Source organism: Pezoporus occidentalis, unplaced genomic scaffold, assembly GCF_034315485.1.
Source record: "Pezoporus occidentalis ecotype Australia unplaced genomic scaffold, CSIRO_AGI_Poc_V1 ctg826, whole genome shotgun sequence".
Lineage (NCBI taxonomy): Eukaryota > Metazoa > Chordata > Aves > Psittaciformes > Psittacidae > Pezoporus > Pezoporus occidentalis.
In genome coordinates, this window is record NW_026916188.1 from 1 (window position 1) to 56,899 (window position 56,899).

The 56,899-nt window shown below is 57.7% G+C and overlaps 3 protein-coding genes and 2 long non-coding RNA genes across 5 annotated transcripts; 2 read left to right on the forward strand and 3 right to left on the reverse strand.

Annotated features, from left to right (window-relative positions):
• The first annotated feature begins 1,953 nt into the window (after window positions 1-1,953).
• On the forward strand, window positions 1,954-15,990 carry LOC134156165 (protein arginine N-methyltransferase 5-like). Its single transcript, XM_062604000.1, has 8 exons — window positions 1,954-2,041; window positions 4,804-4,938; window positions 7,419-7,519; window positions 9,490-9,539; window positions 11,023-11,186; window positions 12,832-12,993; window positions 15,726-15,803; window positions 15,892-15,990. The coding sequence occupies exons 2-8, from the start codon at window positions 4,936-4,938 to the stop codon at window positions 15,952-15,954; spliced, it is 621 nt and encodes a 206-aa protein (XP_062459984.1). The 5' UTR covers window positions 1,954-2,041; window positions 4,804-4,935; the 3' UTR covers window positions 15,955-15,990.
• A 712-nt stretch (window positions 15,991-16,702) lies between these two features.
• On the reverse strand, window positions 16,703-24,741 carry LOC134156169 (hydroxyproline dehydrogenase-like). Its single transcript, XM_062604003.1, has 5 exons — window positions 24,590-24,741; window positions 24,418-24,495; window positions 22,805-22,888; window positions 22,357-22,542; window positions 16,703-16,723 (listed from the first exon to the last, which is right to left on the reverse strand). Exons 1-5 carry the CDS (start codon window positions 24,632-24,634, stop codon window positions 16,703-16,705), a joined length of 414 nt encoding a protein of 137 aa, XP_062459987.1. The 5' UTR covers window positions 24,635-24,741.
• Window positions 24,742-33,158: 8,417 nt separating this feature from the next.
• Window positions 33,159-54,239, reverse strand: LOC134156167 (eukaryotic translation initiation factor 3 subunit C-like). The gene is made up of 9 exons (XM_062604002.1): window positions 53,903-54,239; window positions 52,339-52,542; window positions 49,179-49,384; window positions 47,988-48,351; window positions 43,437-43,596; window positions 41,491-41,556; window positions 38,830-38,917; window positions 35,703-35,865; window positions 33,159-33,327 (listed from the first exon to the last, which is right to left on the reverse strand). Exons 1-9 carry the CDS (start codon window positions 54,237-54,239, stop codon window positions 33,242-33,244), a joined length of 1,674 nt encoding a protein of 557 aa, XP_062459986.1. The 3' UTR covers window positions 33,159-33,241.
• Window positions 44,900-46,731, reverse strand: LOC134156166 (uncharacterized). The gene is made up of 3 exons (XR_009961843.1): window positions 46,701-46,731; window positions 45,028-45,047; window positions 44,900-44,944 (listed from the first exon to the last, which is right to left on the reverse strand). It is a non-coding gene; the product is annotated as an uncharacterized LOC134156166 (long non-coding RNA).
• A 663-nt stretch (window positions 54,240-54,902) lies between the features above and the next one.
• LOC134156168 (uncharacterized) lies at window positions 54,903-55,500 on the forward strand. The gene is made up of 4 exons (XR_009961844.1): window positions 54,903-55,021; window positions 55,083-55,121; window positions 55,243-55,321; window positions 55,443-55,500. It is a non-coding gene; the product is annotated as an uncharacterized LOC134156168 (long non-coding RNA).
• The last annotated feature ends 1,399 nt before the right edge of the window (window positions 55,501-56,899 follow it).

Sequence of the window (56,899 nt, forward strand, 5' to 3'; positions counted from 1 at the left end):
CACCCTATGGACCCCCTATAGCACCCTATGGACCCCCCATAGCACCCTATGGACTCCTATAGCACCCTATGGACTCCTATAGCACCCTATGGACCCCCTATAGCACCCTATGGACCCCCTATAGCACCCTATGGATCCCTATAGCACCCTATGGACCCCTATAGCACCCTATGGATCCCTATAGCACCCTATGGACCCCTATAGCACCCTATGGACCCCTATAGCACCCTATGGAGCCTCTATAGCAGCCTATGGAGCCCTATAGCACCCTATGGACTCCCTATAGCACCCTATGGACCCCCTATAGCACCCTATGGACCCCCTGTAGCACCCTATGGATCTCCTATAGCACCCTATGGATCCCTATAGCACTCTATGGATCCTATAGCACCCTATGGATCTCCTATAGCACCCTATGGATCCTCTATAGCACCCTATGGATTCTATAGCACCCTATGGACTCCTATAGCACCCTATGGACTCCTATAGCACCCTATGGACCCCCTATAGCACCCTATGGACCCCCTATAGCACCCTATGGATCCCTATAGCACCCTATGGAGCCCTATAGCCCCCCATATAGCCCCATAGCCCCCTATGTCCCTGCCCCATAGCCCCCTATGTAGCCCCATAGCCCCTATGTCCCTGCCCCATAGCCCCCCTATGTAGCCCCATAGCCCCCCCTATATAGCCCCATAGCCCCCCCATGTAGCCCCATAGCCCCCTAGCCCCCCTATGGCCCTGCCCCATAGCCCCCTCTGGAGCCCCATAGCCCCCCCTATATAGCCCCATAGCCCCCCCATGGCCCTGCCCCATAGCCCCCTCTGGAGCCCCATAGCCCCCTATGTAGCCCCATAGCCCCCAATGGCTGCCCCATAGCCCCCTATGCCTGCCCCATAGCCCCCTATGTAGCCCCATAGCCCCCTTATGGCCCTGCCCCATAGCCCCCTGTGGCCCTGCCCCATAGCCCCCTCTGGAGCCCCATAGCCCCCCTATATAGCCCCATAGCCCCCCCCCAGCCCTGCCCCATAGCTCCCTCTGGCCCTGCCCCATAGCCCCCTATGTAGCCCCATAGCCCCCCTTGGAGCCCCATAGCCCCCCCTATATAGCCCCATAGCCCCCCCCCATGGCCCTGCCCCATAGCCCACTATGTAGCCCCATAGCCCCCCCTCTGGAGCCCCATAGCCCCCCTATGGCCCTGCCCCATAGCCCCCTCTGGAGCCCCATAGCCCCCTATGTAGCCCCATAGCCACCTCTGGAGCCCCATAGCCCCCCCTATATAGCCCCATAGCCCCTCTTGGAGCCCCATAGCCCCCCCTATATAGCCCCATAGCCCCCCTTATGTATCCCCATAGCCCCCCCTGGCCCTGCCCCATAGCCCCCCCTATATAGCCCCATAGCCCCCCCTTATGTAGCCCCATAGCGCCCTATGTCCCTGCCCCATAGACCCCTATGTCCCTGCCCCATAGCCCCCTATGTAGCCCCATAGCCCCCCCATGGCCCTGCCCCATAGCGCCCTATGTCCCTGCCCCATAGCGCCCTATGTCCGTGCCCCATAGCCCCCCATGGCCCTGCCCCATAGCGCCCTATGTCCCTGCCCCATAGCCCCCCCCCAGCCCTGCCCCATAGCCCCCTGTGGCCCTGCCCCATAGCCCCCCTTATGTAGCCCCATAGCCCCCCCCAGCCCTGCCCCATAGCCCCCCGTGGCCCTGCCCCATAGCGCCCTATGTCCCTGCCCCATAGCCCCCCATGGCCCTGCCCCATAGCGCCCTATGTCCCTGCCCCATAGCCCCCCCCATGGCCCTGCCCCATAGCGCCCTATGTCCCTGCCCCATAGCGCCCTATGGCCCTGCCCCATAGCGCCCTATGGCCCTGCCCCATAGCCCCCCATGTCCCTGCCCCATAGCCCCCCATGGCCCTGCCCCATAGCGCCCCATGTCCCTGCCCCACTGCAGACTGGAACACGCTGATCGTGGGCAAGCTCTCGCCATGGATCCGCCCCGATTCCCCCCTGGAGCACGTGAGGAGGAACTCGGAGGGGGTGAGCGCGGTTTTGGGGTGAAAAAGGGGGATTTTGGGAAAAAACGGGGGGAAAAAGGGGGATTTTGGGAAAAAATGGGGTTTTGGGGTGAAAAAGGGGGATTTTGGGAAAAAATGGGGTTTTGGGGTGAAAAAGGGGGATTTTGGGAAAAAACGGGGGGAAAAAGGGGATTTTGGGAAAAATGGGGGGAAAAGGGGGATTTTGGGAAAAATGGGGGGTTTTGGGGTGAAAAAGGGGGATTTTGGGAAAAACGGGGGGGTTTTGGGGGGAAAAAGGGGGATTTTGGGAAAAAAAAGGGATTTTGGGGTGAAAAAGGGGGATTTTGGGAAAAAATGGGGGAAAAAGGGGGATTTTGGGAAAAAATGGGGGGAAAAAGGGGGATTTTGGGAAAAAATGGGGGGAAAAAGGGGGATTTTGGGAAAAAACGGGGGGTTTGGGGTGAAAAAGGGGGATTTTGGGAAAAAATGGGGGGAAAAAGGGGGATTTTGGGAAAAAATGGGGGAAAAAGGGGGATTTTGGGGAAAAAAAGGGGAAAAAGGGGGATTTTTGGGGTGAAAAAGCCATTTTTTGGGTGGACAAAGCCATTTTTGGGGTGAAAACGGTGGTTTTTGGGCTGAAAACGCCATTTTTGGGGTGAAAAACGCCATTTTTGGGGTGAAAACCACCGTTTTGGGGTTGAAAAACACCGTTTTTTGGGTGAAAAAATCCATTTTTGGTGTGAAAAAAGCCATTTTTGGTGAAAAAGCCATTTTTTTGGTGGACAAAGCCATTTTTGGGGTGAAAATGGCAGTTTTGGGGTGAAAACGGTGTTTTTGGGGGTGAAAACGGCGGTTTTTGGGGTGAAAAAGCCATTTTTGGGGTGGACAAAGCCATTTTTGGGGTGAAAACCACCGTTTTGGGGTTGAAAAACACCGTTTTTTGGGTGAAAAAATCCATTTTTGGTGTGAAAAAAGCCATTTTTGGTGAAAAAGCCATTTTTTTGGTGGACAAAGCCATTTTTGGGGTGAAAATGGCAGTTTTGGGGTGAAAACGGTGTTTTTGGGGGTGAAAACGGCGGTTTTTGGGGTGAAAAAGCCATTTTTGGGGTGAAAAATGCCATGTTTGGGGTGAAAACCGCCATTTTTGGTGTGAAAAAATCAGTTTTTGGGGTGAAAAAGGTGTTTTTTGGGGTGAAAACGGCGGGTTTTGGGGGTGAAAACAGCGGGTTTTTGGGGTGAAAACGGTGGTTTTTGGGGTGAAAAAAGCTGTTTTTGGGGTGAAAAACGCCGTTTTGGGGGTGAAAACGGCGGTTTTGGGGGTGAAAAAGCCATTTTTGGGGTGAAAACGGTGGTTTTGGGGGTGAAAACGGTGTTTTTTGGGGTGAAAAACGCCATTTTTGGGGTGAAAAAGCCATTTTTTGGGTGGACAGATCCATTTTTGTGGTGAAAAAAGCCATTTTTGGGGTGAAAACGGTGGTTTTGGGGGTGAAAAAAGCCATTTTTGGGGTGAAAACGGTGTTTTTGGGGGTGAAAAAAGCCGTTTTTTGGGTTAAAAACCCCGGTTTTGGGTTGAAAAAAGCTGTTTTTGGTGTGACAAAGCCATTTTTTGGGTGGACAGATCCATTTTTGGGGTGAAATTGGTGGTTTTTGGGGTGAAAACCGCTGTTTTTGGGGTGAGAACGGTGTTTTTTGGGGTGAAAAACGCCATTTTTGGGGTGAAAAAGCCATTTTTTGGGTGGACAAAGCCGTTTTTGGGGTGAAAACGGTGTTTTTTGGGGTGAAAAAGCCATTTTTGGGGTGAAAACGGTGTTTTTTGGGGTGAAAAATCCATTTTTTGGGTGGACAAATCCATTTTTGGGGTGAAAAAGCCATTTTTTGGGTGGAGAAAGCCGTTTTTGGGGTGAAAACGGTGTTTTTTGGGGTGAAAATGGTGGGTTTTGGGGTGAAAAAGCCATTTTTTGGGTGGACAAAGCCGTTTTTGGGGTGATAATAGTTGTTTTGGGGGTGAAAAACGCCATTTTTGGGGTGAAAAACGCCATTTTTGGGTGGACAAAGCCATTTTTGGGTTGAAAACTACCATTTTTGGTGTGAAAAACGCCATTTTTGGGGTGAAAAATCCATTTTTGGGGTGAAAAAAGCCATTTTTGGGTTGAAAACCACCATTTTTGGGGTGAAAACGGTGTTTTTTGGGTGGAAAACGCCATTTTTGGGGTGAAAACGGTGTTTTTTGGGGTGAAAAAGCCATTTTTTGGGTGAAAAAATCCATTTTTGGGGTGAAAACGGTGTTTTTTGGGGTGAAAAAGCCATTTTTTGGGTGGAGAAAGCCATTTTTGGGGTGAAAACGGTGTTTTTTGGGGTGAAAAAGCCATTTTTTGGGTGAAAAAAGCCATTTTTGGGGTGAAAACGGTGGTTTTTGGTGTGAAAACAGCCTTTTTGGGGTGAAAAAAGCCATTTTTGGGGTGAAAAATCCAATTTTGGGGTGAAAAACGCCATTTTTGGGGTGAAAACGGTGTTTTTTGGGGTGAAAAAGCCATTTTTTGGGTGGACAAATCCATTTTTGGGGTGAAAACGGTGTTTTTTGGGGTAAAAACGCCGTTTCTGGGTTGAAAAATGCCGTTTTGGGGGTGAAAAAAGCCGTTTTTTGGGTTAAAAACGCCGTTTTTGGGTTGAAAAATGCCGTTTTGGGGGTGAAAAAAGCCGTTTTTTGGGTTAAAAACGCCGTTTTTGGGGTGAAAACGGTGTTTTTTGGGGTGAAAAGCGGTGTTTTTGGGCGGTGTGCGCCAGGCCCTGAGCCAGGAGCTGGGTTTCGGCGCGTACCTGGGCCTGCCCGCGGTGCTGCTGCCCCTGCGCCAGCGCCACTGCCCCAACCTGGCCCGGCTGCTCTGCAGTCACCTGCACGGCGCCCAGCACAGCGCCATGGTGAGATATGGGGTGCTATGGGGCAGCTATGGGGCGGCTATGGGGCGGCTATGGGGCAATATGGGGCAATATGGGGCAATATGGGGGGCTATGGGTGCTTATGGGGCTCTATGGGGGGTTATGGGGTGGTTATGGTGAGATATGGGGTGCTATGGGGTGCTATGGGGGGGTATGGGGGGATATGGGGCAGCTATGGGGGGGATATGGGGGGCTATGGGGGGATATGGGGTGCTATGGGGGGGATATGGGGCGGCTATGGGGGGATATGGGGGGGTATGGGGGGGATATGGGGGGGTTTGGGGTGGTTATGGGGGGTTATGGGGTGCTATGGGGGGGTTATGGGGGGGTTATGGGGGGATATGGGGTGGTTATGGGGCTCTATGGGGGGATATGGGGGGGATATGGGGGGATATGGGGGGGTATGGGGGGGATATGGGGGGTTATGGGGGATATGGGGGGATATGGGGGGTTATGGGGGGGATATGGGGGGATATGGGGGGGATATGGGGGGGATATGGGGGGGATATGGGGGGGATATGGGGGGGATATGGGGGGGTATGGGGGGGTATGGGGGGGATATGGGGGGATATGGGGGGATATGGGGGGGGGGGGGATATGGGGGGGTATGGGGGGGATATGGGGGGATATGGGGTGGTTATGGGGGGATATGGGGGGATATGGGGGGATATGGGGTGGTTATGGGGAGATATGGGGGGGTTATGGGGTGGTTATGGGGTGATATGGGGGGGATATGGGGTGATATGGGGGGTGGGGGGATATGGGGGGGTTATGGGGGGGATATGGGGTGATATGGGGTGGTTATGGGGTGATATGGGGGGGATATGGGGTGGTTATGGGGTGATATGGGGTGGTTATGGGGGGGATATGGGGCGCTATAGGGCACTATGAGGGGGATATGGGGGGCTATGGGGGGGATATGGGGTGGTTATGGGGCTCTATGGGGGGGTATGGGGGGGATATGGGGGGGTTATGGGGGGATATGGGGGGGTATGGGGGGATATGGGGGGGATATGGGGGGGTTATGGGGGGATATGGGGGGGGGGTTTATGGGGGGATATGGGGGGGTTATGGGGGGATATGGGGGGGTTATGGGGGGATATGGGGGGGATATGGGGGGGTTATGGGGCTCTATGGGGGGCTATGGGGGGTTATGGGGTGCTATGGGGGGGTTATGGGGGGGTGGGGGGCTATGGGGGATATGGGGGTCTATGGGGGGATATGGGGGATATGGGGGGCTATGGGGGGGATATGGGGGCTATGGGGCGCTATGGGGGGTTTATGGGGGGGATATGGGGGGTTATGGGGTGGTTATGGGGGGGCTATGGGTGGCTGTGGGGGGTCAGTGGGGCTCAGTGGGGCTCAATGGGAGTCCAGTGGCGGTTACTGGTTCTAACTGGTCCCAACTGGTTTGAACTGGTCTGAACTAGTCCCAAACTGGTTCTAACTGGTTCTAACTGGTCTGAACTGGTTCGAACTGGTTCTAACTGGTCTGAACTGGTCTGAACTGGTTCTAAACTGGTTCTAACTGGTCCAAACTGGTTCTAACTGGTCCCAACTGGTCCCAAACTGGTCCGAACTGGTCCCAACTGGCCCCAAACTGGTTCTAACTGGTCCAAACTGGTTCCAAACTGGTTCTAACTGGTCCAAACTGGTTCCAAACTGGTTCTAACTGGTTTGAACTGGTTCTAACTGGTTCTAAACTGGTCCCAACTGGTTCCAAACTGGTTCTAACTGGTTCTAACTGGTTCTAAACTGGTTCTAACTGGTCCCAAACTGGTTCTAACTGGTCCGAACTGGTTCTAACTGGTTCTAAACTGGTTCTAACTGGTCCCAAACTGGTTCTTAACTGGTTCTAACTGGTCTGAACTGGTTCTAACTGGTTCTAACTGGTTCTAACTGGTCCCAAACTGGTTCTAACTGGTCCCAAACTGGTTCTAACTGGTTCTAACTGGTTCTAACTGGTTCCAAACTGGTTCCAACTGGTTCCAAACTGGTTCTAAACTGGTTCTAACTGGTTCCAAACTGGTTCTAACTGGTCCGAACTGGTTCCAAACTGGTTCTAACTGGTTCTAACTGGTTTGAACTGGTTCTAACTGGTTCTAAACTGGTTCTAACTGGTTCCAAACTGGTTCTAACTGGTTCTAAACTGGTCCAAACTGGTTCTAACTGGTCCGAACTGGTTCTAACTGGTTCCAAACTGGTTCTAAACTGGTTCTAAACTGGTCCAAACTGGTTCTAACTGGTCCCAAACTGGTTCTAACTGGTTCTAACTGGTTCTAAACTGGTCTGAACTGGTTCCAAACTGGTTCTAACTGGTTCTAACTGGTCCCAAACTGGTTTTAATTGGTCCGAACTGGTCCCAAACTGGTTCTAACTGGTCCGAACTGGTTCTAACTGGTCCAAACTGGTCCCAAACTGGTTCTAACTGGTCCGAACTGGTCCGAACTGGTCCGGCGCAGGTGTGGGTGCAGGTTCCCCTCGTGGCCCCCGAGGCCGAGCGCGAGGACCTGGTGGGCAACGAGGAACCGGAGCGCGGCGGGGACGAGACCACGTGGGGCTGGTCGGTTCTTACTGGTTTATACTGGTTTATACTGGTTTATACTGGTTTATACTGGTTTGGGCCCTTTAGGGCTTTTGGGGTGGTTTTGGTTCATTTTGGGGGGTTTTGGGGCCATTTTGGGGTGGTTGGTTCATACTGGTTTATACTGGTTTATACTGGTTTATACTGGTTTGGGCCCTTTAGGGCTTTTGGGGTGGTTTTGGTTCATTTTGGGGTGGTTTGGGGGCATTTTGGGGGGTTTTGGGGCCATTTTGGGGTGGTCAGTTCATACTGGTTTGTACTGGTTTATACTGGTTTATACTGGTTTATACTGGTTTATACTGGTTTATACTGGTTTGAGCCCTTTAGGGCTTTTGGGGTGGTTTTGGTTCATTTTGGGGTGGTTTGGGGGCATTTTGGGGCGTTTTGGGGCCATTTTGGGGGTGTCGGTTCTTACTGGTTTATACTGGTTTATACTGGTTTATACTGGTTTATACTGGTTTATACTGGTTTATACTGGTGTGGGCCCTTTGGGGCATTTTGGGGTGGTTTTGGTTCATTTTGGGGTGGTTTGGGGGCATTTTGGGGTGGTTTGGGGCCATTTTGGGGTGGTTGGTTCATACTGGTTTATACTGGTTTATACTGGTTTATACTGGTTTGGGCCCTTTAGGGCTTTTGGGGTGGTTTTGGTTCATTTTGGGGTGGTTTGGGGGCATTTTGGGGTGGTTTGGGGCCATTTTGGGGTGGTACTGGTTCATACTGGTTTATACTGGTTTATACTGGTTTATACTGGTTTATACTGGTGTGGGCCCTTTAGGGCTTTTGGGGTGGTTTTGGTTCATTTTGGGGTGGTTTGGGGGCATTTTGGGGGGTTTTGGGCCATTTTGGGGGGTTTTGGGGTCATTTTTGGGTGTTTTGGGGCCATTTTGGGGTGGTTTTGGGCCATTTTGGGTGGATTAGGGTCATTTTTGGGTGTTTTTGGTCCATTTTTGGGTGTTTTTGGTCCATTTTGGGTGATTTGGGGCCATTTTGGGGTAGTTTTGGACCATTTTTGGGTGTTTTGGGGCCATTTTGGGGTGATTTGGTCCATTCTGGGGTGATTTGGGGTCATTTTTGGGTGTTTTGGGGTCATTTTGGGGTGGTTTTGGTCCATTTTGGGGCAGTTTGGGGCCATTTTGGGGTTTTTTTGGTCCATTTTAGGGTGGTTTTGGGCCATTTTTGGGGTGGTTTTGGTCCATTTTTGGGTGGTTTTGGTCCATTTTGGGTGTTTTTGGTCCATTTTGGGGTGGTTTTGGTCCATTTTTGGGTGGTTTTGGTCCATTTTTGGGTGGTTTTGGTCCATTTGGGGTGGTTTTGGGTCATTTTTGGGTGATTTCGATCCATTTTGGGGTGATTTAGGGCATTTTGGGGCGGTTTTGGGGCCATTTTGGGTGTTTTTGGGTCCATTTGGGATGGTTTTGTTCCATTTTGGGGTGGTTTTGGTCCATTTTTTGGTGTTTTGGGCCATTTTTGGGTGGTTTTGGGCCATTTTTGGGTGGTTTTGGTCCATTTTTGGGTGGTTTTGGTCCATTTTTTGGTGTTTTGGGCCATTTTTGGGTGGTTTTGGTCCATTTTGGGTGATTTTGGGCCATTTTTGGGTGGTTTTGGTCCATTTTTGGGTGGTTTTGGTCCATTTTTGGGTGGTTTTGGTCCATTTGGGGTGGTTTTGGGTCATTTTTGGGTGATTTCGATCCATTTTGGGGTGATTTAGGGCATTTTGGGGCGGTTTTGGGGCCATTTTGGGTGTTTTTGGGTCCATTTGGGATGGTTTTGTTCCATTTTGGGGTGGTTTTGGTCCATTTTTTGGTGTTTTGGTCCATTTTGGGTGGTTTTGGTCCATTTTGGGGTGTTTTGGGTCCATTTTTGGGTGTTTTTGGCCCATTTTTTGGTGTTTTTAGTCCATTTTGGGGTGATTTTGGTCCATTTTGGGGTCCCCGTTGCTGTCCCCATAGGTGGCACGACTTCCGCACCCTCTGTGACTACAACAAGCGGGTGGGGGTCGGTGAGTTGGGGGCGTGGCCAAGGCCGAAGGGGGCGTGGCCAAAGCCGGGGGAGGTTCCCACCACAAAGGGGGCGTGTCATCAGACCCCATTGATAACACAGGGCCCCCATTGATAACACAGGGACCCCATTGATACCCCCCTGCCCCATTGATACCCGCCTGCCCCATTGACACCACCCCATTCCCCATACCCCAGCCCCATAGCGACCCCCCCATACCCCAGCCCCATAGCAACCCCCCCCATCATTCCTATCCCCCACTCTGCCCCATACCCCAGCCCCATAGCGTCCCCCCCATACCCCAGCCCCATAGCGACCCCCTGATTCCCCATCCCCCAGCCCCATAGCGACCCCCCCCATTCCCCAGCCCCATAGCGACCCCCCATACCCCATCCCCATAGCGACCACCCCATCCCCCAGCCCCATAGCGACCCCCCGATACCCCAGCCCCATCGCGACCCCCCCATACCCCAGCCCCATAGCGACCCCCCCATCCCCCAGCCCCATAGCGACCCCCCAGCCCCATAGCGAGCCCCCCATCCCCCAGCCCCATAGCGACCCCCCTCTGCCCCATACCCCAGCCCCATAGCGAACCCCCAGCCCCATAGCGACCCCCCCTGCCTCATCCCCCAGCCCCATAGCGACCCCCCCTACCCCTGCCCCATAGCGAGCCCCCCCCATTCCCCATACCCCAGCCCCATACCCCAGCCCCATCCCCCAGCCCCATAGCGACCCCCCCCTTCCCCATACCCCAGCCCCATAGCGCCCCCCTCTCATTCCCTCTGCCCCATAGCGACCCCCCCATCCCCCAGCCCCATAGCGACCCCCCCATTCCCCATACCCCAGCCCCATAGCGACCCCCCCTGATTCCTATCCCCCCCTGCCCCATAGCGACCCCCCTTAACCCCCCCATTCCCCATACCCCAGCCCCATAGCGACCCCCCCATCCCCCAGCCCCATAGCGACCCCCCCGCCCCATCCCCCAGCCCCATAGCGACCCCCCTCTGCCCCATCCCCCAGCCCCATAGCGACCCCCCCCTTCCCCATCCCCCAGCCCCATAGCGACCCCCCAGCCCCATAGCGACCCCCCCTGCCCCATACCCCAGCCCCATAGCGACCCCCCCATACCCCAGCCCCATAGCGACCCCCCATACCCCAGCCCCATAGCAACCCCCCCATCATTCCTATCCCCCCCTCTGCCCCATACCCCAGCCCCATAGCGACCCCCCCTCATTCCTATCCCCCCTCTGCCCCATAGCGACCCCCCCATTCCCCATACCCCAGCCCCATAGCGACCCCCCCAGCCCCATAGCGAACCCCCCAGCCCCATAGCGAACCCCCCAGCCCCATAGCGCCCCCCCCATCCCCCCAGCCCCATATCGCGACCCCCCAGCCCCATAGCGACCCCCCAGCCCCATAGCGACCCCCCAGCCCCATAGCGACCCCCAGCCCCATAGCGACCCCCCCTCTGCCCCATTGCGCAGCCCTGGAGGTGGGTCCGGACCTGCCGTCGGGCGCCGCCGTGGAGCGGTGGTTGGGGGAGCCGCTGAAGGCCGCGCTGCTCCCCACCAGCCTCTTCCTCACCAACAAGAAGGGCTTCCCCGTGCTCTCCAGGCCACACCAGCGCCTGCTCGCACGGCTCCTCAAGGTGGATGTGGGGCAGAGATGTGTGGGGCAGAGATGGGGGGTGGGGATGTGGGGGGTGGGGATGTGGGGTGGAGATGGGGGTGGGGATGTGGGGTGGGGATGTGTGGGGCAGAGATAGGGGGTGGGGATGTGGGGTGGGGATGTGTGGGGCAGAGATAGGGGGTGGGGATGTGGGGTGGGGATGTGTGGGGCAGAGATATGGGGTGGGGATGTGGGGTGGGGATGTGGGGCGGGGATGTGTGGGGCAGGGATATGGGGTGGAGATATGGGGCGGGGATGTGAGGGCCAGGGATATGGGGTGGAGATATGGGGCAGTGATGGGGACGAAGATTGGGGTGGGGATGTGTGGGGCAGAGATAGGGGGTGGGGATGTGTGGGGCGGGGATGTGGGGCAGAGATACGGGGGGTGGGGATGTGGGGCAGAGATATGGGGCAGAGATGTGGGGTGGGGATGTGGGGCGGAGATGTGGGGTGGGGATGTGTGGGGCAGGATGGGGATGTGTGGGGCAGAGATGTGTGGGGCAGAGATGTGGGGCAGAGATATGGGGCGGAGATATGGGGCAGAGATGTGGGGCAAGGATATGGGGCAGAGATAGGGGGGGTGGGGGGCAGAGATGTGGGGCGGAGATGGGGGGCAGAGATGGGGGGTGGAGATGTGGGGTGGGGATGTGGGGTGGGGATGGGGGGTGGGGATGTGGGGCGGAGATGGGGGGTGGGGATGTGGGGCGGAGATGGGGGGCAGAGATATGGGGCGGAGATATGGGGTGGAGATGGGGGGTGGGGATGTGGGGTGGGGATGGGGGGCAGAGATGCGGGGGGTTGGGACGTATGGGGTTGTATGTGGAGGGGGTCTGGGGGGTGTCTATGGGGTGTCTATAGGTCTCTATGGGGTGTCTTTGGGGCTCTCTGGGCTCTATGGGGGCTCTATGGGGCTCTGTGGGGTGTCTATATGGCTCTGTGGGGTTTCTATGGGGGTCTATGGGGTGTCTATGGGGCTCTGTGGGGTCTCTGTAGGGCTCTATGGGGTGTCTATGGGGCTCTATGGGGTGTCTATGGGGCTCTGTAGGGCTCTATGGGGTGTCTGTGGGTCTCTATGGGGTCTCTATGGGTCTCTATGGATCCCTATGGGTCTCTATGGGGTCTCTATGGGTCTCTATGGGTCCCTATGGGTCCCTATGGGTCTCTATGGGGTCTCTATGGGTCTCTATGTGTCTCTATGTGTCTCTATGGGTCTCTATGTGTCTCTATGGGTCTCTATGGGTCCCTATGGGTCTCTATGTGTCTCTATGGGTCTCTATGGGTCCCTATGGGTCTCTATGGGTCCCTATGGGTCTCTATGGGTCTCTATGGGTCTCTATGGGTCCCTATGGGTCTCTATGTGTCTCTATGGGTCTCTATGGGTCTCTATGGATCTCTATGGGTCTCTATGTGTCTCTATGGGGTCTCTATGGGTCTCTATGGGTCCCTATGGGTCTCTATGTGTCTCTATGGGTCTCTATGGGTCTCTATGGGTCTCTATGTGTCTCTATGGGTCTCTATGGGTCTCTATGGGTCTCTATGGGTCCCTATGGGTCTCTATGGGTCTCTATGGGTCTCTATGCATCCCCATGGGACCCCCACGTGATCTCTCCATCCCGCCCCCCAAGTTGGAGGTTCAGGTGGTGCTGACGGGCGCCCCCCGCCATGGGGGGAAGCCCCTGGCCTCCTACCTGCAGTACCTGGAACATGTGGGGCAGCACCGGCCCCCCCCATCGGCCTACGAGCTCTTCGCTAGGGGCTACGAGGATTACCTACAGAGCCCCCTGCAGGTGCTGTGGGGCTGGGCCGCTGTGGGGCTGGGCCGCTGTGGGGCTGGGAATGGGGTTCTATGGGGCTGGGAATGGGGTTCTATGGGGCTGGGCCGCTATGGGGCTGGGAATGGGGTTCTATGGGGCTGGGCCGCTATGGGGCTGGGGATGGGGGTCTATGGGGCTGGGAATGGGGTTTGTGATGGTTGGAAGGGGGTTCTATGGGGCTGGATGTGGGGAGGGGGGCTCTGTGGGGCTGGGAATGGGGTTCTATGGGGCTCAGAATGGGGTTCTATGGGGCTGGGAATGGGGTTTGTGGGGTTTGGAATGGGCTCTGTGGGGTTCAGAATGGGGTTCTATGGGGTGGGAATGGGGTTCTATGGGGCTGGGAATGGGGTTCTATGGGGCTGGGAGTGGGGTTCTATGGGGCTGGGTATGGGGTTCTATGGGGCTGGGAATGGGGTTCTATGGGGCTGGGAATGGGGTTCTATGGGGCTGGGAATGGGGTCTGTGGGGCTGGGAATGGGGTTCTATGGGGCTGGGAATGGGGTTCTATGGGGCTGGGAATGGGGGTCTATGGGGCTGGGAATGGGGTTCTATGGGGCTGGGAATGGGGTCTATGGGGCTGGGAATCTATGGGGCTGGGAATGGGGTCTATGGGGCTGGGAATGGGGTTCTATGGGGCTGGGAATGGGGGTCTGTGGGGCTGGGAATGGGGTTCTATGGGACTGGGAATGGGGTTCTATGGGGCTGGGCCGCTATGGGGCTGGGCCGCTATGGGGCTGGGAATGGGGTTCTGTGGGGCTGGGAATGGGGTTCTATGGGGCTGGGGAGGGCGAGGGTTCTATGGGGCGTGGGGGGGGGCACGGCCGCGAGGGGGCTGGGAAGGGGGTTCTATGGGGCTGGGAAGGGGGGTGGCTATGGGAATGGGGTTCTATGGGGCTGGGAATGGGGTCTGTGGGGTTTGGAATGGGGTCTATGGGGCTGGGTATGGGGGTGGGTTCTATGGGGCTGGGCCGCTATGGGGCTGGGAATGGGGTTCTATGGGGCTGGGCCACTATGGGGCTGGGTATGGGGTTCTATGGGGCTGGGAATGGGGTTCTATGGGGCTGGGAATGGGGTCTGTGGGGCTGGGAATGGGGTTCTATGGGGCAGGGCCGCTGTGGGGCTGGGAATGGGGTTCTATGGGGCTGGGCCGCTATGGGGCTGGGCCGCTGTGGGGCTGGGAATGGGGCTCTATGGGGCTGGGGATGGGGGTCTGTGGGGCTGGGAATGGGGTTCTATGGGGCTGGGCCGCTATGGGGCTGGGGATGGGGTTCTATGGGGCTGGGAATGGGGGTCTATGGGGCTGGGAATGGGGTTCTATGGGGCTGGGAATGGGGGTCTATGGGGCTGGGCTGCTATGGGGCTGGGTATGGGGGGGGTTCTATGGGGCTGGGAATGGGGTTCTATGGGGCTGGGCCGCTATGGGGCTGGGAATGGGGGTCTGTGGGGCTGGGAATGGGGTTCTATGGGGCTGGGCCGCTATGGGGCTGGGCCGCTATGGGGCTGGGAATGGGGTTCTATGGGGCTGGGAATGGGGTCTATGGGGCTGGGAATGGGGGTCTGTGGGGCTGGGGATGGGGGGGAGGGTTTTATGGGGCTGGGGGGGGGCAGGGCCGCTATGGGGCTGGGAATGGGGGTGGGTTCTATGGGGCTGGGAATGGGGGTGGGTTCTGTGGGGCTGGGAATGGGGTTCTATGGGGCTGGGCCGCTATGGGGCTGGGAATGGGGGTCTGTGGGGCTGGGAATGGGGTTCTATGGGGCTGGGAATGGGGTCCTATGGGGCTCAGAATGGGGTCTGTGGGGTTTGGAAGGGGGTTCTATGGGGCTGGGAATGGGGGTCTGTGGGGCAGGGCCGCTATGGGGCTGGGAATGGGGTCTATGGGGCTGGGACTGAGTATGGGGTTCTATGGGGCTGGGCCGCTGTGGGGCTGGGAATGGGGTTCTATGGGGCTGGGAATGGGGTCTATGGGGCTGGGAATGGGGTCTATGGGGCTGGGAATGGGGTTCTGTGGGGCTGAGAATGGGGCTGGGAATGGGGTTCTATGGGGCTGGGAATGGGGTCTATGGGGCTGGGAATGGGGCCTATGGGGTTGGAGGGTTCCTATGGGGGTAAATGGGGAGTGGAAGGGGGCGTGGCCTGCCCATATATGGGGTTAGATGGGTTCTAGGGGGCGGGGAAAGGGGGCGTGGCCTGCCCATATATGGGGTTAAATGGGTTCTAGGGGGGGCGTGGCCTGCCCATATAGGGTTAAATGGATTATATGGGGTGGGGGAAAGGGGGCGTGGCCTGCCCATATATGGGGTTAAATGGATTCTATGGGGCGGGGCAAACGGGGGCTGGGCCTGCCCATATATGGAGTCAAATGGGTCCTATGGGGAGTGGAAGGGGTCGTGGCCTGCCCATATATGGGGTTAAATGGGTTCTAGGGGGCGGGGGAAAGGGGGCGTGGCCTGTCCATATATGGGGTTAAATGAGTTCTAGGGGGGAAGGAGGCGTGGCCTGCCCATATATGGGGTTAAATGGGTCCTATGGGGCTGGGAAGGGGGGCGTGGCCTGCCCATATATGGGGTTAAATGAGTTCTATGGGGGGAAGGAGGCGTGGCCTGCCCATATATGGAGTCAAATGGGTCCTATGGGGCTGGGAAGGGGGCGTGGCCTGCCCATATATGGGGCTCACAGGCCACGCCCCCCCCTCCTCTCCCCATAGCCCCTTATGGACAACCTGGAGTCGCAGACCTATGAGGTGTTCGAGAAGGATCCAATCAAATACTCCCAATACCAGCAGGTGGGCGGGGCCGAGGCCTCCCATTGGCTGCTCTCCCGCGCCTCATTAGCATAACCACGCCCCCCCCCCCTTTTTTCTTCCTTATAAGGCGATATATAGGTGTCTGCTCGACCGGGTGCCTGAGGAGGAGAAGGACACCAATGTGCAGTGAGTGCTATGGGGCGCGCTATGGGGCGCCCCACATCGCTATGGGGCACCCCACATCCCTATGGGGCAGCCCTGCAGCCCACTTATGGGTCCCTATGGGGTGCCCCACATCCCTATGGGGCACCCCACATCACTATGGGGCGCCCCACATCCCTATGGGGCACCCCACATCACTATGGGGCACCCCACATCCCTATGGGGCACCCCTGCACCCCACTTATGGGTCCCTATGGGGTGCCCCACATCCCTATGGGGCGCCCCACATCCCTATGGGGCACCCCTGCACCCCACTTATGGGTCCCTATGGGGTGCCCCACATCCCTATGGGGCACCCCACATCCCTATGGGGCACCCCACATCCCTATGGGGCACCCCTGCACCCCACTTATGGGTCCCTATGGGGCGCCCCACATCCCTATGGGGCACCCCACATCCCTATGGGGCACCCCACATCCCTATGGGGCGCCCCACATCCCTATGGGGCGCCCCACATCCCTATGGGGCACCCCTGCACCCCACTTATGGGTCCTTAGGGGTCCCCGTACACCACCTGTGGGGTGCCCCACATCGCTATGGGGCACCCCTGCAACCCACTTATGGGTCCCTATGGGGTGCCCCACATCCCTATGGGGCACCCCTGCACCCCACTTATGGGTCCCTATGGGGTGCCCCACATCCCTATGGGGCGCCCCACATCCCTATGGGGTGCCCCACATCCCTATGGGGCACCCCTGCACCCCACTTACGGGTCCTTAGGGGTCCCCGTACACCACCTGTGGGGTGCCCCACATCGCTATGGGGCACCCCTGCAACCCACTTATGGGTCCCTATGGGGCGCCCCACATCCCTATGGGGTGCCCCACATCGCTATGGGGCGCCCCACATCCCTATGGGGCACCCCTGCAACCCACTTATGGGTCCCTATGGGGTTCCCCACATCCCTATGGGGCACCCCACATCACTATGGGGCACCCCACATCCCTATGGGGCACCCCTGCAACCCACTTATGGGTCCCTATGGGGTGCCCCACATCCCTATGGGGCACCCCACATTCCTATGGGGCACCCCACATCCCTATGGGGCACCCCTGCACCCCACTGATGGGTCCCTATGGGGTGCCCCACATCACTATGGGGCACCCCACATCCCTATGGGGTGCCCCACATCACTATGGGGCACCCCACATCCCTATGGGGCACCCCTGCACCTCACTTATGGGTCCTTAGGGGTCCCCATACACCATCTGTGGGGTGCCCCACATCACTATGGGTCCCCCTACCCCACTTATGGGTCCCTATGGGGCGCCCCACATCCCTATGGGGCACCCCTGCACCCCACTTATGGGTCCCTATGGGGTGCCCCACATCCCTATGGGGCACCCCTGCAACCCACTTATGGGTCCCTATGGGGTGCCCCACATCCCTATGGGGCACCCCTGCAACCCACTTATGGGTCTCTATGGGGTGCCCCACATCCCTATGGGGCGCCCCACATCCCTATGGGGCACCCCTGCACCCCACTTATGGGTCCCTATGGGGTGCCCCACATCCCTATGGGGCACCCCTGCAACCCACTTATGGGTCCCTATGGGTCCCCCAACCCCACTTATGGGTCCCTATGGGTCCCCCAACCCCACTTATGGGTCCATATACCCCACTTATGGGTCCCTATGGGTCCCCCTACCCCACTTATGGGTCCCTATGAGTCCCCCTACCCCACTTATGGGTCCCTATGAGTCCCCTCTACACCACTTATGGGTCCCTATGGGTACTCCCTACCCAACTTATGGGTCCCTCTACCCCACTTATGGGTCCCTCTACCCCACTTATGGGTTCCTATGGGTCCCCCTGCCCCACTTATGGGTCCCTATGGGTCCCTCTACCCCACTTATGGGTCCCTATGGGTCCCTCTACCCCACTTATGGGTCCATATACCCCACTTATGGGTCCCTATGGGTCCCCCTACCCCACTTATGGGTCCCTATGGGTCCCCTCTACCCCACTTATGGGTCCCTATGAGTCCCTCTACCCCACTTACGGGTCCCTCTACCCCACTTATGGGTCCATATACCCCACTTATGGGTCCCTATGAGTCCCCTCTACCCCACTTATGGGTCCCTATGGGTCCCCCTACCCCACTTATGGGTCCCTATGGGTCCCCCTACCCCACTTATGGGTCCCTATGGGTCCCCCTCTACCCCACTTATGGGTCCCTACCTCCGAGCTTCCCGCCAGGTAGACACCCCATAGCCGCCCCATATCACCCCATAGACACCCCATAGACTGCCCCATAGCCCTGCCCCATAGCGCTGCCCCATAGAAACCCCATAGAGCTCCATAGACACCTCATAGCCCCCTGTAGACACTCCATAGACCCCCATAGACACCCCATAGACCCCCATAGCCACCCCATATCCCCCCCATAGACCCCCATAGACACCCCATAGACCCCCATAGACACCCCATAGACACCCCATAGACCCCCATAGACACCCCATAGACACCCCATAGACCCCCATAGACACCCCATAGACCCCCATAGACCCCCATAGACACCCCATAGACCCCCATAGACACCCCATAGACCCCCATAGACACCCCATAGACACCCCATAGACCCCCATAGACACCCCATAGACACCCCATAGACACCCCATAGACACCCCATAGACACCCCATAGACGCCCCATAGACACCCCTTGGTGCCCCATAGACACCCTATAGCACCCCATAGACCCCAATAGCACCCCATAGCACCCCATAGACACCCCATAGCGCCCCATAGATACCCCATAGCACCCCATAGACACCCCATAGACCCCCCATAGACACCCCATAGACCCCATAGACCCCCATAGACCCCCATAGACACCCCATAGACCCCCCATAGACCCCCATAGACACCCCATAGACACCCCATAGACCCCCATAGACACCCCATAGACACCCCATAGATAGACCCCCATAGACACCCCCCAGACCCCCATAGACCCCATAGACACCCCATAGACACCCCATAGACACCCCATAGACACCCCATAGCCCCCCATACCCCCCTATACCCCCCCCCCCATAGACCCCTATAGACCCCCATAGACACCCCATAGCACCCCATAGACACCCCATAGACACCCCATAGCCCCCCATAGACACCCCATAGACCCCCATAGACACCCCATAGACACCCCATAGACACCCCATAGACACCCCCATAGAGCCCCATAGACCCCCATAGCCCCCCATAGACACCCCATAGACCCCCATAGACACCCCATAGAGCCCCATAAACACCCCATAGACACCCCATAGACCCCCATAGACACCCCATAGACACCCCATAGACCCCCATAGACACCCCATAGACACCCCATAGCACCCCATAGACACCCCATAGATCCCCATAGACACCCATAGCACCCCATAGACACCCCATAGACACCCCATAGACACCCCATAGCACCCCATAGACACCCCATAGACACCCTATAGCACCCTATAGCACCCCTTAGACACCCCATAGACACCCTATAGCACCCCATAGCACCCCATAGACACCCCATAGACACCCCATAGACACCCCATAGACACCCCATAGACCCCATAGACACCCCATAGACACCCCATAGACACCCCATAGACCCCCATATGACACCCCATAGACACCCCATAGACCCCACCCCATAGACACCCCATAGACACCCCATAGCACCCCATAGACACCCCATAGACACCCCATAGACACCCCATAGACACCCCATAGCACCCCATAGACACCCCATAGACACCCCATAGACACCCCATAGACACCCCATAGACACCCCATAGACACCCCATAGACACCCCATAGACACCCCATAGACCCCCATAGACACCCCATAGACACCCCATAGACACCCCATAGACCCCCATAGACACCCCATAGACCCCCATAGACCCCCATAGACCCCCATAGACACCCCATAGACACCCCATAGACCCCCATAGACACCCCATAGACCCCCATAGACACCCCATAGACACCCCATAGACACCCCATAGACACCCCATAGACACCCCATAGACCCCCATAGACACCCCATAGACACCCCATAGACCCCCATAGACCCCCATAGACACCCCATAGACACCCCATAGACCCCCCATAGACACCCCATAGACACCCATAGACACCCCATAGACACCCCATAGACACCCCATAGACCCCCATAGACACCCCATAGACCCCCATAGACACCCCATAGACCCCCATAGACACCCCATAGACACCCCATAGACCCCCATAGACACCCCATAGCCACCCCATAGACACCCCATAGCCGCCCCATAGCCCCCCATAGCCACCCATAGACACCCCATAGACACCCCATAGACCCCCATAGACCCCATAGACCCCCATAGACCCCCATAGACACCCCATAGACACCCCATAGACACCCCATAGACCCCCATAGACACCCCATAGCACCCCATAGACACCCCATAGACACCCCCATAGACACCCCATAGACACCCCATAGACACCCCATAGACACCCCATAGACACCCCATAGACCCCCATAGACACCCCATAGCCGCCCCATAGCCGCCCCATAGCCGCCCCATAGCGTGACCTCGCGCGGCGGCGCGCAGCATGGCGGCCAGGCGCTGGAAGAGGCGGCTGCGGGCTCCCCATAGACACCCCATAGACCCCCATAGACACCCCATAGACACCCCATAGACCCCCATAGACACCCCATAGACACCCCATAGACACCCCATAGACACCCCATAGACACCCCATAGACACCCATAGACACCCCATAGACACCCCATAGACACCCCATAGACACCCCATAGACACCCCATAGACACCCCATAGACCCCCATAGACACCCCATAGACACCCCATAGACCCCCATAGACACCCCATAGACACCCCATAGACACCCCATAGACCCCCACAGACACCCATAGACACCCCATAGAACCCCATAGAACCCCATAGACCCCCATAGACACCCCATAGACACCCCATAGACACCCCATAGACCCCCATAGGAAGCCCATAGACCCCCACAGACACCCCATAGACCTCCATAGACACCCCATAGATCCCTATAGGGACCCCACAGACACCTCATAAAACCCCATAGACACCCATAGACACCCCATAGACCCCCATAGACACCCCATAGACCCCCATAGACACCCCATAGACACCCCATAGACCCCCATAGACCCCCATAGACACCCCATAGACACCCCATAGACACCCCATAGACACCCCATAGACACCCCATAGACCCCCATAGACACCCCATAGACCCCCCATAGACACCCCATAGACCCCCATAGACACCCCATAGACCCCCATAGACACCCCATAGACACCCCATAGACACCCCATAGACACCCCATAGACACCCCATAGACCCCCATAGACACCCCATAGCACCCCATAGACACCCCATAGACACCCCATAGACACCCCATACACCCCATAGACACCCCATAGACCCCCATAGACACCCCATAGACCCCCATAGACACCCCATAGACACCCCATAGACACCCCATAGACACCCCATAGACACCCCATAGACACCCCATAGACACCCCATAGACCCCCATAGACACCCCATAGACCCCCATAGACACCCCATAGACACCCCATAGACACCCCATAGACACCCCATATCACCCCATAGACACCCCATAGACCCCCATAGACACCCCATAGACACCCCATAGCCGCCCCATAGCCGCCCCATAGCCGCCCCATAGCGTGACCCCATAGACACCCCAGAGACCCCATAGAGACCCCACAGAGATCCCATAGAGACCCATTGGGACCTATAGAGACCCATAGAGACCCATAGAGACCCCATAGAGATCCATAGGCCCCCCATAGAGACCCATAGACACCCCATAGAGACCCATGGACACCCCATAGAGACCTATGGAGACCCCATAGAGCCCCATAAGGACCCCATAGAGACCCATAGACACCCCATAGAGACCCATAGAGACCCCATAGAGACCCATAGAGACCCATAGAGACCCCATAGGGACCCATAGGGACCCATAGAGACCCATAGAGACCCCATAGAGACCCCACAGAGATCCCATAGAGACCCATTGGGACCTATAGAGACCCATAGAGACCCATAGAGACCCCATAGAGATCCATAGGCCCCCCCATAGAGACCCATAGACACCCCATAGAGACCCATGGACACCCCATAGAGACCTATGGAGACCCCATAGAGCCCCATAAGGACCCCATAGAGACCCATAGACACCCCATAGAGACCCATAGAGACCCCATAGAGACCCATAGAGACCCATAGAGACCCCATAGGGACCCATAGAGCCCCCATAGAGCTCCCCAGGGACCCATAGACCGCCCCCCCCCCCTTCGCCCCACATCAATGGGGCTGCCCCATAGCGCCCCCTGACGCACGCGCACGTAGGCCTGCACCGTGCTCCAGACGCGAGGCTCCGCCCCCCGGTTGTGTCGACCAATCAGAGCGAGGGTGAGGAGCCGCAACGCCCCCTGCAGGTGGCTCTGCTCCGCGTCCACCATGAGCGTCACCCCCTGCCCCACGGCGGCCTGCGGGAGCCCCATTGATTCTATGGGGCTGGACCCACATCCGGACCCATTGATTCTATGGGGCTGGAACCACATCGGGACCCATTGATTCTATGGGGCTGACCCATTGAGTCTATGGGGCTGGACCCACATCGGGACCCACTGATTCTATGGGGCTGGACCCACATCGGGACCCATTGATTCTATGGGGCTGCCCCACATCGGGACTCATTGATTCTATGGGGCTGACCCATTGATTCTATGGGGCTGCCCCACATCTCACCTGGGCCACGCTGTCCAAGCGCCGCAGGGAGACCCCAAAGTGTTGGTTCTGCTGCGGGGTCAGGAATGGCAGGGAGGGAGCAATCTATGGGGCAGACCCACAAGTTAGGGGGCTCACTGGGGTCTATGGGGCAGGATATGGGGCTCATTGTGTTCTATGGGGGAGGTTATGGGGCTCACTGGGGTCTATGGGGCAGGATATGGGTCACATTGGGATCCATAGGGCATGTTATGGGGCACGCTGCGGTCTATGGGGCAGGATATGGGGCTCGTTGCGTTCTATGGGGGAGGTTATGGGGCACACTGGGGTCTATGGGGCAGGATATGGGTCACATTGGGATCTATAGGGCATGTTATGGGGCACGCTGGGGTCTATGGGGCAGGATATGGGTCACATTGGGATCTATGGGGCATTTTATGGGGCACATTGGGGTCTATGGGGCAGGATATGGGTCACATTGGGATCTATAGAGCATTTTATGGGGCACATGGGGGTCTATGGGGCAGGATATGGGGCTCATTGTGTTCTATGGGGGAGGTTATGGGGCTCACTGGGGTCTATGGGGCAGGATATGGGTCACATTGGGATCTATAGGGCATGTTATGGGGCACATGGGGGTCTATGGGGCAGGATATGGGGCTCATTGTGTTCTATGGGGGAGGTTATGGGGCTCACTGGGGTCTATGGGGCAGGATATGGGTCACATTGGGATCTATAGGGCATGTTATGGGGCACGCTGGGGTCTATGGGGCAGGATATGGGGCTCATTGCGTTCTATGGGGGAGGTTATGGGGCTCACTGGGGTCTATGGGGCAGGATATGGGCCTCATTGGGATCTATAGGGCATGTTATGGGGCACATTGGGGTCTATGGGGCAGGATATGGGTCACATTGGGATCCATAGGGCATGTTATGGGGCACGCTGGGGTCTATGGGGCAGGATATGGGGCTCATTGCGTTCTATGGGGCATGTTATGGGGCTCACTGGGGTCTATGGGGCAGCATATGGGTCACATTGGGATCCATAGGGCATGTTATGGGGCACACTGGGGTCTATGGGGCAGGATATGGGGCTCATTGTGTTCTATGGGGGAGGTTATGGGGCACGCTGGGGTCTATGGGGCAGGATATGGGTCACATTGGGATCTATAGGGCATGTTAGGGGGCACGCTGGGGTCTATGGGGCAGGATATGGGGCTCATTGTGTTCTATGGGGGAGGTTATGGGGCTCACTGGGGTCTATGGGGCAGGATATGGGTCACATTGGGATCCATAGGGCATGTTATGGGGCACGCTGGGGTCTATGGGGCAGGATATGGGGCTCGTTGTGTTCTATGGGACAGGTTATAGGGCACATTGGGCGCTATGGGGCAGGTTAGGGGGCTCATTGGGCTCTATGGGGCAGCTTATGGGGCTCATCGGGCTCTATGGGGCAGGTTATGGGGCTCTATGGGGCAGCTTATGGGGCTCATTGGGCTCTATGGGGCAGGCTGTGAGGCACATTGAGTTCTATGGGGCAGGTTATGGGGCTCATCGGGCTCTATGGGGCAGCTTATGGGGTTCTATGGGGCAAGCTATGGGGCTCAGCCCCACACGTGTGGGTCAGGCCCCACCTTGCCCCCCATGGCCGCAATGATGAACTCCGGCGTCACTTTGGTACCCGGCTCCTGCATCCGCTGCTGGATGGTGGCCTATGTGGAGATGTGGGGCTCACTTATGGGGCTGAGGGGGGGGGGGGGTCTGGCCCCTGCCCCATAGATTCTATGGGGCAGCCCCATAACTCACGCAGAGATCGGCGTCCATCATGGCCGTCACCTTCAGCTGCATCATGGCCCCGGGGCCCGTGGCCGCCGCCAGCCCCACACATTCCAGGGCGGCCCCATGGTTGGCTTCGAACCAGGCCTCGCTGCCCCACACATGGGCGGAGATGTGGGGCAGGGCCCAGAAGCCGCCCCATAGACCCCAATGCGCCCCATAACCCACCCCATAGCACCCCATACCCTGCCCCATAGAGCCCAATGCACCCCATAACCCACCTCAATGCACCCCATACCTTGCCCCATAGAGCCCAATGCGCCCCATAACCCACCCCCCCATAGCCCAGCCCCATAGCACCCCATATCCCTGCCCCACACACCCCATAGGACCCCATAACCCACCCCATAGCATCCCATACCCTGCCCCATAGAGCCCAATGTGCCCCATAACCCACCTCAATGCACCCCATAACACTGCCCCATAGAGCCCAATGAGCCCCATAACCCACCCCATAGCACCCCATAACCCTGCCCCACACACCCCAATGCGACCCATAGCCCACCCCACACACAGCCCCCCCATAACCCTGCCCCATAGACCCCATAGCGCCCCATAACCCACCCCATAGCACCCCATAACCCACCCCATAGCCCTCCCCCCATAACCCTGCCCCACACACCCCATAGCCCCCCATAACCCTGCCCCATAGACCCCAATATACCCCATAATCCACCCCATAACCCACCCCATAACCCACCCCATAGCAACCCATAACCCACACCATACCCACCCCGCTGCCCCCCATAACCCTGCCCCACAGCACCCCATAGCACCCCATAACCCACCCCATAACCCTGCCCCACACACCCCATACGAACCCATAACCCACCCCATAACCCTGCCCCACACACCCCATAGCACCCCACAACCCCCCCATAACCCACCCCATAGCGCCCCATAACCCACCCCATAAGCCTGCCCCACACACCCCATAGCGCCCCATAACCCTGCCCCACACACCCCATAACCCACCCCATAACCCCCCCCATAACCCCCCCATAACCCACCCCATAGCGCCCCATAACCCCCCCTCCCCCCCATAGCCCTGCCCCATAGCACCCCGTAACCCACCCCACAGCACCCCATAACCCTGCCCCACACACCCCATAGCGCCCCATAATCCACCCCATAGCACCCCATAACCCTGCTCCATAGCACCCCAATGCATCCCACAACCCACCCCATAGCGCCCCATAATCCACCCCACAGCACCCCATAACCCACCCCACAGCACCCCATAACCCACCCCATAGCGCCCCATAATCCACCCCACAGCACCCCATAACCCACCCCACAGCACCCCATAACCCACCCCACAGCACCCCATAGCACCCCATAACCCACCCCATAACCCCCCATAGCCCTGCCCCATAGCACCCCATAACCCACCCCATAACCCACCCCATAGCACCCCATAGCCCTGCCCCATAGCACCCCATAGCCCCTCCCCCCCCCACGTGCCGCCCCCCGCCGTTGCTCACCCTCCTCCGCCCCTCCCCCCGGGGCTCTCGCAGGGGAGGGCGAGGGCGGGGCCGAGCCCCTCCCCCCGCAGCCGCGCGGCCGCCGCCAGGAGCCGGGGGGGGGAGGGGCCGGCCACGAACTGGGAGTAAAAGAGGGAGCGGAGGGGGGGAGGGGCGGCGGGGAGCAGCTGGGGGGGGAGGGGAGACACAGAGTCACATGGGGAGACATAGGGACACATAGAGACCCATAGAGACCCATAGAGACCCATAGAGACCCATAGGGACTCATAGGGACCCATAGAGACCCCATAGAGACCCATAGAGACCCATAGAGACACATAGAGACCCCATAGAGACCCATAGAGACCCATAGAGACCCATAGAGACCCCATAGAGACACATAGGGACCCATAGAGACCCATAGGGACCCATAGAGACCCCATAGAGACACATAGGGACCCATAGACATCCATAGAGACCCATAGAGCCTGCCCCATAGAACCCCATAGAGCCCGCCCCATAGAAACCCATAGAGCCCACCCCATAGAGCCAGCCACACAGAGCCCCATAGAGCCCCATAGAACCCCATAGAGCCCCATAGCCCCTCCCCCCCCGCCCCATAGCCCCTCCCCCTCCCCCCCCCGGAGCCCCTCCCCCCCCTCACCGTTCCCGCGCTCCGCACGAGGCGGGGCCGCGCGCAAAGCCCCAGCACGAGCAGGGCCCGGAGCAGCTCCCGCGCGCTCCGGAGCCGCAGCCCCGCCCCCCCCGAGAGGTCCAGGCCGGGGGGAGGGGCAGGGGGGAAGGGGCTCAGCCCCACGGAGCCCTGACCCATAGAGACCGGACCCATAGAGACCGGACCCATAGATCCGTGCCCTATAGATCCGTGACCCATAGAGACCGGACCCATAGAGACCGGACCCATAGATCCTGAGCCCTGCCCTATAGATCCGTGCCCTAGAGATCCGGGACCCATAGAGACCGGACCCATAGAGACCGGACCCATAGAGCCTGAGCCCTGACCCATAGAGCCCTGACCCATAGAGACCGGACCCATAGAGACCGGACCCATAGAGCCCTGACCCATAGATCCGTGCCCTATAGATCCGTGACCCATAGAGACCGGACCCATAGATCCGTGACCCATAGAGACCGGACCCATGGAGCCCTGACCCATAGAGACCGGACCCATAGAGCCGGGACCCATAGATCCGGGACCCATAGATCCGGGACCCATAGAGCCCTGACCCATAGAGACCTGACCCATAGAGACCGGACCCATAGAGCCGGGACCCATAGAGCCTGAGCCCTGACCCATAGAGACCTGACCCATAGAGCCCTGACCCATAGATCCGTGACCCATGGAGCCGGGACCCATAGAGACCGGACCCATAGAGCCCTGACCCATAGATCCGTGCCCTATAGATCCGTGACCCATAGAGACCGGACCCATAGAGCCCTGACCCATAGATCCGGAGCCCTGACCCATAGAGACCGGACCCATAGATCCGGGACCCATGGAGCCGGGACCCATAGAGACCGGACCCATAGATCCTGAGCCCTGACCTATAGAGCCTGAGCCCTGACCCATAGATTCATGACCCATAGAGCCTGAGCCCTGCCCTATAGAGCCCTGACCCATAGAGACCGGACCCATAGATTCGTGACCCATAGATTCGTGACCCATAGAGCCTGAGCCCTGCCCCATAGAGCCTGAGCCCTGCCCTATAGATCCTGAGCCCTGACCCATAGAGGCCTGACCCATAGATCCTGAGCCCTGACCCATAGAGACCGGACCCATAGAGCCTGAGCCCTGCCCCATAGAGCCCAAGCCCTGCCCCATAGATCCTGATCCCTGACCCATAGATTCTGATCTCTGCCCTGTAGATTCTGATCCCTGACCCATAGAGCCCTGACCCATAGAGCCCGAGCCCTGCCCCATAGATCCTGATCCCTGACCCATAGATCCTGATCTCTGCCCTGTAGATTCTGATCCCTGCCCTATAGAGCCCTGACCCATGGAGCCTGATCCCTGCCCCATGGAGCCCTGCCCTATGGAGCCCTGCCCCATAGATCCCTGCCCCATAGATTCGTGCCCCATAGAGCCCTGCCCCATAGATCGCTGCCCTATAGATCCTTGCCCCATAGATCCCTGCCCCATAGATCCCTGCCCCATAGATCCCAAGCCCTGCCCCATAGAGCCCTTCCCCATAGAGCCCTGCCCCATAGATCGCTGCCCTATAGATCCTTGCCCCATAGATCCTTGCCCTATAGATCCCTGCCCCATAGATCCCAAGCCCTGCCCCATAGAGCCCTGCCCCATAGATCCCTGCCCCATAGATCCTTGCCCTGTAGATCCCTGCCCTATAGAGCTCTGCTCCTGCCCCACAGACACCCCCCTGTGTCCCCTAGAGCCCTGCCCCATAGAGACCCCTCCTTGCCCCATAGATCCCCGCTCCTGCCCCATAGATCCCCGCTCCTGCCCTATAGATCCCTGCCCCATAGATCCCCGCTCCTGCCCCATAGATCCCTGCCCCATAGATCCTTGCCCCATAGATCCCCGCTCCTGCCCCATAGATCCCCGCCCCATAGACCCCTGCCCCACAGATCCCCCCCCCAGTTTCTGCCCCCCAGAGCCCCCGAGCCGCTCCTGCCCCATAGCGCCTGTGCAAAGGTCGGGGCCCACTGTGAGGCTGGGCTTTAAATGGGAGCTCCCGCCCCATAGATACACATTAACCCGGCCCCACACGGGTCAGTGCCCCACAGCGTGGGGTCAATGGGAGAGGGTGTTATGGGGCACGCTGTCGGGTGCGCTACGGGGCACGCAATGGGGCACGCTATGGGGCACGCAATGGGGCACGCTATGAGGCACGCTATGGGGCACGCCATGAGGCACGCTATGGGGTGTGCTATGGGGCACGCTATGGGGCACGCTATGGGGCACGCTATGGGGTGTGCTATGGGGCACGCTATGGGGCACGCCATGAGGCACACTATGGGGCACGCTATGGGGCACTCCATGAGGCACACTATGGGGCGTGCTACGGGGCACGCCATGAGGCACGCTATGGGGCACGCTATGGGGCACGCTATGGGGCACTCCATGAGGCACACTATGGGGCGTGCTACGGGGCACGCCATGAGGCATGCTATGGGGCGTGCTATGGGGCGCACTATGTGGCAGCTCTATGGGGCGCGCTATGGGGCACACTATGGGGCACTCCGTGAGGCACGCTATGGGGCACGCTATGGGGCACGCTATGGGGCGTGCTATGGGGCACGCTATGGGGCACGCTATGGGGCGTACTATGGGGCACGCTATGGGGCACGCTATGGGGCACGCTATGGGGCACGCCATGAGGCACGCTATGGGGCACACCATGAGGCACGCTATGGGGCGTGCTATGGGGCATGCTATGGGGCACGCTATGGGGCACACTATGGGGCACGCTATGGGGCTCGCTATGGGGCACGCTATGGGGCGTGCTATGGGGCGTGCTATGGGGCACGCTATGGGGCGTGCTATGGGGCACGCTATGGGGCACTCCATGAGGCACGCTATGGGGCGTGCTATGGGGCACGCTATGGGGCACGCTATGGGGCACGCTATGGGGCGTGCTATGGGGCACACTATGGGGCACGCTATGGGGCGTGCTATGGGGCATGCTATGGGGCACGCTATGGGGCACTCCATGAGGCACACTATGGGGCGTGCTACGGGGCACGCCATGAGGCACGCTATGGGGCGTGCTATGGGGCACACTATGGGGCACGCTATGGGGCACGCTATGGGGCACGCAATGGGGCACACTATGGGGCACGCTATGGGGCGTGCTATGGGGCACACTATGGGGCACACTATGGGGCGTGCTATGGGGCACACCATGAGGCACGCTATGGGGCGTGCTATGGGGCACGCTATGGGGCACGCTATGGGGCACGCCATGAGGCACGCTATGGGGCGTGCTATGGGGCACGCTATGGGGCGTGCTATGGGGCACGTTATGGGGCACGCTATGGGGCACACTATGGGGCACGCTATGGGGCGTGCTATGGGGCGCACTATGTGGCAGCTCTATGGGGCGCACTATGTGGCAGCTCTATGGGGCACGCTATGGGGCACACTATGGGGCACGCTATGGGGCGTGCTATGGGGCACGCTATGGGGCACGCTATGGGGCACGCTATGGGGCACGCTATGGGGCGTGCTATGGGGCACGCTATGGGGCACGCTATGGGGCACGCCATGAGGCACGCTATGGGGCACTCCATGAGGCACGCTATGGGGCGTGCTATGGGGCATGCTATGGGGCACGCTATGGGGCACACTATGGGGCACGCTATGGGGCTCGCTATGGGGCACGCTATGGGGCGTGCTATGGGGCGTGCTATGGGGCACGCTATGGGGCACTCCATGAGGCACGCTATGGGGCGTGCTATGGGGCACGCTATGGGGCACGCTATGGGGCACGCTATGGGGCGTGCTATGGGGCACACTATGGGGCACGCTATGGGGCGTGCTATGGGGCACGCTATGGGGTGTGCTATGGGGCACACTATGTGCAGTGCTATGGGGCGCACTATGTGGCAGCTCTATGGGGTGCGCTATGTGGCAGCTCTATGGGGCACGCTATGGGGGCACACTATGGGGCACGCTATGGGGCACGCTATGGGGCACACTATGGGGCGTGCTATGGGGCACGCTATGGGGCATTCCATGAGGCACGCTATGGGGCATGCCATGGGGCACGCTATGGGGCACACTATGGGGCATGCTATGGGGCACGCTATGGGCGTGCTATGGGGCACGCTATGGGGCACGCTATGGGGTGTGCTATGGGGCACACTATGGGGCACGCTATGGGGCGTGCTATGGGGCACGCTATGGGGCACGCTATGGGGCGTGCTATGGGGCATGCTATGGGGCACGCTATGGGGCACGCCATGAGGCACGCTATGGGGCGTGCTATGGGGCACGCTATGGGGCATGCTATGGGGCACGTTATGGGGCACGCTGTCGGGTGCGCTACGGGGCACGCAATGGGGCACGCTATGGGGCACGCTATGGGGCATGCTATGGGGCGTGCTATGGGGCACGCTATGGGGCGTGCTATGGGGCACACTATGTGCAGTGCTATGGGGCACGCCATGAGGCACGCCATGAGGCACGCTATGGGGCGTGCTATGGGGCATGCTATGGGGCATTCCATGAGGCACGCTATGGGGCACGCTATGGGGCACGCTATGGGGTGTGCTATGGGGCACGCTATGGGGCACGCTATGGGGCGTGCTATGGGGCACGCTATGGGGTGTGCTATGGGGCACACTATGTGCAGTGCTGTGGGGCGCACTATGTGGCAGCTCTATGGGGCGCGCTATGGGGCACACTATGGGGTACTCCATGAGGCACGCTATGGGGCGTGCTATGGGGCACGCTATGGGGCACTCCATGAGGCACGCTATGGGGCGTGCTATGGGGCACGCTATGGGGCGTGCTATGGGGCACGTTATGGGGCACGCTATGGGGCACACTATGGGGCACGCTATGGGGCACACTATGGGGCACGCTATGGGGCGTGCTATGGGGCGCACTATGTGGCAGCTCTATGGGGCGCACTATGTGGCAGCTCTATGGGGCACGCTATGGGGCACACTATGGGGCACGCTATGGGGCTTGCTATGGGGCACGCTATGGGGCACGCTATGGGGCGTGCTATGGGGCGTGCTATGGGGCACTCCATGAGGCACGCTATGGGGCACACTATGGGGCGTGCTATGGGGCACTCCATGAGGCACGCTATGGGGCGTGCTATGGGGCACGCTATGGGGCATTCCATGAGGCACGCTATGGGGCGTGCTATGGGGCACTCCATGAGGCACGCTATGGGGCACACTATGGGGCGTGCTATGGGGCATTCCATGAGGCACGCTATGGGGCGTGCGATGGGGCACGCTATGGGGCACGCTATGGGGCACGCAATGGGGCACGCCATGAGGCACGCTATGGGGGGTGCTATGGGGCACGCTATGGGGCACGCCATGAGGCACGCTATGGGGCGTGCTATGGGGCACGCTATGGGGCACTCCATGAGGCACGCTATGGGGCGTGCTATGGGGCACGCTATGGGGCACGCTGTCGGGTGCGCTACGGGGCACGCAATGGGGCACGCTATGGGGCACGCTATGGGGCACGCTATGGGGCACACTATGGGGCGTGCTATGGGGCACGCCATCAGGCACGCTATGGGGTGTGCTATGGGGCACACTATGGGGCACTCCATGAGGCACGCTATGGGGCGCACTATGTGGCAGCTCTATGGGGCACGCCATCAGGCACGCTATGGGGCGTGCTATGGGGCACGCTATGGGGCATGCTATGGGGCGCACTATGTGGCAGCTCTATGGGGCACGCCATCAGGCACGCTATGGGGCGTGCTATGGGGCACGCTATGGGGCACACTATGGGGCGCACTATGTGGCAGCTCTATGGGGCGCGCTATGGGGCGCGCTATGGGCAGGGCTATGGGACACGCTATGGGGCATGCTGTGGGGCACGCAATGGGGCACACAACGGGGCGCTATGGGGCAGGTTCCAACCCCCCCCGCCCCCCATCACCCCCCATTAACTCAGCCCCACACACATCACAACGAGCTCATGGGATGCTTTATTCTCTATGGTTCAGCGCTATGGGGCAATCAATGGGGTGCGCTATGGGGCAGGGGTCCACCACCACCATTCACTCAACCCCATATGGGCCAATGCTGCCCATAATGGGGCTTATGGGGGGAGAGAGGTTGTGGCTATGGGGCACTATGGGGAGCGCTATGGGGAGCGCTATGGGGTAAGCTATGGGGCAGGCTATGGGGCGCTATGGGGCAGGCTATGGGGCGCTATGGGGTGATATGGGGCGCTATGGGGCAGGCTATGGGGCGCTATGGGGCGCTATGGGGCAGGCTATGGGGCGCTATGGGGCAGGCTATGGGGCAGGCTATGGGGCGCTATGGGGCAGGCTATGGGGCAGGCTATGGGGCGCTATGGGGCAGGCTATGGGGCAGGCTATGGGGCGCTATGGGGTGATATGGGGCGCTATGGGGCAGGCTATGGGGCAGGCTATGGGGCAGGCTATAGGGCGCTATGGGGCAGGCTATGGGGCGCTATGGGTCAGTAGTTGGAGCCTCGTTCCTGTTGCCGGTAGCCGCCGCGTCTCAGGTATCCTCCATCCCCTTTGCGGTACCCGTCCTTCTGGTCTATGGGGCGAGAGAGAGGGGTGAGATGTGGGGCAGGAGCTATGGGGCGGGATCTATGGGGCAGGGATCTATGGGGCAGGAGCTATGGGGCAGAGATCTATGGGGCAGGAGCTATGGGGTGGGATCTATGGGGCGAGAGAAGGGGGTGAGATGTGGGGCAGGAGCTATGGGGTGGGATCTATGGGGTGGGATCTACAGGGTGGGATATATGGGGCAGAGATCTATGGGGCAGGAGCTATGAGACAGGAGCTATGGGGCGGGATCTATAAGGTGGGATCTATGGGGCAGGGATCTATGGGGCAGGGATCTATGGGGCGGGATCTATGGGGCGGGATCTACAGGGTGGGATTTATGGGGCAGAGATCTATGGGGCAGGAGCTATGGGGTGGGATTTATGGGGCAGAGATCTATGGGGCAGGAGCTATGGGGTGGGATCTATGGGGCAGGATCTATAAGGTGGGATCTATGGGGCAGGGATCTATGGGGCAGAGATCTATGGGGCAGGAGCTATGGGGTGGGATCAATGGGGCAGGATCTACAGGGTGGGATTTATGGGGCAGAGATCTATGGGGCAGGAGCTATGGGGTGGGATCTATGGGGCGGGATCTACAGGATGGGATCTATGGGGCGGAGATCTATGGGGCAGGAGCTATGGGGCGGGATCTACAGGGTGGGATTTATGGGGCAGAGATCTATGGGGCAGGAGCTATGGGGCGGGATCTATAAGGTGGGATCTATGGGGCAGGGATCTATGGGGCAGGAGCTATGGGGTGGGATCTATGGGGCGGGATCTATGGGGTGGGATCTACAGGATGGGATTTATGGGGCAGAGATCTATGGGGCAGGAGCTATGGGGCGGGATCTATGGGGCGGGATCTATAAGGTGGGATCTATGGGGCAGAGATCTATGGGGCAGGAGCTATGGGGCTGGGGTCTATTGGGTGGGAGCTATGGGGCAGGGATCTGTGGGCTGGGGTCTATGGGGCGGGAGCTATGGGGTGGGGTCTATGGGGCTGGGGTCTATGGGTAGGATCTATGGGGCGGGATCTATGGGGCTGGCGTCTATGGGGCAGGGATCTATGGGGTGGGATCTATGGGTTGGGATCTATGGGGCGGGATCTATGGGGTGGGATCTATGGGGCTGGTGTCTATGGGGCAGGGATCTATGGGGTGGGATCTATGGGGCAGGATCTATGGGGCAGGGATCTATGGGATGGGATCTATGGGTTGGGATCTATGGGGCTGGGGTCTAAGGGTCAGGATCTATGGGGCTGCGGTCTATGGGGCAGGGATCAATGGGGCTGGGGTCTATGGGGCAGGGATCTATGGGGCAGGATCTATGGGGCTGGCGTCTATGGGGCAGGGATGTATGGGGTGGGATCTACGGGGCAGGGATCTATGGGGCTGGGGTCTATGGGGCAGGGATCTATGGGTCAGGAACTATGGGGCTGGGGTCTATGGGTCAGGATCTATGGGGCAGGGATCTATGGGGTTGGGGTCTAAGGGTCAGGATCTATGGGGCAGGGATCTATGGGGCGGGACCAATGGGGTGGGATCTATGGGGTGTGGGCAGTGATGGGGGATGATGTTATGGGGTGGTAAATGGGGTTGGGGAGGGGGGGGATAATGGGGGTGGATGGTGGCGCTATGGGGCAGGTTATGGGGCACTTATGGGTCCCTATGGGGTCTCTATGGCTTTCAATGGGTCCCTATGGGTCGCTATAGCGTCTCTATGGGGTCTCTATGGATCTCTCTGAGTCCCTATGGATTCTCTATGGGTGTATGGGTCTCTATGGGTTGCTATGGGGTCTCTATGGGTCTCTATGGGTTGCTATGGGGTCTCTATGGGTCCCTATGGGTCTCTATGGGGTCTCTATGGTTTCTCTATGGGTCGCTATGGGTCCCTATTGGTCTGTATGGGTCCCTATGAGGCTCTGTGGGGTCTCTATGGGGTCTCTATGGGGTCTCTATGGGTCCCTATGGGTCACTATGAGTTGCTATGGCTCTCCATGGGGTCTCTATGGGTCCCTATGGGGTCTCTATGGGGTCTCTATGGGTCTCTATGGCTCCCTATGGGGTCCCTATGGGGTTGCTATGGGTCCCTATGGGGTCTCTATGGAGTCTCTATGGTCTCTCTATAGGTCCCTATGGGTCGCTATGGGTCTCTATGTGTCCCTATGGGGTCTCTGTGTGTCGCTATGGGGTGTATATGGGTCTCTATGGGGTCTCTATGGACCCCTCTGTGTCCCTATGGGGTGTATATGGGTCTCTATGGGTCTCTGTGGGTCACTATGGGTTCCCTATGTGTCTCTATGGGTCTCTATGGGTCTCTATGTGTCCCTATGGGGTCCCTATGGGGTCGCTGTGGGTCCCACCTCGGAAGTACCCCCCATAGGAGCCCTGTTTGTGGTCCAGGACGCGCTCGTTGTTCTCCATGAGGGTCCCCAATTTCTCGGCCAGTTGTAGGGCCAGGTTCTGTTGGGGGGTGGGCTCCGTGCGATGCATCTGCACCGTCTGCGTGGGCTGGTCCAGGGACGCCTGTGGGGCAGGAGGGGCGGCGCTTAGGGGGCAGCCCCATAGCGAGCCCCACAAGTCATAGGGAAAGGATCCAATGCAATGCAATGGGGATGCGGTGTCCATCAGAGCATCCTCAGTGCCATAGGGTACCACTGTGAGCTAAGCATAGGGTAACGCTATGGGGCTGCCCCATAGCGAGCCCCACAAGTCATAGGGAAGGGGTCCAAGGTAAGGCTATGGGGCTGCCCCATAGCGAGCCCCACAAGTCGTAGGGAAGGGATCCAATGCAATGCAATGGGGATGCGGCGTCAATCAGAGCATCCTCACTGCCATAGGGTACCACTGTGAGCTAAGCATAGGGTAACGCTATGGGGCTGCCCCATAGCGAGCCCCCCAAGTCATAGGGAAGGGGTCCAATGAAGGGCTATGGGGCTGCCCCATAGCGAGCCCCAAAAGTCATAGGGAAGGGCTCCAATGTAAGGCTATGGGGCTGCCCCATAGCGAGCCCCACAAGTCATAGGGAGGAGCCTCAATATAAGGCTATGGGGATGCGGCGTCAATCAGAGCATCCTCACTGCCATAGGGTACCACTGTGAGCTAAGCATAGGGTAACGCTATGGGGCTGCCCCATAGCTAGCTCCCCAAGTCATAGGGAAGAGCTCCAATAAAGGGCTATGGGGCTGCCCCATAGCGAGCCCCACAAGTCATAGGGAAGGGATCCAATGGAAGGCTATGGGGATGCGGCGTCAATCACAGCATCCTCACTGCCATAGGGTACCACTGTGAGCTAAGCATAGGGTAACGCTATGGGGCTGCCCCATAGCGAGCCCCACAAGTCATAGGGAAGGGGTCCAATGTAACGCTATGGGGCTGCCCCATAGCGAGCCCCACAAGTCATAGGGAAGAGCCCCAATGCAATGCAATGGGGATGCGGCATCAATCAGAGCATCCTCACTGCCATAGGGTACCACTGTGAGCTAAGCATAGGGTAACGCTATGGGGCTGCCCCATAGCGAGCCCCACAAGTCATAGGGAAGAGCTCCAATGAAGGGCTATGGGGCTGCCCCATAGCGAGCCCCACAAGTCAGAGGGAAGAGCCCCAATGCAATGCAATGGGGATGCGGTGTCCATCAGAGCATCCTCAGTGCCATAGGGTACCACTGTGAGCTAAGCAAAGGGTAACGCTATGGGGCTGCCCCATAACGAGCTCCCTGAGGCATAAGAAAGGGCTCCAATGAAGGGCTATGGGGCTGCCCCATAGCGAGCCCCACAAGTCATAGGGAAGGGATCCAATGGAAGGCTATGGGGATGCGGCGTCAATCACAGCATCCTCACTGCCATAGGGTACCACTGTGAGCTAAGCATAGGGTAACGCTATGGGGCTGCCCCATAGCGAGCTCCCCGAGGCATAAGAAAGGGCTCCAATGAAGGGCTATGGGGCTGCCCCATAGCGAGCCCCACAAGTCATAGGGAAAGGATCCAATGCAATGCAATGGGGATGCGGTGTCCATCAGAGCATCCTCACTGCCATAGGGCGCCGCTATGGGGCTGCCCCATAAGTAACAGCCCACCCAATACCGTGCTATGGGGCTGCCCCATAGGTAAGAGCATCGGCCTGCAGCATCACTGCTATAGCGATGCCCCATAGAGCACAGCCCCACCAGACCCATAGCAAACATCCCACATGGACACAGCGCTATGGGGCTGCCCCATAGATCACATCCCCACCCAGACCCATTGCTGTGGGGCTGCCCCAGAGCTCCACAGCATCAATCTTCAGACCCCTTTCTATAGGGCTGCCCCATAGACACCACCACCCACCCGCCCCATAGCTCACACCCCCTTCAGCCCCATGTCCATGGGGCTGCCCCATAGACAACGCCACCCTCCTGCCCCATAGCTCACATCCCCCTCAGCCCCATATCCATGGGGCTGCCCCATAGCTCACACCCCCTTCAGCCCCATAGACGCCCCATCGCATCACCTACGTCTATGGGGCTGCCCCATAGCTCACACCCCCTTCTGCCCCATAGACGCCCCATCGCATCACCTACATCTATGGGGCTGCCCCATAGCTCACACCCCCTTCAGCCCCATAGACACCCCATCGCATCACCTACGTCTATGGGGCTGCCCCATAGCTCACACCCCCTTCAGCCCCATAGACACCCCATCGCATCACCTACGTCTATGGGGCTGCCCCATAGCTCACACCCCCTTCAGCCCCATAGACACCCCATCGCATCACCTACGTCTATGGGGCTGCCTCATAGACCACATCCCCACCCAGACCCATTGCTGTGGGGCTGCCCCATAGACACCGCCACCCACCCGCCCCATAGCTCACACCCCCTTCAGCCCCATATCCATGGGGCTGCCCCATAGACAACGCCACTCTCCTGCCCCATAGCTCGCATCCTCCTCAGCCCCATATCCATGGGGCTGCCCCATAGCTCACACCCCCTTCAGCCCCATAGACGCCCCATCGCATCACCTACGTCTATGGGGCTGCCCCATAGCTCACACCCCCTTCAGCCCCATAGACGCCCCATCGCATCACCTACGTCTATGGGGCTGCCCCATAGCTCACACCCCCTTCAGCCCCATAGACACCCCATCACATCACCTACGTCTATGGGGCTGCCCCATAGCTCACACCCCCTTCAGCCCCATAGACACCCCATCGCATCACCTACGTCTATGGGGCTGCCCCATAGCTCACATCCCCTTCAGCCCCATAGACGCCCCATCGCATCACCTACGTCTATGGGGCTGCCCCATAGACCACATCCCCAACCCAGCCCCACACCTATGGGGCTGCCCCATAGCTCCCCTTAACCCCCCCCCCCCCATCTCCCCATCCCTCCCATAGACCCACAGCACCTCCCGCCCCATTGAAACCCCCCCCCCCCCATGCCCCATTGGGACCCCTTGGGACGCGCTATGGGTCCCCTGCCCCATAAGTAGGGGGCCTATGGGGCTCACCATGAGCTCCTCGTTGATGATCATCTTGCTGATGATGCTGTGCACCGTGGGGAGGTCCAGCTCAAACATGGCCGAGAGGATCTCCATGCTATGGGGCAGGGAGAGGGTCAGCCCCATAGATGGGTAGGGTCAGCCCCATAGATCACCAGGGTCAGCCCCATTGATGGTCATGGTCAGCCCCATTGATGGTCATGGTCAGCCCCATAGATCGCCAGGGTCAGCCCCATAGATGGGCAGGGTCAGCCCCATAGATGGGCAGGGTCAGTCCCATTGATGGTCATGGTCAGCCCCATAGATGGTCATGGTCAGCCCCATAGATGGCCATGGTCAGCCCCATAGATGGTCATGGTCAGCCCCATAGATGGGCATGGTCAGCCCCATAGATGGGCAGGGTCAGCCCCATTGATGGTCAGCCCCATTGATGGTCATGGTCAGCCCCATAGATGGCCATGGCCAGCCCCATAGATGGGCAGGGTCAGCCCCATTGATGGTCATGATCAGCCCCATAGATGGGCAGGGTCAGACCCATTGAGGGTCATGGTCAGACCCATTGATGGGCAGGGTCAGCCCCATTGATGGGCAGGGTCAGCCCCATTGATGGCCATGGTCAGCCCCATTGATGGTAATAGACAGCCCCATAGATGGTCATGGTCAGCCCCATTGATGGCCATGGTCAGCCCCATAGATGGTCATGGTCAGCCCCATAGATGGTCATGGTCAGCCCCATTGATGGTCATGGTCAGCCCCATAGATCACCAGGGTCAGCCCCATAGATCACCAGGGTCAGCCCCATAGATCACCAGGGTCAGCCCCATAGATGGTCATGGTCAGCCCCATAGATGGTCATGGTCAGCCCCATAGATGGGCAGGGTCAGCCCCATTGATGGCCATGGTCAGCCCCATAGATGGCCATGGTCAGCCCCATTGATGGGCATGGTCAGCCCCATAGATGGTCATGGTCAGCCCCATAGATGGTCATGGTCAGCCCCATTGATGGTCATGGTCAGCCCCATTGATGGTCATGGTCAGCCCCATAGATGGGCATGGTCAGACCCATTGAGGGTCATGGTCAGCCCCATTGATGGTAATAGACAGCCCCATAGATGGTCATGGTCAGCCCCATTGATGGTCATGGTCAGCCCCACTGATGGTCATGGTCAGCCCCATTGATGGTAATAGCCCCATAGATGGTCATGGTCAGCCCCATTGATGGCCATGGTCAGCCCCATAGATCGCCAGGGTCAGCCCCATTGATGGTCATGGTCAGCCCCATAGATCACCAGGGTCAGCCCCATAGATGGGCAGGGTCAGCCCCATAGATCACCAGGGTCAGCCCCATAGATGGTCATGGTCAGCCCCATAGATGGGCAAGGTCAGCCCCATAGATCACCAGGGTCAGCCCCATTGATGGTCAGCCCCATTGATGGTCAGGGTCAGCCCCATTGAGGGTCATGGTCAGCCCCATAGATGGGCAGGGTCAGCCCCATAGATGGGCAAGGTCAGCCCCATAGATGGGCATGGCCAGCCCCATAGATGGGCAGGGTCAGCCCCATAGATGGGCAGGGTCAGCCCCATAGATGGACATGGTGAGCCCCATTGATGGTCATGGTCAGCCCCATAGATCACCAGGGTCAGCCCCATAGATGGTCACGGTCAGCCCCATAGATGGTCATGGTCAGCCCCATTGATAGTCATGGTCAGCCCCATAGATGGTCATGGTCAGCCCCATAGATGGTCATGGTCAGCCCCATTGATAGTCATGGTCAGCCCCATAGATGGTCATGGTCAGCCCCATAGATGGTCATGGTCAGCCCCATTGATGGTCATGGTCAGCCCCATTGATGGTCATGGTCAGCCCCATAGATACCCATACCCAACCCCATAGATACCCATGGCCAGCCCCATAGATAACCATCCCCAACCCCATTGATGACCATACCCAACCCCATTGATCCCCATCCCCAACCCCATAGATACCCACGGCCAGCCCCATAGATACCCATGGCCAGCCCCATAGATACCCATCCCCAACCCCATTGATGACCATACCCAGCCCCATTGATACCCATGGCCAGCCCCATAGATATCTATACCCAACCCCATAGATACCCATCCCCAACCCCATAGATACCCATGGCCAGCCCCATAGATGCCCATACCCAACCCCATAGATACCCATACCCAACCCCATTGATCCCCATACCCAACCCCATAGATACCCACGGCCAGCCCCATAGATACCCATGGCCAACCCCATAGATACCCATACCCAACCCCATTGATGACCATACCCAGCCCCATTGATACCCATGGCCAGCCCCATAGATATCTATACCCAACCCCATAGATACCCATACCCAACCCCATAGATGCCCATACCCAACCCCATAGATACCCATCCCCAACCCCATAGATCCCCATGGCCAGCCCCATAGATACCTGTACCCAACCCCATAGATACCCATGGCCAGCCCCATAGATACCCATACCCAACCCCATTGATGACCGTACCCAACCCCATTGATCCCCATCCCCAACCCCATTGATCCCCATCCCCAACCCCATTGATACCCATGGCCAGCCCCATAGATACCCACAGCCAGCCCCATAGATACCCACGGCCAGCCCCATAGATGTCCCCGCTGCCCCATAGCGCCCCACCTGATGGAGTCATAGACGCTGCTGTAGGTGAACAAGTAGGTCCGGAGCGATTCCTCCTGGATCTTCCTATGGGGTCACGGGACCCCCAAGTGGACCTCAATGGGGAGCCCCATTGAGACCCATTGAGACCCTCCCCACCCCATTGAGCCCCATTGAGACCCCCCCCCCACCCCATTGAGCCCCATTGACCCCCATTGACTCCCATTGACCCCCATTGCCCCCCATTGCCTCCCATTGACCCCAGTTGACTCCCATTGACCCCCATTGACTCCCATTGACCCCCATTGACCCCCACTGCCCCCCATTGACTCCCATTGACCCCCATTGACTCCCATTGACCTCCATTGACCCAACTGGATCCCCATTGACCATTGACCCCCATTGACTCCCATTGACCCCATTGACTCCCATTGATCCCCATTGACCCCCATTGACTCCCATTGACCCCCATTGACTCCCAGACCTCCATTGATCTCCATTGACCCCCATTGACTCCCATTGACCCCCATCGCACCCCACTGACTCCCATTGACCCCCATTGACCCCCACTGACTCCCAATGCCCCCCATTGACTCCCATTGACTCCCATTGACCCCCATTGCCCATTGACTCCCATTGACTCCCATTGACCCCCATTGACCCCCATTGCCCATTGACTCCCATTGACTCCCATTGACCCCCACTGCCCCCCATTGACTCCCATTGACCCCCATTGCCCCCCATTGACTCCCATTGCCCCCATTGACTCCCATTGACCCCCATTGAATCCCATTCACCCCCATTGCCCCCCATTGGCTCCCATTGACCCCCATTGCCCCCCATTGACTCCCATTGCCCCCCCTTGACTCCCATTGACCCCCATTGCCCCCCACTGCCCCCCATTGACCCAACTGGATCCCCATTGACCATTGACTCCCATTGACCTCCATTGACTCCCATTGACCCCCATTGACCCCCATTGACCCCCACTGCCCCCCATTGACTCCCATTGACCCCCACTGACCCCCATTGACCTCTATCGACCCCCATTGACTCAACTGGATCCCCATTGACCACTGACCCTCACTGACACCCATTGACTCCCATTGACCCCCATTGACTCCCATTGACCCCCACTGTCCCCCATTGACTCCCATTGACCCCCATTGACCTCTATCGTCCCCCATTGACCCAACTGGATCCCCATTGACCACTGACCCCCACTGACTCTCATTGCCCCCCACTGAACCCCATTGACTCAAATTTGACCTCCATTGACCCCCACTGACCCCCATTGACTCCCATTGACCCCCATTGACTCCCATTGACCTCTATCGACCCCCATTGACCCAACTGGATTCCCATTGACCATTGACCCCCATTGACCCCCATTGACTCCCATTGCCTCCCATTGACCCCCATTGACACCCATTGACTCCCATTGACTCCCACTGACCTCCATTGACCTCCATTGACCCAAATGGATTCCCATTGACCATTGACCCCCATCTCCCCCCATTGACTCCCATTGACCCCCATTGAGTACCATTGACCCCCATTGACTCCCATTGACCCAACTGGATCCCCATTGACCATTGACCCCCATTGACCCCCATTGCCTCCCATTGGCCTCCATTGACTCGCATTGGCTGCCATTGACTCCCATTGACTCCCATTGGCCCCCATTGACTCCCATTGACCCCCATTGACTCCCATTGACCTCCATTGACTCCCATTGTCCCCCATTGACCCAACTGGATCCCTATTGACCACTGACTCCCATTGAGCCCCATTGACTCCCATTGACCCCCATTGTCCCCCATTGACCCCCATTGCCTCCCATTGCCTCCCATTGCCGCCCATTGACTCCCATTGACCCCCATTGACCCCCATTGACCCCCATTGACTCCCATTGACCCCCATTGCCCCCATTGACCCCCACTGCCCCCCATTGCCCCCCAACTCACCGCACGAGCATGGCGCGGACCTTGTCGGCCTCGGGGAAGAGGTCCCACACTTTGCCGTTCATCTTCTCGTTGACCACGTAGCGATGGCAGCTCCGCCAATCCCCCATCTTCATGGCCTTGGAGGCGGCCACCACGTGCTCGCGCATGGATTCCGGGGGTCCTGTGGGGCGGGAGAGGCGAAGGTTGACCCAGAGGCGTGGGGAGCCAGAGAGAGACCCATAGATTGATCCAGAGCCCCATAGATTGACCCAGAGGTTTGGGGAGCCAGAGAGAGCCCCATAGATTGATCCAGAGCCCCATAGATTGACCCAGAGGTGTGGGGAGCCAGAGAGAGACCCATAGATTGATCCAGAGCCCCATAGATTGACCCAGAGGTTTGGGGAGCCAGAGAGAGCCCCATAGATTGATCCAGAGCCCCATAGATTGACCCAGAGGTGTGGGGAGCCAGAGAGAGACCCATAGATTGATCCAGAGCCCCATAGATTGACCTAGAGATGTGACCCATAGATTGACGCAGAGGTGTGGGGAGCCAGAGAGAGACCCATAGATCGATCCAGAGCCCCATAGATTGACCCAGAGACCCATAGATTGATCCAGAGCCCCATAGATTGACCCAGAGATGTGACCCATAGATTGACCCAGAGATGTGACCCATAGATTGACTCAGAGATGTGACCCATAGATTGACCCAGAGGTGTGGGGAGCCAGAGAGAGACCCATAGATTGATCCAGAGCCCCATAGATTGACCTAGAGATGTGGGGACCCAGAGCCCCATAGATTGACCCAGAGATGTGACCCAGAGAGAGCCCCATAGATTGACCCAGAGATGTGACCCCCTTAGGGAGCCCCATAGATTGACCCAGAGCCCCATAGAGAGCCCCATAGATTGACCCAGAGGTGTGGGGAGCCAGAGAGAGCCCCATAGATTGATCCAGAGCCCCATAGATTGACCCAGAGGTGTGGGGAGCCAGAGAGAGACCCATAGATTGATCCAGAGCCCCATAGATTGACTCAGAGATGTGACCCATAGATTGACCCAGAGGTGTGGGGAGCCAGAGAGAGCCCCATAGATTGATCCAGAGCCCCATAGATTGACCCAGAGGTGTGGGGAGCCAGAGAGAGCCCCATAGATTGAGTGCCCCATAGATTGACCCAGAGCCCCATAGATCGACCCAGAGATGTGACCCATAGAGAGTCCCATACATGAACCCAGAGAGTGCCCCATAGACTGACCAAGAGCGCCCCACAGATTGACTCAATGGGGATCAATGGGGACTCAATGGGGATCAATGGGGCTCAATGGGGACTCAATGGGGATCAATGGGGACTCAATGGGAGCTCAATGGGGAGTCAATGGGAGCTCAATGGGGAGTCAATGCGGATCAATGGGGACTCAATGGGGGTCAATGGGGACTCAATGGAGGTCAACGGGAGCTCAATGGGGATCAATGGGGACTCAATGGGAGCTCAATGGGGATCAATGGGGATCAATGGGGATCAATGGGGACTCAATAGGGATCAATGGGGACTCAATGGGGATCAATGGGGCTCAATGGAGATCAATGGGGATCAATGGGGATCAATGGGAACTCAATGGGGATCAATGGAGACTCAATGGGGATCAATGGGGACTCAATGGGGATCAATGGGAACTCAATGGGGATCAATGGGAACTCAATGGGGATCAATGGGAACTCAATAGGGATCAATGGGGACTCAATGGGGATCAATGGGAACTCAATGGGGATCAATGGGGACTCAATGGGGATCAATGGGGATCAATGGGGAATCAATGGGGACTCAATGGGGATCAATGGGGATCAATGGGAACTCAATGGGGATCAATGGGGACTCAATGGAGGTCAACAGGGACTCAATGGGGACTCAATGGGGATCAATGGGAACTCAATGGGGACTCAATGGGGACTCAATGGGGATCAATGGGAACTCAATAGGGATCAATGGGGACTCAATGGGGATCAATGGGGCTCAATGGAGATCAATGGGGATCAATGGGGATCAATGGGAACTCAATGGGGATCAATGGGGACTCAATGGGGATCAATGGGAACTCAATGGGGATCAATGGGAACTCAATGGGGATCAATGGGGACTCAATAGGGATCAATGGGAACTCAATGGGGGTCAATGGGGATCAATGGGAACTCAATGGGGATCAATGGGGACTCAATGGGGATCAATGGGAACTCAATGGGGATCAATGGGGAATCAATGGGGACTCAATGCAGGTCAACGGGAGCTCAATGGGGATCAATGGGGACTCAATGGGGATCAACGGGAGCTCAATGGGGATCAATGGGGACTCAATGGGGACTCAAGGTGAACTCAATAGGGATCAATGGGGACTCAATGGGGATCAATGGGGACTCAATGGGGATCAATGGGGACTCAATGTGAACTCAATGGGGATCAATGGGGACTCAATGGAGGTCAACGGGAGCTCAATGGGGACTCAATGGGGACTCAATGGGGATCAATGGGAGCTCAATGGGGATCAATGGGGACTCAATGGGGATCAATGGGGACTCAATGGGGACCCAATGGAGGTCAACAGGGACCCAATGGGGACTCAATGGGGATCAATGGTGATCAATGGGGACTCAATGGAGGTCAACAGGGACCCAATGGGGACTCAATGGGGATCAATGGGGACTCAATAGGGAATCAATGGGGATCAATGGGGACTCAATGGGGATCAATGGGGACTCAATGGAGGTCAACAGGGACTCAATGGGGACTCAATGGAGGTCAATGGGAACACAATGGGGGTCAATGGGGACTCAATGGGGATCAATGGGGACTCAATAGGAACTCAATGGAGATCAATAGGGACTCAATGGCACTCAATGGAAGTCAATAAGGACTCAATGGAGACTCAATGGGGGTCAATGGGGACTCAATGGGGACTCAATGGAGGCCAACAGGGACTCAATGGGGACTCAATGGAGGTCAACGGGGACTCAATGGGGATCAATGGAGGTCAATGGGGACTCAATGGGGACTCAATGGAGGTCAACGGGAGCTCAATGGGGACTCAATGGGGGTCAATGGGGCCTCAATGGGGAATCAATGGGGCCTCAATGGGGCTTCACTGGCCCCCCCACCATGCACCCACCGAGCAGGGTCTGCCTCTCTCCCACGCGGAGCTGATGATGGAACTGCTTGCTGATCATGGGGACCCAATGGGGATCAATGGGGACTCAATGGGGATCAATGGGGATCAATGGGGACTCAATGGGGACTCAATGGGGATCAATGGGGATCAATGGAGACTCAATGGGGATCAATGGGGACTCAATGGGGACTCAATGGGGATCAATGGGGATCAATGGAGACTCAATGGGGATCAATGGGGACTCAATGAGGGTCAATGGGGACTCAATGGGAATCAATGGGGGTCAATGGGGACTCAATGGGGATCAATGGGGACTCAATGGGAATCAATGGGGACTCAATGGGGATCAATAGGGATCAATGGGGACTCAATGGGGATCAATGGGGATCAATAGGGATCAATGGGGACTCAATGGGGATCAATGGGGATCAATGGGGATCTATGGGGATCAATGGGGGTCAATGGGGACTCAATGGGGATCAATGGGGATCAATGGAAACTCAATGAGAACACAATGGGGACTCAATGAGGACAACGGGAGCTCAATGGGGATCAATGGGGATCAGTGGGGACTCAATGGGGATCAATGGGGACTCAATGGGAGCTCAATGGGGAGTCAATGCGGATCAATGGGGACTCAACGGAGGTGAATGAGAACTCAATGGGGACTCAATGGAGGTCAATGGGAACTCAATGGGGATCAATGTGGACTCAATGGGGACTCAAAGGGAACTCAACGGGGGTCAATGGGGACTCAATGGAGTTCAACGGGGACTCAATGGGGATCAATGGGAACTCAATGGAGGTCAACGGGAGCTCAATGGGGATCAATGGGAACTCAATGGAGGTCAACGGGAGCTCAATGGGGATCAATGAGAACTCAATGGGGATCAATGGGGACTCAATGGGGATCAATGGGAACTCAATGGGGATCAATGGGGACTCAATGGGGATCAATGGGAACTCAACGGAGGTCAATTCGGACTCAATGGAGTTCAACGGGGACTCAATGGGGATCAATGGGAACTCAATGGAGGTCAACGGGAGCTCAATGGGGATCAATGGGAACTCAATGGAGGTCAACGGGAGCTCAATGGGGATCAATGAGAACTCAATGGGGACTCAATGGGGACTCAATGGGGACTCAATGGGGACTCAACGGAGGTCAATGGGGACTCAATGGAGTTCAACGGGGACTCAATGGGGATCAATGGGAACTCAATGCAGGTCAACGGGAGCTCAATGGGGATCAATGGGAACTCAATGGAGGTCAACGGGAGCTCAATGGGGATCAATGAGAACTCAATGGGAACTCAATGGGGACTCAATGGGGATCAATGGGAACTCAACGGAGGTCAATTCGGACTCAATGGGCACCCAATAGTGATCGATGGGCCCTCCTCCATGCACCCACCGAGCAGGGGCTGCCTCTCTCCCACGCGGAGCTGATGATGGAACTGCTTGCTGATCATGCGGCGGCGGGCGTCGAACTCGTGCGCCGCCATGTAAGGGATCTCCAGGAGCATGGCGGCCACCAGGTAGACGCATTCGAGGAGCTCCAGGTTGACGTGCATGTGGAAGGGCACCTGGCGCCTCTTCTCCACCTTCTCCTGCTCGGGGTTGCGCTCCTGGAGGCTCCGTAGGAGCAAGCCTTGACCCAAAAGCTCCTTGGCGCGCCCGGAGGATTGGATGTCCAAGAGGGCGTTGTGGGCGTCCTTGATGAGGCCTTGGCGGAAGGCGCAGATGCCCAACTGGACCATGGTGCGGTTGTAGAGGATCTGGAAGGGGGGGGAAATGTGGGGTGAGGTTGGTTATGGGGCAGGGAAGGCGTTGGGGTCAATGGGAGAAGGATTGAGGGGGAAAGAAGGGCGTCGGAGTCAAGAGGAACCTCATGGAGAGGTTGGTAGGGAAAGACTTGGGGGTCAATGGGGATGATGAGAGATGAAGTTATGGGGTCTATGGGGTCACAGGACTCAATGGGGGTCAATGGAAGTCAATGGGAGAAGGGCTTGGGGGTCTGGGAGTGGTGGGACTCAAGAGGAACCTCATGGAGATGTTGGGGGTGAAGGACTTGGGGGTCAATGGGGATGATGAGAGATGAAGTTATGGGGTCTATGGGGTCATAGGACTCAATGGGGGTCAATGGAAGTCAATGGGAGAAGGGCTTGGGGGTCTGGGAGTGGTGAGACTCAAGAGGAACCTCATGGAGATGGTGGTAGGGAAAGACTTGGGGGTCAAAGGGGATGATGGGAGATGAAGTTATGGGGTCTATGGGGTCACAGGACTCAATGGGGGTCAATGGAAGTCAATGGGAGAAGGACTTGGGGGTCAGGGAGTGGTGGGACACAAGAGGAACCTCATGGAGACGTTGGGGGTGAAGGACTTGGGGGTCAAAGGGGATGATGGGAGATGAAGTTATGGGGTCTATGGGGTCACAGGACTTAATGGGGGTCAATGGAAGTCAATGGGAGAAGGACTTGGGGGTCGGGGAGTGGTGGGACTCAAGAGGAACCTCATAGAGATGATGGGGGTGAAGGACTTGGGGGTCAATGGGGATGATGGGGAATGAAGTTATGGGGTCCATGGGTCAATGTGTGGGTCAGACCTGCACGGGGGGGTCGGCGTGCTGGATGTTGTCCTGCAGGTGGGACATGAGCATGAGGTCTCGGGCCGGGTACCAGCGGCTGTGCAGCGCGTGGTGGTAGATGTGGCAGAGGATGGCGCAGGTGCGGATGCGGTCCGTGCGGTCCTTGGCGTAGATGAACTTGCAGAGGCGCTCCATGAGGGCCGCCGAGTCCTCGCCGCCGGCGCCTGTGTGACGTCAGTGATGATGTCATCAGTGATGTCATCATCAGCATTGATATCATCATCATTGACGTCATCATTGACATCATCATCCATCATTAGCATCGTCATCGATATCATCATCGACACCCTCATCCACCATTGACATCATCATCATTGACGTCATCGACATCATCATCCATCATTAGCATCGTCATTGATATCATCATCGACACCCTCATCCATCATTGACATCCTCATCCATCATTGACATCATTGATATCATCATCGACATCATCATCGATATCATCATCGACATCATCATCCATCATTACCATCGTCATCGATATCATCATCGACATCCTCATCCATCATTGACATCATCATCATTGATATCATCATCATTGACATCATCATCGACATCATCATCAACATCATTGATATCATCATCGACATCATCATCCATCATTAGCATCGTCATCGATATCATCATCAACATCCTCATCCATCATTGACATCCTCATTCATCATTGACATCATCGATATCATCATTGACATCATCATCGATATCATCATCGACATCATCATCCATCATTAGCATCGTCATCGATATCATCATCGACACCCTCATCCATCATTGACATCATCATCATTGACATCATCATCATTGATATCATCATCGACATCATCATCCATCATTAGCATCGTCATCGATATCATCATCGACACCCTCATCCATCATTGACATCATCATCATTGACATCATCATCGATATCATCATCGACATCATCATCCATCATTAGCATCGTCATCGATATCATCATTGACACCCTCATCCATCATTGACATCATCATCATCATTGACATCATCATTGACATCATCATCAACATCATTGATATCATCATCGACATCATCATCCATCATTAGCATCATCATCGATATCATCATCGACATCCTCATCTATCATTGACATCATCATCATTGACATCATCATTGACATCATCATCATCATCATCATTGATATCATCATCGACATCATCATCCATCATTAGCATCGTCATCGATATCATCATCAACACCCTCATCCATCATTGACATCATCATCATCATTGACATCATCATTGACATCATCATCATCATCATCATCATCATCATCATCCATCATTAGCATCGTCATCGATATCATCGACACCCTCATCCATCATTGACATCATCATCATCATTGACATCATCATTGACATCATCAACATCATCATCATTGATATCATCATCGACATCATCATCCATCATTAGCATCGTCATCGATATCATCATCGACACCCTCATCCATCATTGACATCATCATCATTGACATCATCATCATTGATATCATCATCGACATCATCCATCATTAGCATCGTCATTGATATCATCATCGACACCCTCATCCATCATTGACATCCTCATTCATCATTGACATCATCATTGACATCATCATCATCATCGATATCATCATCGACATCATCATCCATCATTAGCATCGTCATCGATATCATCGACACCCTCATCCATCATTGACATCCTCATTCATCATTGACATCATCGATATCATCATTGACATCATCATCACTGATATCATCATCAACATCATCATCCATCATTAGCATCGTCATCGATATCATCATCGACACCCTCATCTGTCATTGACATCATCATCATTGACATCATCATTGACATCATCATCATCATTGATATCATCATCGACATCATCATCCATCATTAGCATCGTCATCGATATCATCATCGACACCCTCATCCATCATTGACATCATCATCATCATTGACATCATCATTGACATCATCAACATCATCATCATTGATATCATCATCGACATCATCATCCACCATTAGCATCGTCATCGACATCATTGACATCATCGATATCATCATTGACATCATCATCATCGACATCATCATCATCATCCATCATTGTCCATCATCATCATCATCATTGACATCATCCATCATCATCATCAACATCATCATTGACATCATCATCATTGATATCATCAACATCATCGACATCATCATCGATATCATCATCGACATCATTATCATTGACATCATCATCATCACTCATCATCACCATCCTACCTCACCCCATAGCCCTTATACCCTCCATAACCCCCACACCCCCCACCCCCCCTATACCCCCCATATCCCCCATCCCCCCCACACCCCCCATACACCCCACATCCCCCATCCGCCCCACACCCCCTATACCCCCCATATCCCCATCCCCCCAACACCCCCTATACCCCCCACCCCCCCCACACCCCCTATGCCCCCCATACCCACAATAATCCATACCCCCCATATCCCCCCCACACCCCCATTATCCCCATCCCCCCCCACACCCCCCATACCCCCTATACCCCCCATATCCCCATCCCCCCCACACCCCCCATACCCCCTATCGACCCCATACCTCCCACACCCCCATCCCCCCCCCACCCCCCATACCCCTACACTCCCATGCCCCCCATATCCCCCATCCCCCCCACACCCCCTACACCCCCCATTATCCCCACCCCCCCCACCCCCCCAATAATCCATCCCCCCCCATATCCCCCCATACCCCCTATCCACCCCATACCTCCCACACCCCCATCCCCCCCACACCCCCCATACCCCATCCCCCCCACACCCCCTATACCCCCCACCCCCCCCACACCCCCCATCCCCCCCACACCCCCCATCCCCCCCACACCCCCTATACCCCCCATATCCCCATCCCCCCCACACCCCACACCCCCCACACCCCCTATACCCCCCACATCCCCCATCCCCCCATATCCCCATCCCCCCCACACCCCCCATACTCCCCCACACCCCCTATACCCCCCATCTCCCCCATACCCCCAATAAACCATAACCCCCATACCCCATCCCCCCCACATCCCCCATAACCCCCATTATCCCCATCCCCCCCACACCCCACACCCACCCCATAGCCACCCCCCATCCCCCCCACACTCACCCCCCATCTGCCCCTCCCCGTAGTCGAACTTGTAATAGGTGTGGAGGATGCGGCGCAGGAACACCCGGCACAGCTCCTCGGGGGACCCCTTCTCCTGCAGGTACCGCTGCAGGCGGGCGATGATCCCGCACACCCGCGCCTCGTCCTTCAGCTGCTCCACGTACTCTGGGGGGCAGAGATACATAGGGGTCTCTATGGGGCGCTATGGGGCGCTATGGGGTCGCTATGGGTCTCTATGGGGCGCTATGGGTCTCTATGGGGTCCCTATGGGTCACTATGGGTCCCTATGTGGGTCCCTATGGGTCTCTATGGGTCCCTATGGGTCTCTATGGGACCCCTTCTCCTGCAGGTACCGCTGCAGGCGGGCGATGATCCCGCACACCCGCGCCTCGTCCTTCAGCTGCTCCACGTACTCTGGGGGGCAGAGATACATAGGGGTCTCTATGGGTCCCTATGGGGTCTCTATGGGTCTCTATGGGTCTCTATGGGTCTCTATGGGGTCTCTATGGGGGGTAATGGGGTCCTAAGGGGGTCCTATGGGGATGCTATGGGGAGTAATGGGTCTCTATGGGTCGCTATGGGTCACTATGGGGTGTCTATGGGTCGCTATGGGGTGTCTATGGGTCTCTATGGGTCTCTATGGGTCGCTATGGGGTGTCTATGGGTCACTATGGGTCTCTATGGGGTGCTATGGGGTCTCTATGGGTCGCTATGGGGTCTCTATGGGTCTCTATGGGGTCTCTATGGGTCTCTATGGGTCTCTATGGGTCCCTATGGGTCTCTATGGGTCTCTATGGGTCTCTATGGGTCTCTATGGGTCCCTATGGGTCTCTATGGGTCTCTATGGGTCTCTATGGGGTCTCTATGGGGGAGAATGGGGTCCTAAGGGGGTCCTATGGGGATGCTATGGGGAGAAATGGGTCTCTATGCGTCGCTATGGGTCACTATGGGGTCTCTATGGGTCGCTATGGGTCACTATGGGTCCCTATGGGTCCCTACGTGGGTCCTATGGGGTCCCTATGGGTCTCTATGTGGTCCCTATGGGTCCCTATGTGGGTCCCTATGGGTCCCTATGGGGTCCCTATGGGTCTCTATGGGTCTCTATGGGGTCTCTATGGGTCTCTATGGGGTCTCTATGGGTCTCTATGGGGTCTCTATGGGGGAGAATGGGGTCCTAAGGGGGTCCTATGGGGATGCTATGGGGGTAATGGGTCTCTATGGGTCACTATGGGTCGCTATGGGACTCTATGGGGTCTCTATGGGTCGCTATGGGGTCCCTATGGGTCACAATGGGTCCCTATAGGGTGTCTATGGGTCACTATGGGGTCTCTATGGGTCGCTATGGGTCACTATGGGGTCCCTATGGGTCCCTACATGGGTCCTATGTGTCTCCATGGGTCCCTATGTGTTCCCTGTGGGTCTCTATGGGGTCTCTATGGCTCTCTATGGTTCCCTATGGGTCGCTATGGGTCTCTATGGGTCGCTATGGGTCTCTATGGGTTTCTATGGGTCGCTATGGGGTTACCTTGCGAGTGTGGGTCCGTGTTCTGCATGATCTTGGTGAACTCCTCGTCCATTCGCTCCACCAGGGTCAGGATGCAGCCGCGGACGCGGTAGGGCTGGAAAGGGGGGCAGGACCCATAAGTGTGGGGCAAGACCCATAAGTGTGGGGCAGGAGCCACAAGTGTGGGGCAGGAGCCACAAGTGTGGGGCAGGACCCATAAGTGTGGGGCAGGACCCACAAGTGTGGGGCAGGAGCCACAAGTGTGGCGCAGGACCCATAAGTGTGGGGCAGGACCCACAAGTGAAGTGCAGGAACCACAAGTGTGGGGCAGGAGCCGTAAGTGTGGGGCAGCACCCATAAGTGAGGGTCTGGACCCACAAGTGTGGGGCAGTACCCACAAGTGTGGGGCAGGACCCACAAGTGAGGTGCAGGAGCCACAAGTGTGGGGCAGGACCCACAAGTGAGGTGCAGGACCCATAAGCGTGGGGCAGGACCCACAAGTATGGGGCAGGAGCCACAAGTGTGGGACAGGACCCACAAGTGTGGGGCAGGAGCCACAAGTGTGGGGCAGGAGCCATAAGTGCGGGGCAGCGCCCATAAGTGAGGGGCTGGACCCACAAGTGAGGTGCAGGACCCATAAGTGTGGGGCAGGACCCATAAGTGTGGGGCAGGATCCACAAGTGAGGTGCAGGACCCACAAGTGAGGTGCAGGAACCACAAGTGAGGTGCAGGACCCACAAGTGTGGGGCAGGAGCCACAAGTGTGGGGCAGCACCCATAAGTGAGGGTCTGGACCCACAAGTGTGGGGCAGGAGCCATAAGTGTGGGGCAGTACCCACAAGTGTGGGGCAGGACCCACAAGTGAGGTGCAGGAGCCACAAGTGTGGGGCAGGACCCACAAGTGAGGTGCAGGACCCATAAGTGTGGGGCAGGACCCACAAGTGTGGGGCAGGACCCACAAGTATGGGGCAGCACCCACAAGTGTGGGGCAGGACCCACAAGTGTGGGGCAGGAAGCATAAGTGTGGGGCAGGACCCATAAGTGAGGGGCAGGACCCACAAGTGTGGGGCAGGACCCACAAGTGTGGGGCAGGACCCATAAGTGTGGGTCTGGACCCATAAGTGTGGGGCAGCACCCATAAGTGTGGGGCAGGACCCACAAGTGAGGTGCAGGAGCCACAAGTATGGGGCAGGAGCCATAAGTGTGGGGCAGGACCCATAAGTGTGGGGCTGGACCCACAAGTGAGGTGCAGGACCCATAAGTGTGGGGCAGGACCCACAAGTGAAGTGCAGGAGCCACAAGTATGGGGCAGCACCCGTAAGTGAGGGTCTGGACCCACAAGTGTGGGGCAGGAGCCATAAGTGTGGGGCAGGACCCATAAGTGTGGGGCAGGACCCATAAGTGAGGGTCTGGACCCACAAGTGTGGGGCAGGACCCATAAGTGTGGGGCAGGACCCACAAGTATGGGGCAGGACCCACAAGTGAGGTGCAGGAACCACAAGTGTGGGGCAGGAGCCGTAAGTGTGGGGCAACACCCATAAGTGAGGGTCTGGACCCACAAGTGTGGGGCAGGACCCATAAGTGTGGGGCAGGACCCACAAGTGTGGGGCAGGACCCATAAGTGTGGGGCAGCACCCATAAGTGATGGGCTGGAACCATAAGTGAGGGGCTGGACCAATAAGTGTGGGGCTGGACCCATAGATGTGGTCCCAGACCCATAGATATGGACCCCAAACCCATCACTGCACCCTCCAGCCCCATAGAGCCCCACAGACTCCAACAGACCTGCCACGGAAACGCCGTAGACACCCTATAGTGCCCCATAGACACCCCATAGACACCCCACAGACCCCCCCATAGCCCCCTATAGACCCCCCATAGCCACCCTATAGCCCCCCATAGCTGCCCCATAGACCCCCATAGAGACCTATATACGCCCTATAGACCCCCATATACACCCTATAGCCCCCCATAGCCGCCCCATAGACCCTCATAGAGACCCATATACACTCTATAGACCCCCATAGACCCCCCATAGAGACCCCATAGCTGCCCCATAGCCACCCCACAGAGACCCACAGCGCCCCATAGGCCCTCATATACACCCCACAGAGACCCACAGCGCCCCATAGCCACCCCATAGCCCCCCACAGACACTCCAGAGCCCCCCCACAGAACCCCATAGAGACCCCATAGCCCCTCATAGACACCCCACAGAAACCCATGCACCCCACAGCCGCCCCATAGCCACCCCACAGCCCCCCCATAGACCCACAGCACCCCATAGCCGCCCCATAGCTGCCCCATAGCCACCCCATATCCTCCCCCATAACCACCCCATAGCCATCCCATACCCCCCCATAACCACCCCATAGCTGCCCCATATACTCCCCATACTGCCCCACACCTGCCCCATAGCGCCCCATAGCTGCCCCATACCCACCCCATACCCCCCCCATACCCGCCCTATAGCGCCCCACACCCGCCCCACACCCGCCCCATATACACCCCATAGCTGCCCCATATACACCCTGTAGCGCCCCATAGCTGCCGCACACCTGGCCCATAGCTGCCCCATAACCACTCCACAGCTTCCCCATAGCGCCCCATAGCCGCCCCATAACCACCCCATAGCCGCCCCATATACACCCCATAGCTGCCCCATAGCCACCCCACACCCGCCCCATAGCGCCCCATAGCTGCCCCACACCTGTCCTATAGTGCCCCATAGCTGCCCCACACCCGCCCCACACCCACCCCATAACCACCCCATACCCCCCCATAACCACCCCATAGCTGCCCCATACCCCCCCATAGCTGTCCCATAACTGCCCCATATCCACCCCATACCCCCCCATAACCGCCCCATATCCACCCCACAACCCCCCCATAACCCCCCCATAACCACCCCATACCCCCCCATAACCACCCCATACCCACCCCATAGGATCCCCATAGCTGCCCCACAGCCGCCCCATAGCTGCCCCATAGCCGCCCCATAGACGTCGCATAGCCGTCC

Excerpts from the sequence above, each read along its gene's own strand:
- LOC134156165 (XM_062604000.1), top strand. Across the intron at positions 11,187-12,831 it reads TGCTCGCACGGCTCCTCAAG|TTGGAGGTTCAGGTGGTGCT; the intron begins GTGGATGTGGGG and ends CCGCCCCCCAAG. Across the intron at positions 15,804-15,891 it reads AATACTCCCAATACCAGCAG|GCGATATATAGGTGTCTGCT; the intron begins GTGGGCGGGGCC and ends CTTCCTTATAAG.
- LOC134156169 (XM_062604003.1), bottom strand. The coding sequence starts at position 24,634 with ATGATGCAGCTGAAGGTGACGGCCATGATGGACGCCGATCTCTGC. Across the intron at positions 22,889-24,417 it reads TTGCGGCCATGGGGGGCAAG|ATTGCTCCCTCCCTGCCATT; the intron begins GTGGGGCCTGAC and ends TCTGCCCCATAG. Across the intron at positions 16,724-22,356 it reads TATGGGGCAGCCCCATTGAT|GTGGTGTACGGGGACCCCTA; the intron begins GTGGGGCGAAGG and ends GGCACCCCACAG.
- LOC134156167 (XM_062604002.1), bottom strand. The coding sequence starts at position 54,239 with ATGGGTGCTGCCCCACACTTACGGCTCCTGCCCCACACTTGTGGTTCC. Across the intron at positions 41,557-43,436 it reads GTCCGCGCCATGCTCGTGCG|GAAGATCCAGGAGGAATCGC; the intron begins GTGAGTTGGGGG and ends GTGACCCCATAG. Across the intron at positions 38,918-41,490 it reads AGCGTCTATGACTCCATCAG|CATGGAGATCCTCTCGGCCA; the intron begins GTGGGGCGCTAT and ends CCTGCCCCATAG.